Raw genomic sequence first — 72,089 nt, forward strand, 5'->3', positions numbered from 1 at the left:
GGGTGGATCGTTTGAGCTCAGGAGTTCGAGACCAGCCTGAGCAAGAGTGAGACCCCATCTCTACTAAAAATAGAAAGAAATTACTTGGACAACTAAAAATCTATATAGAAAAAACTAGCCGGGCATGGTGGCGCATGTCTGTAGTCCCAGCTACTCGGGAGACTGAAGCAGAAGGATTGCTTGAGCCCAGGAGTTTGAGGTTGCTGTGAGCTAGGCTGATGCCACGGCACTCTAGCCCAGGCAACACAGCGAGACTCTGTCTCAAAAAAAAAAAAAAAAAAAAATCTTCCCAGGTAATTCCAATGATTGTCTTACCAATCACTACTTTGGGAACTATTGCTTTAGAGCTCTGATTCCCAAGTCTGGAGAAGAAGTTCAGATCTCTAAGGGAGGTGGGGGAGGTGGTAGAGACAGAAATGTGTCTTGAAAAAGTATGTTTACCACTGAGGCTGTTTAATGCATTTTATCAACAACATTAAAATTATTTGATTATTTAAAAAACCATTAGGGGAGGATTTATTTTTCTAGTTTTCCAGAAGAGACTGTTTCTGAAGACATTTTCAAAGAGCCACCAGATTCAGTAGTCCCCAGGCCTCCAAAGATATGGCTTTACCCACAGGGAGGTGCAGTCTCCAGCTGCCGTTCCATTTATTTACTTATTTATTCCATCCCTACCATTGCTTTTCCTTCAAACACAATTTCTTAAACACACCAAAGAGGCAGAAAGTGGCTCCCTGTGGCTGGTGCACTTTACTGGGGGGCTGTTGGCTCGCCTTGCTATGGAGGCAGCAGCCCAGCCACAGTTCCTCCATGGCAGGTGCAAGCTCCCCTTTCAGCTTCCCTGACCCCTGGGCAGGTGTGCGGGCAGCTTCCATGGTGACGTGTACAGTTCTCTGCAGGTTACTCAAAGGCTTGAAGGCTCCAAGACTGAAGGGGGTTCTAGCAAGAAACAGGTGCATGTTTCAGCTCATCCTCCCGGATTTGCCCTCCCCACTCCATGTCCATCTTCGCATTCAGTTAGCTGGCCCTGATGACTTCAGGCCCACCATCTGATGCAGGGACAGTGGATTTCCATAAACTGTTTAACCTGCTCCAATGACTGGGCACAGTCTAATCCCTAAAACACCTCTTGTATGAGTCACAGTGGCTCTGTTTCTCTGACCAACCTGCTGATACAGAATGTGGATGCTATTTTATTATTCTGTTTTTGTTGTTTTGAAGGGAATTCATTTTGAGAACTTAGCTTCCCTGCTGTATTTTCTTTTAACAATATTTTTAAATGTATACATAATATTTGTACATATTTGCGGGGTATATGCGATATTTTGTTACATACATAGAATGTGTAGTAAGTCAGGGTATTTAGGATACCCATTACCATGAGCATTTATCATTTCTGTGTGTTGAGAACATTTCAAGTCCTAACTTCTATTTTGAAATGTGCAGTACATTGCTGTTAACTACAGTCACCCTGCTCTACTATCAACCATTGGAACTTATTTCTTCTACCTAACTGTATGTTTGTAACCATTAACCAAGCTCCCTTCATCACCACCCTTATCCTTCCCAGCCTCTGGTAATTATCATTCTACTCTCTACCTCCTTAAGAACAAATTTTTTAGTGCTCATATATGAGGGAGTACATGTGATATTTGTCTTTCTGTGTCTGGCTTATTTCACTTAAACATAATGACCTCCAGTTCCATTCATGTTGCTGCAAATGACATGATTTCATTATTTTTTTATAGCCTAATAGCATTGTATTGTGTAAACACACCACACTTTCTTCATTCATCTGTTGATTCCATATCTTTGTTACTGTGAATAGTTCTGCAATAAACATGAAGGTATCCTTTGATATACTGATTTCCTTTCCTTTGGATAAATACTCAGTAGTGGGATTGCTGGATCTTATGGTTGTTTGATTTTTAGTTTTTGAGATTTCTCTTTTCTCCACATCCTCACCAGCATCTGTTATTTTTGTCTTTTTAATAATAGCAATTCTAAACTGGGGTAAGATAATACCTCATTGGTGTTTTTTGTGGTTTTTTTTGGTTGTTGTTGTTGAGACAGGGTTTCACTCTGTTACTGAGGCTGGAATGTAGTGATGCAATCACAGCTCACTGTAACCTTGAACTCCTGAGCTCAAAGGATCCTTCTGCCCTCAGCCTCCTGAGCAGCTAGGACTATAGACATGCACCACCACACTCAGCTAATTAAAAAAAAAAAAAAAAATTTTTTTTTTTTTTTTTTTAACAGATGGCATCTTGCTATGTTGTCAGGCTGGTCTCTAACACCTGGCCTCAAGCAATTCTCCTGCCTCCACCTTTCAAAGTGCTGGGATTATAGGCATGAGCCACCACATCCAGCCTCATTGTGATTCTGATTTGCATTTTCCTGATGATTAGTGATGTTAAGCATTTTTTCATATACATATTGTCCATTTGTAAGTCTTCATTTAAGAAATATCTTCATGTCCTTTCCCACTTTTTAATGGGATTATTTGTTTTTTTGCTGTTCAGTTGTTTAAGTTCCTTGCATATTCTGGATATTAGTCCCTTGTCAGATGAATATTTTGCAAATATCTTCTCCCATTCAACAGGTTGCCTCTTCACTCTGTTGATTGTTTCCTTTGCTGTGCAGAAGACTTTTAGTTTAATATAGTCCCATTATAGTCCCATGTTTCTGTTTTTGTTTTTGTTGCCTGTGCTTTTGGGGCCTTAGCTATAAAATCTTTGCCTAGATCTCAGCACAATTCACTATTGCAAGGATGTGGAAACAACCCAAGTCCCTGTAGATTCATGAATGGATTATTAAAATTTGGTATATGTATACAATGGAATATTACTCAATTATAAGAAACGACAGTGATCTAGAACTTCTTATATTTTCCTGGATAGAGTTTGAGCCCATTATCTGAAGTGAGGTATCACAAGATTGGAAGAATAGGCTCCACATGTACTCACCACCAAATTGGCACTGACTGATCAACACTATGGTGCTCACACCGTAGTAATATTCTCCAGGGATTAGGGGGGTTGGGAGGGAAAACTCACAACTAATGGACATGGTGAGCATTGTAGAGGGGAAAGGCATGCCTCTAATCCTCGACTGGGTGAAGCAAAGGCATAAAATGTAACCAAAATGTTTGTACCCTCATTAATATCCTGAAATAAAAAAAAAAATCTTTGCCTGGACCAATGTCTTGGAGTGTTTCCTCTGTTTTCTTCTAGTAGTTTTATAGTTTTGCGTCTTTACATTTAAGTCTTTAACCCATTTTGAGTTGGCTTTTGTAATATGGTTAGAGATGGTGGTCTAGTTTCATTCTTCTGCATATGGATATCCAGTTTTTCCAGTGCCATTTGTTGAAGAGAGTGTCCTTTCCCCAGTGTGTGTTCTTGGTGCCTTTGTTGAAAATCAGTTGACTGTAAATATGTTGGGTCATTTCTTGGTTCTCTATTGTGTTCCATTGGTCTATGGGTCTGTTTTTATAGCAATATCATGCTGTTCTGATTACTATAGCCTTGTAATATGTGTGTGTGTGTGTGTGTGTGTGTATTTTTTTTTGCAAGGGTGGGCCTGTCACACATCCTGAGTGCCTTGGTGTCATCATGACCTCTCCAGCCTTGCTTTTCTTCTTGTTCATCTTGACCTCCAGAGCTTTAACTTTATTATCATTTTTTTTATCATGTGTGCACTTCTGGCTCCACTGGACTCTCCATTCAGGTCAATCTCAAGCTCTTGACATCCTTTGTTGTTCACTTTCTCTGCTCCCAGTTTCTTCACTGCCAAACTTCTTGAGAGGGTAGCTTGCACTGCCTATCTCAATTTTCTCTTTTCTGACATCTTTTTGACCCAGGATCACCTCTCTTGCATTATGGAAAGTCACAAAGATTTCCAAAGCTTAAAACCGAATAGATCTTTGCATCAGAGCTTATCCTCCCTGACCTATTTACAGAACGTACCATAATTGCCTAACTCTACACAAAAAGCTTGTTTTTCTTCTCTTTCACAATATTACATGACCTCCTCCCATGTCTCTAGCTGTTCCTGCTCTGAATTATTCACAAGCTTTTTTCTTTGGTTATTCCCAGGCATCCCCAGGGGAAGATGTGTCCTATGGTAGTATGGCTATTTGCAGACTTCCTATGCTAGCTTGCATACATTTTGAAACAAATTTTTGCCTTACTTAACATTGTATCTCTGAGTTACTGAATAATACTTTTTATTACATTTAAAAAATCTTTAAAATTTTTTATGAAATTATCTGATTCTCCTCACCTCAACCCCAGAAGTGCATTTCCAATTTGAATACATAAGTCACTGAGGGGGAAATAGCATTCAATGCAGTGTGCAGAAATTTGCTTTATAGTCAGATTTTCAGGATTTTATTTATTGTTTTATAGCAGTACTAAAGTAAAACTTAATATAAATCAATTTAAAATAGACACTAATGCCTAGTTCTTCTGAGTTAGACTGCTGTTTCTTATCTTCTAAACCAACAAATTGTCCTCTCAACTTTGTATCTATGCTTAAAATCTTACCCATTCTTCCAGGTTTAGCTCAAATAAAATCCCACTGTATTAGATTCTTTTTTAAATGCCCCTTAGTTGAAAACTCTCTCTTACCTCCTTTGAAATTCATATAGTTATTCATTCTTTTCCCTCTGATGACATTATTAGGTTATAATTATTGTCATACTTGCTTTCTATCTTCTACTTTTCAAGTTCCATGATGTCAAGATCAATAGTTCACTTTTTGTGGGTGGGGGTGGGGTGGGGTGGGGGCTCTAAACTTTGCATGTCTTAGGTATCCAATAAGTATTTTAAAATTTAAATCAAATGGACAGATTTTTAAAAACAGTCTTTGTACTGCATCATAATTTGGGAAGAGGGAGCAATTAACTAAGTGCAACACCAAAGCCACCTGTAGAAGATGGGACAAAATAAAGTCATTTCTGGGTGGAATCTCTGGCATCTTTTCTCCCACTTGAGACTAAAAGCTCAGACACAAAACTTATGAGGATCCCTAAGGATGATCAACCTCCAAGAAAGTTTTAAGAATTTCAGCTTGGGGGTCCCATTTGAGTATTCAAGTGAAATCTTAGCTATTTCTTGAAATCTCAGTGTTTCTTGAGTATACTAGAAGAGCAGAAAATAATCTGGTGAGAATTTTTCAAAAAGACATTCAGAACTTCTGCTTATAGCCCTAGTTCAAGACCCGGAACACCTCTCATGCTACTTCAACCTTCCCTCTCCCCCACACTGCTAGGTCCTTACATAGTTTGGGGCATAAACATAATTAAAGGAAATAAAGACAATCTATTAACAGCTCTTAAAGGACTCCTTGAAACAAAAAAGAACCAAATTCCCTCTTTGCTCCCAGTCTGATCAAAAGATTTTCCTTCTTATTTGAAACAAAGAGGATCATCCATCTTTGCTTAAAATATGGACATTTTTTAAGACTCTTAGCCTGAAGGTCAGTCTGGATTATCAGATGGAGACAGCAGACCAGCTCAGATAAGAGTTTCCAAAGCTATCCATCACTTGAATAAAAGCCAAGCAGCAGGTATTGATCCCAATCCCAAGGATAGCTTGAAAGGAGGTGGTAAGGTCACAACGTAGTGGTTACTCAGGAATATGAAAGGGATGAGATTGTGAAGAAGTGGCAGGCAGGCGGAAAGCAGAAACTCTTATGTACTGGATAGAAAAGACACTCATGAGTCAAGTATAACACGAAAGCCCTGTGGGTACGTTTTTATCACCCAAGTCAGAGAGATCAAAATGGAAACCTGTGCGCTTGGTTTCCAGGCAGAGAAGATCTTTAACCAGGGTGAGTCAGAGAAGAGGATTAGACTCTAAGACCATGAAAGTGACATCATGTTGATGACTTTGGCACAGCAAGATTGCAGGCCTCCTGTTAATGTGCAGGTCCTTGTTCTCCAACCCACACTCTCTCCTGGTTCTCCCCCTACGTCTTGGGGTCTTTATCTCCATTGTAGATGGTTCTACAAAGAAACACTAAATTTTAAAGTTTCCACTTGCCCCACTACCCTTCTCACTTTATGTGCTTTCTTGGACTCCCTCAAACTGTGTACTAAGTGCAAATCTCAGGATAAAAACTCATGTATGGAAAAAAAAATGTAGGTGTCTTGATTTTTCTGTGACTTAATTTCTGTTTTGCATCATCATTCTACTGAAGTGGCAGAAATTTAATCTTGGTCATTTATTCCCAGTCTAGGGTTTCTCCTTCCCAGACAAAAATCTTTGCAAATCTAAGAGCCTGCCTGCTCTAAACCCACCATGCAGCACCTGGCACTTGTGGCTGCTGCAGAACTCCCTTCTCCAGGGTCACTCAACTTCTATATTCCCAACACTCCCCTTCCCTCTACATTTGCTCTCTCAACATAGCCTGAGCACATAATTTCTGGTCTCCATGTTGTCTGGGGTAGTAGATGTGGGAGGGTGATCATGTTCTTTAAACTCCTAAATGTTGTTACTAAAGCCTTGGTTTCCATTTTTTGTGTGTTCCTTTCAGTATATAGGCTATCAAAATACAAAACCCAAGAAGAATCTCCTAGGATAGTAGAGTTCTGCCCTGTCAGAGACATGATCCCAGGGCAAGGATCAAATGGGGCAAGAACCAGAGGAAAAAGGAAATGGCTGGGAGGGACAGGGAGGAGCACATGGGCTAACATTTCCAAAATGGAATCCTTGAGCAGCAACTGCAGAGGCCAACAGACTTCCCTCTCCATGGATCTGTTTGTGACTCCTGCCATCTTGTGTCAAGGACAACTTGCCTTCTTTGATCGTCCCCCTTTTCGACCTCCCTGAGAGAAGCCACCCATTGACTGCCCCTCAGTCTAATCCTGCTCTTCCTCTCTCTCCCTTCACAAACTCTTACAAGGACTGTATCCATCTTTATACGGGTCATATGTTTGCACTAGAGCAATAGAAAGAGTCATTGTTGATGGCTACAGATACATACAAATAAATCCCACATCTCATGCCTCATTCCCACCAGACACTGAGATGTTCCACATAAGAGACCAAAAGCTTGCCCACAATAACTTGTGCATTTTTAATAAAGTTAGCCATTGATAGAGTTTTATGCTTATAAAGCACCTTTTTATTGTGGTAAAACATGTACAATATAAAATTTACCATTTTAACTACTTGTAAGTGTACAACTTGGCTGCATTAAATATGTTCACATTGTTGTACAACCATTACCACTATCCATCTCCAGAATTTTTCTTTTGTCCAAACTGATACTCTGTACCCATTAAACAATAACTTGCCATTCCTCCTTCCCCTAGGCCCTGATAACCACTATTCTGCTTTATATCTATGAATTTGACTATTCTATGTACCTCATATAAGTGGAAATCATATGATATTTGTTCTTTTGTATGTGACTTATTTCACTTAGCATAATGTTTTCAAGGTTCATTCATATTGTCAGAATATTTTTCTCATTAAAAAGGAATAATATTCCATTATATATACACACATGCATAGATTATATATGTACACACGTACATGTACATACATACACCATAGTTTACTTATCCATTCATTCATCAATGGATATTTGGGTCGTCTCCACTTTTGGCTATTGTGAATAGTGCTGCAATAAACATGAGTGTACACGTATCTGTTCAGTTCTGCTTTCAGTTCTTTGGGGTATATACCTAGAAGTGGAATTGCTGGATCATATAGCAATTCTATGTTTAATTTTTTGAGGAACTGCTGTACTATTTTCCACAGCAGCTCCACCATTTTACATTTCCACCAGCAATGCACAAGGGTTCCAATTTCTCTACATCCTTGCCAATGCTTTGTTTTCTGTTTTGCTTTGTTTTATAATAGCCCCCCTAATGGGTGTGAAATGGTATCTCATTGTGGTTTTGATTTGTATTTCCCTAATGATTAGTGACATTAAGCATCTTTTCATGTGCTTATTGACCAGTTGGAGAAATGTCTATTCAGGTCCTTTGCCCATTTTTTAAATTGAGCTGTTTATGTGTTTGTTGTTGTGATATAAGAGTTCTTTATACACTCTGGATATTAATCTCTTATCAGATATATGATTTACAAATATTTTCTCTCATTTTCACTTTCTTGATAATGTCCTTCGATGCACAAAAGTTTTTAATTTTGATGAAGTCTAATTTACCTTTTTTCTTTTATTACCTGTGCTTTGGTGTCATATTCAAGAAATCATTGCCAAATCCAGCATCATGAAGCTTTCCCCTTCTGTTTTCTTCTAAGGGTTTTAAAGTTTTAGCTCTTATATTTAGATCTTTGAATTAATATTTTGTACATACTTTAAAGTAAGGGTACAACTTCATTCTTTTGCATGTGAATATCCAGTTTTCTTGGCACCATTTGTTAAAAATCAGTTTTAGATATTTAAAATGCCTATTATGTACTATTTTCCTTTGTTAAACACTATTTAGAAGACAACAAGCCTTTTCTTGATAGTTTTGGGTCATCACTGAGTCATTACCTCTTTTTTTTTTTTTTGAGACAGAGTCTCACTTTGTTGCCCGGGCTAGGGTGAGTGCCATGGCGTCAGCCTAGCTCACAGCAACCTCAAACTCCTGGACTCAAGCAATCCTCCTGCCTCAGCCTCCCGAGTAGCTGGGACCACAGGCATGTGCCACCATGCCACCATGCCCGGCTAATTTTTTCTATATATATATTTTTAGTTGTCCAGATCATTTCTTTCTATTTTTTAGTAGAGACGGGGTTTCACTCTTGCTCAGGCTGGTCTCGAACTTCTGACCTTGAGCAATCCACCGTCCTCGGCCTCCCAGAGTGCTAGGATTACAGGCGTGAGGCACCGTGCCCGGCCTGAGTCATTACCTCTTGTTCCACGCTGTGTTGCAGCAACTCTCTCGGGGGGCTATCAGAACCCTCAGACTGCAGGGATTTGTTTGTTCCTCTCTAGGTTTTCATTACTTTTGTTTGTCCTTCTTTATTATCAAACTGTTGACTATGAAGCTCTCAGCTTTTATGTCTCCCTCATAGAAATGTGCCTTTCTCATTTGCTTCTACAGACCAGCAAAGCTGGTAGTCAAACTTAGTAGGAACTGTGTGTTAACTTAAAGTCAGTATTTGCTGAGGAAAGATCTAGAAGATTCATGAACAGAACAAAGGAAATGATGTTTAGTTAAAGCACTTTATGCAAGCTGCTGACTTTGCTAAGAGATCACTGTCATGTAGGTTGAGGTCTTTGTCTATGTCTGATGTTTACATAATTGGGCATTACTCATTGGTGTGTTGGTAAATGTTTAAAAACCAGCTTTTGGGATGGGGGGATTGATTTATAGTGGTTGCTGATTTCCATGGTGTAAATTCTTCCAGTATGGCCAATTTGAAGCCACAATGTGCCATCACTGAAAGTGGAATTGGGGAGAGATGTGTGGTAGAACATCAATATATAGCATTTTTACCATATATATACAATAGCCATAAATACAAACATAGATAACAGTAAAATAATTAGCAACTGAAGCATTTGGGGTATTTATTACCTTTATTATTATTTTTAATATGATTCTTTTAATAAGTTTATACAATTTAATTTATAATAAAGGCCACGTTTCACAACCAGCTCACCAAATTCCTGAAAATTTAACAATCAGCTTTGGCAAGCTGGGACCAGCCAGCTCCAACACACCTCTGGCATTACTCGACTACTTTGCAAGGAGGGTTATAAAATCATAAAATGTATTATCCCTAAGAATTTGAACAGATTGAACATATAAATAGAGTTTTTGAAGGTTCAGATTAATTCATAAACGATATGCATGATCAGTTACTAATGGAAACAAATATTTAGCTGGTACTCTGTAGAGTATTAGATAGCTAAAGTTTTCTGGGTTTCCATTTTATGCCAGGCACTATGATAAGCTCTTTATTGTCATTATCTTGTTAAATCCTGATAAGAATCTATGGGCAGGTGCTATTATTATCTCCATTCTGTAGATGGGGAAACTGAGGTTTAGGGAAGTTCATATGTTCAAAGACACATTAGGTTTTGAGCCCATTTCTGTGTGATATCGTGCCTTCAAGAATTCTCTATTGGAAACCCACTGTTGACTGGATGATGAGCAGCAAGGGGGACTGAGAGGGGGACAGTGTGGCTGGATGGAGATTGAAGGGGACCTTGGTACCAGATGAAGCTAGAGATACCTGGATGGCTTAACCAGGCACAAGCTTCTAGGCTGTATTGAGGAGTCTGGTCTTACTCAGGAGCAGTAAAAGCCACTGAAAGGTTTTAATTGTGGGGCATGAAGTGTGTTCAACTCTGAAGGAACTTTCTGGGAAGTGTGGCTCAGTGTGTGCACAGGAGACTAGTTAAAAGGCCAATGCCTGGCAAGGTGTGAAGAGCTCAAGCTGGGGTGGCGCTGGTTTCTGGTTTCTGCGGTTGGATGAAGGGGGGTGCCCTTCTCGGAGACAGGAAACAGTGCAAGAGAAGCAGCCTGGAGGGGAAGTCAAGAGTTGAATTTTGGATGTATTGACTTTGGGGTTTCTCTGAGTTCCAAGAAAAGAAGTTGACTGAGAAATTAGAGATTCATTACGCATTTAAGTTCTGGGAAATTTTCATATGTCATATCTTTGATAATTTTGTTGTCTTCATTTTCTCTATTCTCTATTTTTGGGAATTTTATTAGTCACATATAAGAGCTTAGAGTTTGAGCCTCTAATTTTTTTAAAAAAAATCATTTTTTTTTTGGCTATCTTCTATATCTGTATTTTTATACAAGTTTCTAGAAGAATTCAATTACATAGAGGGAAACTTCTACTCAATTTTATTAATTTCAGGTTATTTTAATTTTAATTTCCAAAAAGTTTTCTTGTCCTCCGAATGCTCTTTTCTCCTTGTATCTTGGATTTGTTTCATGAATGCATTATCTCGATTAGAAGTTGGCTTCTTTTTTTCTTTAAGTTTCCGTCTGGTCTTCTGTTCCCTGTACTGCCTGTGCTTCCTTTTTCTGCTTGCTTGTGTTGGTGTCTACCCTAGTCCTCCAGTGTCTGCTGTCTCTCATTTCTCTTAAAGACCGAGGCCCTAACCCACTCTTTGAAGATCTTGCTCTGGGTGGGGGCAGGGCTTGCTGTGTGGTGGTGTCACTGTGGGGTGGTCCCGCTTTCAGGGTTTTTTTTTGGTGGGGAGATTCCTAAATGTCAGGTTCTGAGGTCTTTTCTCAGAGGCTGTTCAGTTTCCTTTAAGAGTCCTTCCGTCTCCTGTGGGAGAGGCCAGGCTACTGGTGCTCTGGGAGCAGGACAAGGCCAGGGGCTGAGTCTCCCATAGTCCTCTACATAGATTTTTCACTTAATCCCTTCATTTGAACTCAAGCCTCACTGCTGATCTGAAGCCTCTTTTGTTCAATTTTTCCAAATCAGCCTCAACTCTCCCATGGGCTTTGGTGGCGGGAGGTGGGGATGGAGGTTCACTGCTCATGGCCCTACCTCTGCGGCGTTGGTACTTGTCACTTCCTCCCCTCTGCTAAGTCTATTACCAGCTTTCCAACCTCGCTTTCATCTTCAAAATACTTGTTGAAATCTCTCTTCCACTTCTGTCTCCTTTTTCGTCCTTTCTGTCCTTGTATGTTAGTACCTTTTTTATTATTTTATTGTCACTTTTGAGAAGTTTGAGGAGGAAGAGGAAAGAAATGAATGTTATAGTTCTGCCACATTTAAGTTGAAGCGTCTCTCCTTTTTTTCTGTTTTAAGATTTGGAATCTATATAAGTTTAAAAAAGATTATAAGCTACATACTAATCATCAATTATCAAAAGGAATAACTTCTCATTCATATGAATCACAGTTACCAAAAACAAACCCAAAAAAAGAAATTTAGGTTTTTTTCGCTCCCTCCAACCCTCCAATCATACCATGATAAAAGATGTACTATTAATTGATCAGACACTGTAATCACTGTATATTTGTAGATAAATCATCAGCAGGAAATAGATTCTAAGAAACAATCTCCCATTTTAAATTTTTAAAAATTTTCCTAAGGTAAGCTTTTGAGTGTCTGATGTGGCAAATTCCCAGGATCATCTTAGGCTACTGTGAGTTTATCTGAGACAAGTAAAGTAATTTTGAGCGAAGTGCTGTGCCCTAATCATATACATTTCCTCTGATTGATACATCGTGGTATGCTTTCCATCTAGTTAGGGGGTCGAGCAGCACTTTTGTGGGCATTTGAAGTGAGGGGCTCATCTGAGGACCCCTGAAAACGGTAAAGGAGCTGGGCTTGCAGTAAAAAGCACAGGGTGCCTACGGCGCAGTCCTGGATAAAAGCAAGAAATTAGCTGTCACCCGCACCAAAGGAGCCGAGTGACTCAGGGTAAGCACTGAATCGCTCTGATTGAAGTGGAGGAGAAGAGGAGAAGACGGTAGAAGGGCTTCTGCTTGGTATCTGAGTACCAGGGAAGTAAAAGAGAAAGGAAAAAGCTTTCAGTGCCTCAAGAGCTGTTAACAAACCCCAAAAGGGAAAGAGGAGTGGGCAAAACTGCTCTGCCTGAAAGTTTTATTGAAAAGAGAGAGAGCTTTATACACAGGGTGAAGAAATGATGTTCTTAGAGTTTAGAAAAGATGATAATGAAAGTTACAGGTAAGAACTGGGTGAAAATAGTACTTACTACTCACAAATTTTTATAGAAAGGTGCATGTAGCATTTAAGTCTTAATGAAATACAATGGACTTTAAAAAGAACCAGTTTTAAAATATAGCCTTGGGGAGACATTGATCAAAGGATACAAAATTTCAATAAGCTAGGAGGAAGAAGAAAAAAATACAAAATTATAAAGCCAATATAGAAAAAAATTCCTTTGGAACATTGATAAGAAAATATTCTGATCTTGAGGAGAAATACTGGGTATATTTAGTGATGAGGAAGTGGACGAGTTATTCTAATGGGGACTTGGGCAAGGCAATTCCAGAAAGAACTGCTGACAGGTTTTTGTTGACAGAATTTGCCAAGAGGCAAAAATGAGGAGAAAGATGTCAAGGTTGAAAAATTTTTTTTTCTCCAATCAACAACTGACTCCTTCAGGAATGAATTCTCATAATAACAGTATTTGTGGTAAATTATTTTTATTGGTAAAGGGGGGAAATTTGTCTATTGATTTTTTAATGGGCAATACCTAGTTATCAGAGGCTTCAAAAATGCGTTTGTTCTATCCCATAGATGTTGTGAATAAGAAGAATAAGTTAGAGAATGAGGAAATTCTACAAAGTTGAGCAGTTTAATGATATTTTTATTGTATGATTGGTATAAAAGAAAAATAAAAATATCATTATGGAGAGTTTTAAGGGCTACAGTAAAAGCAGGTTTACTCCCCATTCTAACAGCCCTCCTCAAGTTCTCAATTCATTGCTACATCTCTGTATCTGGAGAGCAATGCTTATTGGGTTTTGTAAGAAAGACCTTGAGGTTCAGTGAGTTCCCAAAAGAGTTAACTTGAGTTTATACAGAACTACACAGGTCTCAGAATTAGAAATATTCTATTGTTGAGAGTTCTTGCATTCATCTCCCTGAAAAATGATACTGCTAGCGGACAGGCTGTATTATCTCTGATCTGACTTAAAAGCATGGTGCAACCCCCCTGTTCAAAGACTCTCTGCCCCAAGATTTCCAGAAATGACCTCAATCACGTTATTTAGTGAACTATGAATGATATACTTAGATACTAGAAAGCTTACTAAAGTGCATTCGGTGGCTCAACGAGATCACACAGTAACCAACCATCTGGTAACATCCTAGAGCACAAAGCACACTACTCAATCTCTACCTTCATGATTCCTGCTAATTTTTCCAGTAGCAAAGCAGAGGGTGAAGGAAGAGCTCCCTCGAGGCAATTAACATGGAAGGGCTTCTTTAGGGGGGAGTCTCAGTTTTCTTTGAAGGGACTTGGTGGAAAGTTGGGGGGACATTTTGGGGGGTACTTTTTGTAAAATAGATACAGATGTTTGTTACGCTATCGTCTTTTATTTCTTTCTGTCCTTCCGTTCTTCCCTCTCTCCCTCCCTCCTTTCCTCGCTCCCTTCCTTCTCCCTATCCCATCTTTCTGTCTCTCTTTCTCTCTCTCTCTCACTCATATGTTTTTTAAAGAATTGCCCTTAATGAATGTGGAATGTTCCAGTTGTCTAATGTTGCATAACAAATCACCCCAACACTAGTGACTTACAAGGACAACAGAAAAGCTGACCATGGATTGTAATAAATGAATGCCCATGAGCAAGTCTATACCTCTCTGAAGATTTGCCATTCAAATTAGGGCCCTCCCAAACTGCCTCCAGCTGTGGTTTTATTCTATAGCTATCTCCCCATCCCCAAGGCTTTTGTCAATCAAGTTGTTGAGCACTCCGCTTCTTCAAAACAGAAAGTCTTTCTCCACCTGAGTGTTGCCCCATCAGGCAATTAGAGACCTGCCTGACTTTAAAGTATACGACCCAATCCTAATATGCACTGGATATTTTATCCTTTGATCTATTACCACATTTTTACAAAGGCACAATGGCTTGAATGATGGCCACGTACAGAACTATAGAATCTTACAACTTGAAGGGGGATACGAAGTCCCATAATGTTGAGTTTATCCTAAATCCACAAAATTAAAAGGCATATGTTCTATACTTTTCTTAAGATAGAAGATTGCAACCATCCCTTGAGCACTGGCTGATTTTTTGCTCCTTTATCAGCTTTATTTAAAGATTGAATAAAATGTGTGGTTATAAAATTTTAAACAAATCTTATTTCACTTCTGATGAAAGTTGCCCTTGAAAGAAATCTCTTTAAGAGGCTAAGCACTTATTCAGAGTATGTTTTGATTATTCAAAATATTTGCCTTTTGAATTGCTCTCAGATTTTTACCAAATTGGCTTTTTTTACTGGCTCCTCTATGTGCTTTTTCCATTCTCTCTCTCTTTGGGCATCACCTGGTTAGCTCTTTTATCCCCTGCCCTACTGTTTTGGTTCTGCCACTTAAGCCTACAGCTCTGTGTGTAGCAAAGATAAGAGAAACTCCAGAAAAGACTCGAAGGTCCTTGGAGGAGGTAGGGCCTTGTCTAAGAATAGAAATCGAGAAGAGCATTTCATTAAGCAAATAACAAACAGATGGTCTAGAAAAAGTTCATTTCAAAGTGCTGATTTCTATTTTAAGTATTGTAAATACTGTGGTGCAACTGACTTCCAGGATTGGAGACACTGAATAAATAATTGAGTGTTTATTCATTCAGCATAGTTCTACATGTTGGGTATACATCAGTGGATAAAACAGAGGCAGTCTCTGCTCTTACTGGGGGAAGAAAGACAATAAATAAACAAAAAGAAAATATCAAATGGAGTTAAGTGGTAATGAAAGAATTAAAAACAAGATGTTGTAATAGAGGGCGACTGAGCGGTAACTTTGGATTGGGGTCAGGGAAAGTCTCACTGAGGATGGGGAATGTAAGCTGAGATCTGAACGAGAAGGGCCCAGGTGGTTATTTAAGGGAAGAGCATCCCAGGGGATGGAGCAGCTGGTGCAAAGGCCCCTAGGGTGAGAACAGAAAGAAGGACAAAGTGAAACGAGCACAGTGGGAGAGAACTGAGAAGGGCAGGCAGGGGCCAGATCATTAGGGCATGGGTAGGCAGAGTAAGGAGTGTTTGGGTATAACGACAGAGTGGCATGTTCTGACTTCTATGGTAAAAAGTTGCTGGAACTTGGAAGCAAGGAAGATGTCTTTCAACAGATGAGTGAATAAACAGATGGTGGTGCATTCATACCACAGAATGTTATTCATTGGTAAAAACAAATGAGCTATCAAGCCAAGAAAAGACATGGAGAAACCTGAAATGCATGTTGATAAGTGGAAGAAGCCAATCTAAAAAGGCTACACACTGTTATGATTCCAACAATATGACATTCTGGAAAAGGTGAAAAAAAAAAAAAACTATGGAGACAATGGAAAGATTAGTGGTTGCTAGGGGTTTGGGGAAATGAAGGAGGGATGAATAGTTGGAGCCCAGAGGTTTTCTAGGACAGTGAAACTATTCTGCATGACACTGTAATAGTGAAAACATGCCATTATATATTTGTGAAAACCCCAGACAATATGAGTGAACCTGAATTTAACTATAGACTTTAGTTAATTATAATGTATCAATATTGACTCATCGATTGTAACAAATATAACTTCTTAGTCTATTTTCTGTTGTTATAACTGAATACCACAGGTAGGATAATTTATAAAGAAGAGAGGTTTATTTAGCTCGTAGTTCTGGAGGCTGGGAAGTCCAAGAGCATGGCACTGGCACCTGGTGAGGGCCTTCCTGCTGTGTCATGACATGGTGGAAGGCATCACATGGCGAGAGAGCAAGAGTGTGTGTCAACTCGGGTCTCTCTTCTTCTTATAAAGCACCAGTCCCATCATGCGGGCCCCACCTGTAATCAACATATGAATTTGGGGATTGTTTCCATGAAATCTGGGGACACATTCAAATCAGAGCTATACCATACTAATACAAGATGTATTAAAATACGTAAAATAAAATACATAAAATACATAAAATGTATAAAAATAAGGGAAACTGGGGGAGGAAGAAGAGGGATGGTGAGAAGATATATAGGAACTCTCTAATTTTCACTCAATTTTTCTGCAAACCTAAAACTGCTCCCAAAATGTTAATTAGATTTTTTTAAGTCACTGGAGCTGATATTTAATAACTGGATAATAGCGGGAAGAGTGGTTGTAGGAAGATCTATTTGGAGGCAATTGCTACAGTCCAGGTGAGGGGTATATGGCCTGGACTTTAGGATGGAGGGGAGAGGAATGGAGGGGATGGAGAAAACAGACATATCTAGGTATGTTTTGGAAATTGGGCAGACAGGACTCACTGATGGCCCAGATAGGAAGGCAAAAGAAAGATAGGATTTGGAGTTTAAGCAACTGGGTGAATGGTGACACTCTTTACTGAGGTAGGGAAAGGTGAGAAATTCCTATCAGACACACCCATTCAGACATGAGTGGGTGGGTGGATACACAAATCTGAAATTCTGAGGTGAGGTCAGGACTGAAGAGAGAGATCTGGAAGTTGTCAGAATATGAATGATGTTTAAACCTACAGGACTGGATAAAATCAACAAGGAAGGGAATGTAGATAGACAAAGAAAGTGGACCCAGCACCAGCTGCTCAACATTTCAACACAGGAAAGTAGAACAGGCAGGAATCGGCAAAGGAGCAGCCCGTAGGTAGGAGAGATCTAGGTGAATGTGGTGTCAAAAAGCCAAGAGAAGGATCCTTCCTGCCCTGAAGAATTCTGTCCAGGCTCAACTCGTTGAGCTGGAGTTATTCACAAACACGCATTCAGACAAAACAGACGCTTTCAGACAGCAAGCTCTCCACATTTTCCCAAGTCAGTACTGCTTTCATTCACAAAGGGACTACGATGGTTCTCCTCTGTGAACTGAGGCCCTGCCCTTGGGTCCTCACATTAAGTCTTCCTTTTCAGGGAGTCACACAGTGTGTCTGTTTAGAGCAGGTGTTGGCAAAGTATAGATCCCATTGGCCTGCCTCCTGTTTAGATACAGCTTATATACTTTATATAAGCTAAGAATGAATGGCTTTTATATTTTTAGGTGAAAGAATATTTTGTGGCATGCGAAAATTGTAAGAAATCCAAATTTCAAGGGTCCAAAAATAATATTTTGTTAAAGCAGAGCCATGCTCATTCCATCAGTATTTTCTATGGCTGCTTTTGCATTACAACAGCAGAAGTGAGTTGCTGGGACAAGCCTGTGAAGCCTAAGATATTTCTTACCTGTCTTTATGCCAAAAAAAGCTTTCTGACCCCAGTTTAGAGCACAAAATCTCAATGACCATGTGTGAGGGATGTCAGGATACTAGCTATCTATCCTCATCATGGATTCTGTTGAACACAGTTTAACTTGAAGCCTTTTTTTTTAAAATGAGGTCACCATATTTCACACACCCTTATACTACTCATGGGGCAATTTCATTCAAATGATGACATCTGGGTTTCTGCTTCTCATCATGACCTCTCCCCTGAGTTTCTTATTGGACATCCAACTGCCTGCTGGATATATCCACTTGGATAATCCTTAAAATCAGCATGTTCAAATGGAACTAGTTACCTTACCCTGAAAACCTGTTTTACCTTACTATTCCGTAGTGTGATATAAAATATATTAATATCTATATTTGGTCTTTGCCCCCAGTTCCTGGCACAGAGCTTCAAAAACTCTTGGAATTTCCTGAGTGACGGGAGTGTCTTTTGTTATTTGCCCCTTTCAACCACACCTGAGTTTGTGCTAATGTGTGACTCCTGGGGGGCCCTTGGGTAGCTTCAAGAGAGGGGCTGGCTATGCGGGAGAGACGGAGATTGTGATTGGAGGGCTGGAACTTTCGGGCCCTGAAGAATTCTGTCTAGGCTCAACTCGTTGAGCTGGAGTTTTCCCCTCCAGGGAGGGGAAATTGAGTTCAATCACGTGGCCAGTGTTTTAACCAGTCATGTCTATGCAATGAAACCCCAGAAACCCAGAAAAATCCTGAAACAAGGAGACTGCAGGGAGCTTCCTAGTTGATGAATGTATTGATGTACCACCCGGTACTCCTTGGAAGCAGAGGCTCCTATGTTCAGGACCCTTCCAGACTTGCTCTATGTACCTCTTCCTCTGGCCGTTCATTTGTATCCTTTATAATAAAACAATAATCCCTAAGCATAAAATGCTTTTAGTGAGTTCTGGGAATCAGTTTAAGTAAATTAGTAAAACTGAAGTGACTTGTGGGAACCCTCAAATTTGTAGCCAAGGTGAAGTCTGAGTTGCATGGGGACTCCACTTGTGGTTGGTGTCTGAAGTGGGGGCAGTCTTGTGGGACTGAGCCCCTTAACCTCTGGGGTCTGTGCTAATTTCATATAGTGTCAAATTGAGTTGAATTATAAAGCACCCAGCTGGCGTTGGAGAATGTTAGAATGTACTTAGTTAAAAGCTTCACCATCCAAATGATCATCCAAGGTAGAAATCTAAGTTATTTCAGACTTATTTAGTCCACGCTCCACATTCAATGGCTAAGTAATGCTGATTTTCCTCCTCAATACGTGTTGACTCAGCCTCCCTACCCCTGACTCCTCAACTTCCTCTCCAACTTTTATTGCCCTGGTTTAGACACTCAGCAACTTTCACATGGGCTGTTAGAGCAGCAGCCCAAGGGCAGCAGTCTTGCCCCATCTCAATTTGATCAACCATGTTTTAACTAGTGATCTATTGAAAAATGCAGATCTTATTTTTAAAAAAGATTTTAAAAAATACAGATTTTCTTAGGTGTTAAAACCATTTAAACACTGTCTCCCACCAATAGCTATGGTTCTCAAACCTGAAGTAAGACACAGTCATCCATGAAGTATATGCTGAAAAATATGAAAATATGAAAAATATGCTGTCTGGGCTGCACCCCCATCAATTACGAGATCTCGCTAGGACCTACCTGAAGGGCATGATAGGTTTTTCCTGTAGTTTTTGCATTAGACACTTCAAGTATTTTTTCTCAACTGTTTGGAATTCATGCTGGTGAAAAATTAAATCATGGAATTTTTGAGTTATTTATGTGACAAGAAAAAGAGTAAAATCTTCCATCCCACCACTTAAATAACACTTTATGGAATTTAATCATTCAGAAACATTCAAAGTACAAGTATCTGGCAAGCCTTCTACACCCAGTCTTTTTTTGATTCAGACTACAATTTGATGACTGATCAAAGCTTACAAAATGTGAGTTCAGGTTTCCAAATCTGGCTGCGTCTTACCTGGGGTAAACCCTGTCCCAAGATGTCTTTAAACTGTCAAAGGAATGCATGTCTTAAGTAACGGGAGGGACCTCCTTCAACCCAAGAGGGAACTCAGGCAGGGAAATGTATTCCCAAGGTGCTATGTCAGAATACTGCAGATGTGGTGAGCTTCTGTGCCATTCTTTATAAGGAATGTTGCTGTATGAGATGGGGATAATTCTATAATATCTCACCCACGTGGATTATCTATTCCTATAACATCCTAAGTAATTTAAGCACTACTTCTATTTTAAAAGAAATCATTCACTTTATCAGCAATACACAGGTGACTTGACCTTAAATTTGGGTAATCATAATAATGAAAGCGCTGATACCACATTCACAAGCATGTGCAGACCCTCTCTCATTGCCTATTGTCTAGAAACCATTATGCTGCGTGTAGCTTTCTTTCTGTTCCCCGTTTCCTTGGACCCCTTCCAAGATTCAGTCTGTTATTATTTAAACTCTCTCTGAATGTTGGTATGTTGGTATTTTTGTGCTCTGCCTTGTATGACTTATGGATTTTTTTCCCCTTCTTGGTAAGATATTTTCCATATCCATTCACCACCACTATTCATCCCACATGCTGCAAATATAATACCCACCTAATCAATCACCACTTCTGCATTTGGAAATAAAACCGTCCTTTCTTTATTATATTAGACAAATTAGTCAAATGAATGTTTTCTAAAACTTGCTGCCTTTTTAGGGCCCTTGGCTCTCAGCCTGCCTTTCTCTGCTGCCGCCTCCCCCTTCTTCCTGCTCCTGTTTGCAAACAGTATCAATTCCTTCACACTGATGTTCAGGGTGGATTCTGAGCCTCCTGACTTTGTCATTGGCTTTGATGATCATACATGCTTCCTTCAAAGCACCTGCTTTCCAGTGAGGCTGAGTGGGTGGTGAAAACTATGAGAGCCAGGGGCTCCATCTCTTTCTGTCCTGTGCTGGAGCAGTGACCCTTGGAATGAAACAGGAAACTCTCTCCTCTTTGACAGGTTATAGTTTCAGAAAGCACAGCAGCCACATAATCAATATTAATCTCTGAAAATCACAAAATGCCATTGTTGATGGGTGGCTTGAAATAGAGTAGTAAAAAAGAAATTAAACAATTCACAATTGCAAAGATGTGGAAACAACCCAAGTGTCCATCAATACATGAGTGGATTAATAAAATGTGGTATATGTATACCATGGAGTACTATTCAGCTTTAAGAAACAATGGTGATATAGCACCTCTTGTATACTCCTGGATAGAGCTGGAACGCATTCTACTAAGTGAGATATCCCAAGAATGGAAAGACAAGCACCACATGTACTCACCATCAAATTGGTATTAACTGATCAACACACAAGTGCACATATAAGAATAAAAAAAAAGAAATTAAAAAAGCAAAAGAATGAAGCAGCATACATACTTAATTCTTTCCTTACCAGTTCTCCCCCAGTCTGCATTTTCCTTAATTTTTCCATTTTAGTTTAATTTTAAGAGGGATTTCTTTGTTTTAAGAAACCAGGGTCCTTTTGTACAATCTCAACATTTTTTGTCAATTAAGTCTCTTTAAGAGAGAGACAACATAGTGAAGCATCTGCTACCACAAGCAGTCTTTTGGCCAAAGCCTGTTATAGGAAACTCTGTCTAACTATTGTCCTGGCAAAGCAAATGGCTCTTAGAATCATAGTTCTTTCTAATGTATGTGTTTATGAGCAATTAAATTCCAGTTTCAGGGAAGATTTTCTAACAGCATACATTATTTTAATAGACATACAGTACTACTTTAAACTGTCTTCGCCATCTGCTCATCATGATTATAAATGCAAAAAGAACATATTTTACATTAGCATCAGAAACTAGTGCGATATTAGGGATTGAGATGCCCATATATGCTCTTTGTATAATACCGAATGCATCTGTGCGATTTTCCTTTTCTTTCCACAATGCAAATTAGAGAAAGAAGATGCTCATTCCTTGTGGACTATTTCCTGACATGGAAGATAATTTTCTGGATAGAAATTCATTAGGAGGGGATTTTGACTTACTATTCAACAAAATATGCTTTTAAAACTATATGAGCTGATGTGTCTGGCTCTTGCTGGGCCTATTTGGCTATCTTAACTCCCAGGCAATGAGAGAGAAAAAACAATACATCAAGGGCAGCAAATCTACTGTAATCTTCTTTAATGTCCATCAGGGATACAATGTATAATGTATAATGGGGTAAGTGTTTCTTCTCTATAAATAAAATTTAAAATACATGGGATGCACATGTACTGGTGGAACGCTTAATATAGAGTTGGCAAAGCATCTGGATAGGCATATGCTCTGTTTTTCATCTGCCTCTTTATGGCTGGATGATCTTTCTAAATGGAGAATAATACTGTCATAATGTTGGAGGAAGCAGGGATGAGACAGTTCTATTTTCTGAGCTGGGCTGGCCAAAACCATCATACAAACACATTCATGTCATAGGAATGAGAGAGATGAGTACACTGGACTCCCCACGAAGTAGCATTTTTAGCTAGAGTCTAGAAATGGAAGCCAAAGGAAAGGATGTTCAGGATGAGTTAAAAGAAGTTCAACAGGACAGTCCACTTGAGAGAATTTGTTCCCTCCCTCAGGAGCAAACTTGGTTTGTCATTTGTTTAAAGAGCTCAGTTCATATTGCATTTCCAGTCCAACAAGTTTAAGACCAAAGGGTAATAACCATTTTCCCTGGGCCTATTAACTGTAGTTCTGGTTTTTGGTTTTGCGTTTCAGTCATATCGGTCAGTATGGAATGATGAAGGCAGAAAGGATGTAGGATAACAAATGCTACCTCCAAGGGAAGGTGGGATGTGCATGCTTGTTAGCAGCCAGTGACTTTGAGCTCTGATCAGCTCAATGCAGCCAGGTGAGCCTCACCTGAGGGACCTGCCCCCAAGTGTAGGACCAAGACCTGCAGACAGAGCTCCCATAGACAAAAACCATCACTGTTCTCTCTTCAATTCCAGGTAAAAAAACAAAACAGTGCTTAAAATAAGGGATGCTACAAGAAAATTTCTGATTTCCCTTGGAGTAGCCCAACCTTGTAATTCTGTGGAAGACTGCCTTCTGGCCCTGGCTGCTGTCCTTTTGTGTGTGAGCTGAACTTTTTGAAACCCTGCCTCATAAGTGTGTACAAAGAGCTGACCAACTTCAAGACCAACTTTTCTAAAGTACCACATCCTTCATGTTACTCTCTGCTCAGGAGCATTCAGCGGTATCCACAGCTGATATTTGTGGTATCTGCTCATATGGTGTGCCAGCTTTTCATTCCAACCCCAGGGCTTGTCTGTTCTCTCCTATCTCTCAGCCCTTCTGTGCCTCTCACAAGATCATAGGGGGTCTTCTGGATCTCCACATGCAGCCCGTGGGGACCTGGGGCTCCATCTCAGGCCCTCTCTGAGGGTTACTATTGTGGTAACACGCCACACTGCAGCAATGCTGGTTGCTTTAGGGAACTGGAAAGTGGTCACTTCCCTGAATTTCAACAGTAAGCAAGACACAATCCCCTTTCATGTATCTTGCACTTTTACCGTCTTGCACTCTCTCTAGCCCAGGGGCAAGACTAAGGACACTAAGTCCTTTCTTACAGGTCTAACTAATGCTCTAATCCCAGCCTTGTCTCTTCCAAACTTCTCCCCTTCTCCTCTGCTCTCCCCTCCCTGAACTTCCTGAAAGGACTTTTCTCCTTCCATGGTTTTAGGAACTTTCCTTTCATCACATCCTGCATTCCCCATCCCCCTATGGCTAACTGTAAACACTCTGCTCCTCTGACTTTGGATCCTTGAAATCCGCCAATCCTTTCTTCCTTCAACAGAGGTTGGCTCTCCTGAGTAAAAGCCTGGGCTTTCACAACTTTTGGACCTGAAACAGGAAGGAAGAGATAGTGTCCTCCCAAAATTCAGGGCTGGATTCTGCCCTTCCCTAAAGAAAGATTATTTCAGCTCCAAGGATGGAGAACTGCAAAGCAGCAAGACTTTGTGAGAATAAGATTTACTTGTAATAACACTTTAAAACAATATTTTATTTCACATGCATTAAGATCTAGTCCAGATTCCATCTTTTACTAATCAAACTGATTGGAGGTGATTTCATCCACCTTTAAATTCCTATAGTATGTAGCCCTCATTCAGGGCATACAGAGTCTTGTCTGTAGCTATTTCTCTCTTATATCTCCAAAGAGACTGTAATCCTACTGTCCTTCATCCTGCCTGAGGCAGTACCTTCTTACAACGGTTTAATTAGGGAATGGGTGACTGTCACCATGTGCGTAGGCCAAGAGGAGCCATAGAGCAATAAACAAGGGCTCTTCGCTCCTGCTAGGCAGCCTCCTGGCATCTCCCTGAGGACAATCCCTGTTTGTCACATGGTGGCAGGTGATGCTGATAAAGCAACTGGAAACACTGGGGGTGAGTCTGTGACTGGTCCATGTATTGCCTTTCATGCTTTCCTGTTCTTTGGACTTTTAGATGCCTTGACATTCAGTGTCACTTCTGTGCCTCACTGCCAGACAGCCTATGAACTTGATTTTTGGACACTGAGTAGAATTACTGAAAGGAAATGAGTTGACACTGAGGAAGATGGAGCCCTAATCAACGCAGTGTCCCACTGCCTCCACATTTGAAATTCAGAAGAATGACGGAATGAATAAATACAGTGCACTGGTCACAACATAAAGGCAGGCAGTCATTTCTCCAAGAGATTTTATGGTGTTTAATATAAACACTACAAGTAAAGTATTGCTTAAAAAACTTTAAACTGTTATTTTAATTTGAAAACAAATTCTGCACCTGCCCATTCTAAATCCAGCAATATAAAAGATTAGTTGCAAAAGGCAAATCTCCTTCTCACTCTGAATTCTAGCTCCTCCCCGAGACACAATGATTCTTCACAGCTTCTTGTTCATCATTCCAAAAAATCCCTGTGCATATACAAGGTGCATATATGTAGGTGCATAATATGTGTTTGTATATAAATCCCCTTTCCCCCTCAAAAGTGAGCATTCTCTCTGCACTGTTCTGAACTCGCTTTACCTACTCAATATTGAATCTTGTACATATTTCTATGTCAATATGCACAACTCTCACTCATTCTTTTCAACAAGTGCTTACTATTGCAATGTTTGAATGTTCCCCAATTTATTTAACCAATTCCCTATTGAAAACCATTTAGATCATTTATGTGAGTAAGAATTTCTCTCATAAAATTCCTAAACAAGTTCAATGCTGAGAAACCAAGGTCTCAAGTTGTGCTAAATTTCAGCAGGCTCGAACCATCACACACTTTGAGTCCACAGGACCGTCGGGGTAGAGAGGTCACTGGCTTTGCTCTAGGCAAGAGAAAAGCACAGCGGAGGGGTAGCATTTCCAGGGCGATGAGTGTGCTAACAGTGGCCCTCAGGGCTTCTGTGCAGTCTTCTTTTGTGTATGGTCCCTTGTCCAGTGCTCGCTGTCTGGGTCCTGACAGCAGTCCTCCTGGGACCCAGCCCTGACACTTGCTCAGGCCTGTCCAATCCATGTGACCTGCCAACTCTATCCTCCGCCCATCCTGATTCTGCTCTGCTCACCGCCCGAGCCTGTCTTCTCAGTCCTCCTCTTGTGTCTCACATGTTTGCATCTACAGGCTCACGTGGCCTCCAGGAGCTGGTCACTCCCTACTTCTCGAAACAGTTTCTGCTCTCAGCATCTGAGACGTCCTGCCTGGAGCTTGGTCTCTGACTCTCTAGCCAGCTCCCCACTCGGCCTCCCGGGCTGGCTCCTCCTCTCCCCAGCGTCAGAGTGCTGGAAGGCCCAGAGGCTCTGAGACTAGCAACACCTGCTTCTCTGGCCATGCTCTCTCCCCATGTGATGATACCAATGCCGCCGTCTAACGAGGATGAGCGAGGGAAATGCCAACGAGTCATCCGGACTCCTCTCATTTTCTTACGTCAAGTTTCAAGACCCATCAGCTCTACCATTTGAGTCAAAACCACACTTATCTCTTGTCTGAGTCTCTCCATCAGCTGAATTGGACTGAAATAAGGGAAATCATCAAGGAAATAACTAGCCCAAGATGTCAAAATGTGGTTGACACTGAGACCATGAAATCTGGTGTGTTTTACAAGCATTCGAAGTTCTGATTTGAGCAAAATCCCATTGTATCGCTAGCCCCTTTGCCTGGGCCTAGGGAGAGAAGGGCAATGCGTAGAGAAGTGACCACGCCTGGCACATCCAGTCATTGCCTGTTGCTGCCCCCTGCAGTCCACCCGAAAAAGGTATTGATCGCAAGGAGGCATTAGCCCAAAGGGTTACGAGGCGGGTCTAAAACCATGCTGTCTGGTACGGTAGCTACTACCCACACATGGCTATTGGGCATATGAATGTGGCTACTCCGAATGGAAATGTGCTATAAGCATAAAATACACACCACATTTCAAAGACTTAGGACTATGACAAAAAAGAATGTAAAATATCTCAATATTTTTAAGTTGATTATATGTTGAAATAAAATTTTGGATATATTGGGTTAAATAAAATATGTTATTAATACTTTATCAAAATTAATTTCACCTGTTTCATCTTTTTTAATGTATTTCATCTTTTTTAATTTAAAATTATATAAGTGGTTTGCACTACATTTCTATTAGATAGTATCGATCTAGAAAGTCTCGTGATCAGAATTTTAGCAGAGTTTTTACATCTCAGTGACATGCCGTCCTTTGAACGCTAATTCCTGAGAAGTTTCCATTGTTCAAGGAATGAAAACTCTATATTAGAATAGTCTTCGGAGTCCAGAGCACTCATGGAAGCAAACCTTTGATCTCTAAGAATAAATTTAATTTCCAAAACTCTCCACTTATTTATTAAACAAACATTGATTAAGCGCTTGCTATATGTCTGACACAGCCAGACTGTGATGCATGCAGAGGGGAAAGTGAAAATTTCCTGATCTTAAGAAGTTTATTACACTGGAGAAATAGATTCATAAATAAATATCCAAAAGAATGATTTTAATAATAAGAGGGAGTGCAAAGAATGAGGAATGTCCGTTTATTTGGAGTCAGGCCTGATGAATGGATGATTAAGCTGGGGTTCAAACAAGGAATGAGTCTAAAGTAATGATACTGTTTGTCTTTTGTGGCTTATAAACAAGATGGACCAAAAATGTGAGAAATAGCATCACTGTTTGTTCGGACAAGTGTATCATTTAGCCTGCCAAGGTGACCACTTTGAAAGGAGCAACGCTTATTTTACCTTTTAAGAATTCTCGTATCTGTACAAGTAAAATCCTATTCCTATGTCCTGCTCCAGGGCCTCCTCCTCAGTCCAGCATTCCCAGGGACCAGCCAGGCTGGCTCTGGGTGGGTCGGGGGGGGTGACCAGGGATGGAACTTCAGGAGACAGAGCTACCAGGGATTGGGGACATCTTGTATAAGATCCTCAGTGGGCTGGAATGGGAAGTAGTAATGGCTGCCTCTGTATCTTCTCATTCTACTTAGAGAAATGTAGGGATAATATCCAGATGTCTACTAATCTAGGCCACTGCAACCTGTCCTGTTGGACAGTTAGGAACTTTCTCTTATCCCAATAGCCAGCGTGTGAAATTCAAGGGAATTCTACACAGACTCCTATTGCATATCTCATAATCAGTTCTATTTAAATTAAAATGTTTTGAAAGAGGAATTACTTTGGTGGTTAAGCAGACTAGGGAATACCTCTGCTAATTTTTACTGCAGTATGAGACACACCTATAACCGAGGGCGCTGACCAAATGGGTAAGGGTAAGCAGAACCAAGCCTTATGGCCTGGAATTACAGACCTGCCTGGTTGATGTGCGGTCACACAAACATTTCCTCATGCCAGTAAATGGTGACAACATCATACCTAGCGTGGCTGGTCAACTCCAGTGCAAACCATTAACCACATTAGGGAAAATAGCTCTGGAGAGGTATCGCTCAATGGTTTTAACTTCAAAAGATGTCACGAGAAGAGCCACAAATTATTATTGCTGACAATTTGTACAATTTGTCCCTGGTGAAATGTGTGTGTCCCTACACTGCACCATTTTACATAACAATATGAAATATTAAAAGGGAAAAACGTTTTGTAATAAACAGCAGTTTTGCTGATTGCGGCTGATTATGTTAAGCAGCTTGTACCGTGGGTGTCAGAGGAGACTTAATAGCTCCTATAACTAATTTCCACGACTGACCTCTCCCCTCCGCTGATGAAGCCTATTCAAAAACCTGCTGCCCTTTGCTCATTTTCAGATCTTATATTTCTGAACTGTTTTGATCATGCATATATTTGCTAAAGTTGTTGTGTACAGGATATATGTGTGTGTGTGTGTGTGTGTGTGTTTTAAAAATATATAATGCATGAAGAAATGTTCCTGCCAGGGCTGTCTTATGCATTATTAAAAGAAGAAACAAACTGCACAAACAATAAAAACAATGCATGTTTACAACATTCTTATCAGATACCAACATGTCATTAATTATAGCTAAAGACTGTTCCTCTATCGAGAGAACCTGTGTGAAGAAATAGGGGGGCCAACATTTTTTATTCCAACTTTAAAATAAAGTGCAAGGATGTCTTTCTGGAAAAGAATGTCATCTTGGCCATTTCATCAGCTTCGATGGCTGGTACTTAGAAGCAAAGTGCTATTCAATCATGAAGCAATTTCATTTTTCTGATAAAAGTTTTTGATTTAAATGGGATTTCACAGAGAACATTTCAGAGTGTAGAGAAATTCTCCATCAGTGAGTACAGATAAACATGTAAGTGCATATGTGTAAGTGTTTATAATTCACAGTTTGCTCTTTCTCTTTCCCCCAAATCCAGAGATGTTTACGAAACCACAAGGAAATGCGACACGGGGATAGGGGGGATGGGGGGGTGGGCAAGAGCAAAGCTTTAAAGAGCAGAGGCATCAGGCTACCCCAGATTATGCAAACACAGTTGTCCCTGGGAAATAAAATAAAATAAAGACGAAAGAGGGAGGGAAAAAGATTGACAATTCAAAAAGTAAAGTGTATGAATGCGACTTGCTGGAGAAAGGGGTGGACTCCGTACAACAAGGTCACAATAGGTGCAGCTTTCTGTGAGACAAGTACTGGCTGAGGCAGGCTGATAAATATTTCCTGTAGGATTTGAAGCAGGTTGCCACCAGCAAAACAAAAATCCCTAGGGGGCAGTACATAATTAACAATTTGAAAATGTGGCCGCGTGTCATTGTCTCAAAGGGAGCCAGGGAATCCTGCCCCCAAAAGCACAAAACCCGAGTTCCCACATTAATCTCACGATTCCCCTATAACCGAATATCAGTTTTTCCCCAGAGGCTCGGAAGACGCCTTTACTCTTGGCTGGCAAATGTTTCCTGCCTGATGGTGTCATTTGCCAGTGATTTTATATCAGTACCACCAAGCCTGTTCCCCTAGTCCGAGGGAAATCACTCAGCAGGTTTAGGAAAGCAAACAAATATTTTTTCCATTAACAAAGAAACAAAATCAGGACTGGGAGAACAAAAGCGTTTAAACAGGGTGCCAGCCCGAATGTTTAAAGACTTTTAGAACAGTAACTATTTCTGAAAACAACTGATCTTCAATTAAATTGGACCCACAAAAAAACCCCCAAACTCAGGTGAGATTAACACCTCTGGGAAAGACGTCATAAAGAGGCTTTGGAGTGGCTTTAAAATTTCTTTGGTTCAAGACAGGTTGGATTTTGGAGGGAGGAAGAGGTTAATTGCCAGAGGGAAAGGATGGGACAAGGAAATACTAAACTTTTAATTTCGAGGTGGCTCTGGCCATTCATTCAAGAGAAGTCAACAATGTTCTCCAAGAGGTAGATCCACGATAGTGCCAATTTCATGTTCGTTTGCTGTCGAACCTTAGAAGCAGTGTGGACCATGGCTGAGAGCCACAAATTTGGGAGAAGGAGACTTGGGCTGTGATCGCAGCTGTGACACAGAAACCGTGCGCTCCTTGGGAAGTTTCTTAGCTTCCCTGTGTCTTGGTTCCTTCCATTGCAAACTGAGTTCAGATCACTTGCCACCTGCCTACCTAATCAGAATATTGTGAGGGTTAATGAGATTGCACTTGCAAGGTGATTGCCTCATCATATAACTCCGAAGTATTATTATTCATCATAAAGACACAGCTGCAATATTGTATATTGTTACATACCAGACGCCATGCTTCTATTTTTAGCAACTTCAAAATGAGAGTGTCTTAGAATTATACAGGGGAAGGGACCTGGTGATATGACCTGCCCCAGGCTCTGTTGCCGGGCAGAAGAATGTCTAACCACCCTAGAAGGTTGGCTGTTTACCTCTAAAGGAGGAATCTCCTCAGTTCACCCTCCACAGGAAACTCCAGTGTTAATCATTCTGATGGCAAGAGTTGTTGTTCACATCTGAATTCTTCCTTCTGTTCTAAGTACATCATCATTTTCATTTATTAATATGTACATGAGTCTCCTTCTCTTAGTGATCTTGAGGGGCAGAAACCATGTCCTATGAATTCTCGCATTCTCCAAATCACCTCCTGGTAAGGCAGCACTCAAGAAGGGCACCTTGGACTGAATTCAATGGTTTGTAACTGTGTGAGCAGAAAGAACACCACTATTAACACATTTCACACTAAGAGTGTGTGTCCTGCAGTCCCAGCCCCTCAGAGGCTCAGGCTGGAGGATGACACAAGTACTGGAGTTCTGGGGTATGAGGTGGTGTGACTATGGTATGTGTGCCCAAAATTGGGAAAGAAAGTTGCACTTCAAATTTTTTTTTCGCTAGGAATTTCAAAAAGCCCTATTATTTGTGGTATAGTCTTAGTGTTTATGTCCCCCCAAATCCATATGTTGAAACTCTAACCCCCAAGGTGATGGTGACAGGAGGGGAGCTTTGGGAGGTAATTAGGTCATAAGGTTGGAGCCTCCATGAATGGGATTAATGCCCTTGTAAGAAGACGCAGAGAGCCTATTTCCCTCTGTCTGCTCTCGGCTACATGAAGGTACCACAAGAAGACACCCCCCTGCAAAGCAGAAAGTGGGTGCTCACCAAACACTGGTGCTGCTGGTGCCTTGATTTTGAACTTCTCAGCCTCCAGAACTGTGAGAAATAAGTTTCTCTTCCTTATAAGCTACCTAGTTTATGGTATCTTATTAAAGGAGCCCAACTAGACTAAGTTTGCTTCCTGGTGTTTTATGCTCTTTGATGCAGCGATTAATGAATGAGTCAATCAGATCTTCCTAGTTTTCAGTGCTATCTGATCTGTAATTACTACATTAATTCATCCCCATCTCCCAGTTTCCATTGTTTTAAACATGGGTACATTTGCTCACTTTTCTAATCAAAAGGAACTTCTGTCTTCCATAGTTTAAAAGAAAAAATCTAGGAGCTTGAGCTCCATCTGCATGTCTTTAGGGATGGTTACCTTGTATACAGCCAGCTTTCACAGATTCTCTGAAGCCTTTTTGGCCCCTGATCTAGTCTGGTTTTAATTTTTCCAATACAACTGGATCTTGATTGGATTATAGTTCACATAGGATATTTTTATACAGAGACCCCAGAGACACATGACTACCTCACCTTTTACTGTCCTCTCTCGCATTTTTTCCTGTGGTGGAAACTGGCTTAGACCTTCTCCTCCACCAATGCCTGGTCCAGGCCTGGCTCTGCCGCTGCTGAGGCAGCTTCTGTAATACTTGGACCCCAAGCAGCAAGAGGCCCCGGGGCGCTGGGCAAAGGCATTTGGGCCTGGAATATTATGGTCCTGGTTTGGAGGATGTTTCTGTTTGTTTTGATACCTTCTGTATTCCTTGCCAGTTTCATCCTCCTTTCAGCTGTAGTACTCCTCATTTCCATCATTTCCAATTCTTACACGCTTGCTCTGTTTCTTTATAAACATCTCGAGTGACCTGGCATAATTCCCTCCATGCTTTATATATTTCCATTTACACTTCAGCCCTCAGTTAAGCCCTGAGATGACTCAGTTCGTTTCCTAGTTAATTGTCTGACCTCTACACTGTTCTAGTTTTATAAAACCTGCAAAACTACCCTTTTGAATGGCAGTGCTGGATTACCTGGTGTGATGGCTAATTTTATGTGATGACCAGCTAGGCTATGGTGCCCAAATATTTAGCCAAACACCAGTCTAGATGTTGCCATGAAGGTATTTTTTAGATGTGATTAACGTTTAAATCAATAGATGTTGAGTAAAGCAGATTACCTCCCATAACATAAATGGGCCACATTCAATCAGATGAAGGCCTTAAGAGACAAGACTGACCTGCGGATGAAGAAGGAATTCTGCCTCTAGACTGCCTTTGGACTTGAGCTGAAACATCAACCCGACCCTGGGTCTTCAGCCTGTGGGCCTGCTCCACAGCCAGGTTCCATGATCAGATGAGCCAATTCCTTAAAATAAATCTCTTCTCTCTTTCTCTCTCTATCTCTCTCTCTGATTCCTCTGGAGAACCCTGATTAATACATTTGGTCTCTAAAATTCTCTCTTCAGTGAACCCCTCCCCGCTTGACTCTGCTAAATGTTTTCTACATTATCAAAGTTTATCTATTTTCAAAGCTATTTTTGTTCTTTCCTCCTTTTTCTCAGGACCTATCATCACTTTGTCACCATTTCTTCCAGAGCCACAGAATTACGGAGATAATATCAAACACTTGTATTTGTGTAGTGCTTTACATTTACAGAATACATTTAGTCTCACAAAAACATGAGGTAGGTAAGGTGGATATCACTACAGGTGAAGAAAAGAAAGGTCTGGGCATTGGAGTAGCTCACCCAAGTTCACATGGATAATAAATGGTAGGAGTGAAAATAGAAACTCAGGACCTGGTTCTCTTTCAAGAAGATTTAAACTTTTAATTGATAATTCCTAAGTCGTATGGTTCCGGATCTTCCACTGACCTCACCACGCAGCGGAGCCACAGGATCTCGCTTCCGCTTCCGGGTCCACCAGTGCCGACCCTTCCCTGAAAACTTGAGGCGGATGCATCCTGCCGGGTCGACCATCCCTGACGTTCTCGGTCATCATCCAGGGGCCCTTCCAAGGCTGGAGCGGGGAGGAGGTGCTGAGGGGCATCCGCGTGTTAGGCCAAGGAGCCCGCGCTCTATCCTAGGAGTCGTTTGGGTCTCACTGAGGGTTTTCATCACAGTGTCATCAGCTCTCGGTTTTTATAACTACTGTGATCCCAAGGGATGGTCTACAAACACCTTTCTTTGTTGATACATTCCTTGAATTCTCATTCCAATATTTCAATAAGGAATAGGTTGTTAGCTAGTATTTTGCTTTTTTACAAACAGTCACTGTGTTTAAAGAATTTAACTTGGAATCACCAAATCTGAGTCAGAAACGGGTTCGAGTTATTTCCTGAGTCCTATGAATGTGTCATCTACCCGCCAACAGGAGCATAAGAAAGGGCCGAAACGTCCTAAGCCTTGAGGTATCCTTGACCTTATCTCGGGGTTTCCTAGGCCACGGACTGCTTCTGAAGCTCAGCACTTGCAACTGCTATCCCACGTTGACCTCAGCGATGCTCACCTGACACAGTGCTCCCATCCCACCTCTTTATCCTGGCGACATAAATCTAGGGCTGCTCAGGGCTGGGGGGAGGGGAGCGGTGCTAAAGAACTGCTTCTTAATCACCTTGCCCTCCTTTACTGTTGACCTCTCTCGTTGCCCTCAACTTCCCTTACTGAGAATCTGAATCCCCAAGGGCGAGTCTGGGGAACTACAGGTAATAGTGCCCTCGGGTGATCCTTGGACATCTTCAAGTTTGAGGATCCCCCCCACCCCAGAGTAGCTGATCCCCTCACAGCCTAAATATTCATGCCTCACAAAACCTTCCAATGGATTGGTATCTTCTTCCTGGCCTGAAATTTAGACAATCACTCATCTCAATTAATTTAATTCATCAAGCATTTATTGTGCACTGTCTGTGTGCTATCAAGGATACAAAGATGGATAGGGCCCAGTTCTTGTCCTCCCTAATCTTATAATCTAATAAGAAGGATCAGACAAATGCAGAAATAAACATAATGCAAGGCAGAAAGTGATGGGCTCTTTCACTCTACCAAGCACCGCGAGTTCAGAGGAGCGAGCAGCCACATTCCGCAGGGAAAAATAGGAAAGACGTGGCTTTTGAGATAGGCCTTGAATGATGGGTAGAATTTCACAAGTAGAGATGTGGGGTATGTTGGGATTATGGAAAGAAAGAATAAGGTGAGAAAGTCTATGAAGTGGGGATGTTTGAGGACCACAAATTAGTGGATTTGAGCCAGTTTAGGGTCATCATCTACTGGGTAGATGATTTTTTTAATTGAGATATAATTTACATGTTATAAAATGCACCCTTTTAAGGTGTACAACTTAGTGGTTTATAGTATATTCAACACTGTCTAATTTCAGAGCATTTTTTATCACCCCCAAAAGAAACCCATACCTACTAGCAATCACTTCCCGTTCTCCCCTCCCCCAGCCCCTGGCAACCACTAATCTACTTTCTGACTGTCTGGATTGGGCAGATGATTTGTACATAATTAAATAGGGAGTAGGGAACTACTAATGATTTTAATTAAGGTAAAATTTGCATACAGTTATATGCACAGATCTTGAGGGTACAATTCAATGAGTTCTGACAAACATACACACTCATCTTACTAATTCTCCAAAGTAGAGAACATTTTTATCATTCTAGAAAGTTCTCTTGCGGCCCCTTCAAGCCAATTTCTACACCATAGGCAACCATTATTCTGATTTTCATCCCATATACTAGTTTTGTTTTTTTTCTTCAAATTTCATATAAATGGAAACACAGTATGTACCCTTTTGTGTCTGGCTTCTTTTGCTCAAAGTAGTATTTTGAAATTCATTCATGTTGTATGTATCAGTAGTTCATTCTTTTTTATTGCTAAATAGTATGAATGTGCCTCATTTTATCTTTCTTTCTGTTGATGGACATATGAGTTGTTTCCAGTTTATGAACAATTGTGAACAAAGCAGCTGTAATTTTCTCATAAGTGTCTTTTTGTGGACAGTGGCCATATGCTTTCATTTCAGGGTAACAGTTAGGGTAAATACCTAAGAATGGAATTATTGGTCTGGGAGCTACTTATTTATTTTTTTGGGGGGGGGCAAGATAGTGATCCACCAGGACTGAATTTTGAGAAAATGAATGTAACAGCATTATACAGGGAGAATTAGGAATGGAAGTTAGGAAAATCAGGAGGGATGACAGTCTTTGTGATTGGGAATCAGAATATACAGAACTTGGAAAATGAGTGGATATGAACAGAGAGTGGAAACAGAAGGGTTTTTTTTTTTGTTTTTTGTTTTTTGGGGTTTATTTTTTCCTCGCTTCTGACTTATGTAATTGGAAGGAAACAGAAATTTTAACAACAGCTGTTTATTTGTTATCTACTCTCCAAGGCATTCTCAGGTTCCAGGCAGTCTGACTGATAGAATGATAGACTCCTTCCTGTTCATGGGAAAGATAAATGTTTTGGTTTTGGACAACAAGATGGATCACTGTCCCCAAAAGACCATTTCCCAGCACCTCCGGAAGTGCCTAGCACAGAGCATCAGTGGAATGAATGAATGGCTCACAGTCATTCGCTACTGGGGAAGAAGGAAAGGACATGGGGAGAGAGGGTGGGCTGAGGCAGAAGCTCATACACCAGAAATTAGCCCACTTACTGGACTGGTTGATTAGATTAGTTACTTGTGTAATGAGGTGGAGAATTTTATTCATCAGAAATTCTCCTCCAGAATTGCTCCCGAGAAAATCAGTCAGGACATGCCTCAAGGTTCTCCCTCCCTTCCAGCGCCCCCTCCTCTGGGGATCTTTTGGAACTCCCGTGACGTGTTTATTCAAAGAGAATATTTAGGACACCACAGAGCACTAGAAGGTTGTTGGATTATCATTTAAGAAATGTGGGATGGGGCTTTTTTTTTTTTTCAGTTACTGTGGTGACTGTGAACAACTTTAATCCTCTGTTTCTTAGTTTCCCTATCTGTAAAATGGGAATAATAATAATAACACCTGTTTCATTTCCCTTATAAATAAGTAGATCATAAAATCAGAAGAGATTTTATATGCAAAAATGTTTTGAAAAAGGTAGGCTCCCACGGTCTACCAAATAATGAAACCACTTACGAATTTCTCAGCTCATCTTTCAAGGTCCACACTGCCTTCTAGATTGTTCTCTCTCTCCTCTCTCCAAGAAAACTCACTGGACCTCAGCTGTGCTTGCCCACAGCGGGCTCAGCCGTTGCCTCTTCTGGACCGTGAACTCCTTCCTGAGTTCTGTCACTCACACTCACTCCTTCAGAGAGGACCTCCTTACAACAGCCTCCTATCCTGCGTCGATATCCCAGATCACAGCAAAAGTCAGCTGTCCTTGAGATTTAATAAAACGGACTCAAGCCAATCTCATGGGAAGTGCAACATCCTCCCCTCCATGTCTGCGAGTTCCAGGGGAACTGCAAACTCATGGGCACTTCTACCTCCAGGTTCCCGCTCTCTCTAAAAATTTAAACTATGTTTTACCACCTGTGGCTCGTTCTTCCCTCAGCAGATGTGGGACTCAGCCTACTCTGTTTTTTTGTAATTCCCACCCCGCACGCCACTCAGCGGAGGAGGCATTTGTGAGTCAAGTTTACTAATGAGTGAGGCACTGAAGGGAGGGTGCCCGTACTGCAACACGTACGCATAATATTAAGCCTTGTATGTCCTTAATCTTAAAAGTTCTTTGGTCACCATGTCAGAAAAGTATCTCGTGGCCACTTTCCCCCATGGCAGAGCCTCTGCCCACCTCTCTGTTTCTTCCTTCCTCCCTCTCTTCTTTACTCTCCTTTCCTCAACCCCAAGTTCCTGGAGCCAGTTCTTCGTTTCACAGTCTCCTTCCAAGCTTCAGCTTGAGGGTCTCACCTTCACTCCTGGAAGAGCTTATCGAGTATTTTTTTTTTCCTAAAGAAAAACAGTTCCCTCTTTATACTTGCCAGCTTTTAAAATATCTTTTCTTCCTGTTGCATTGATTAGTGTTATTTATGATTATGTCTTACAGCCCCTCCTGGTTATACGCACCCCTCAGGGCAGAGTTTATTTGTGATTCATATCAGAGTTTAAACTCCATGCCTTGCATGCAGTAGAGCCTCAGTATTGAATGAATGAATGAATGAATAGAAGCTGGTATTCTCTATATAACTTCCCCAAAAAGCAGAGTGGAAGGAATAGAAGCACCAGGTTTCCATGTTAGGATATTAATATGATTGGTCACCGTTGGAAGAGATCAATACGGGTACAGAGAGTTGCTCCTTAACTCACCCTGACCCTAACGAGCAGGTGGAAGCTGGGGCCAAGGTTGATGCAGGCTTTGTGTTCCCCAGGAAATGAGTTTGCAGCAACGATTCCCTCCAGAGAGGCTGCTGACCTTCAGTCGAATACTAACAATTTATGACCATCGCCAATGAGAACTAGAGCTGCTCCTGAGACCCATGGGGCTTGTCCTCCCCATTCCATATGTAACCCTTCAGTTCAGATTTCCTTCAGAGAAATCAGAGTTGTCACAAGGAGGACAAATTCAGGGCAGAATTACAAAAACCCGCTGATTGGGAGCGTGAAACATGCATTTTATTATAAATACTCTGCCATTCATCTTACTAAAAAAATGGGAAAGAAAAAGAAAACTGTGGCTTAGGCATCAATGAGAGAGGCTATACAACAAATAACGCATCCTTGAAATTGTCATTGAACAGTTCTTTAGATCCTGAGAGTAAAAGCAGCACTAATGTTTGTAGAGTTTTATTGTTCACTAGTGAAGGCAAGAGGTATATGGTCTCACTAAATCCTCAAGATACACCTATAAAGTAAGGATCACCACCATTCCCATTCCACAGATGGTGATACTGAGACCCACAGAGGCCAATTTTCCCAATGTCACATACCTAGCTAGTGGTAGAGCTGCAACTGGAAGCCTATCTTCTGATTCATATCATACCACCCTGCCTGTAAGATAACTGTAGGGCCTTGTCCATACATTACACATTCATAGTTCTAGGCCATAAAAATCTAACATGTATAAAATCATTGGCCTAATGAGTGATGCAATGGGCTTAGTTACCAGTAATGAAGTTATATTTTTAAAAGTGAAAGTTTAAGTTAACAAATAATTTTCCTGTTCTGCATGTGAAATTTGACTCATTACTTGGAGTGAGCAAACCTGAAGGGTGTAGCAGCTGATCCAAGAGAAGTACACAGGGTTTTAGAAAGTGGGAAGAGAAAAATGTGGAGTATGCTTTCTCTCCTAGCTTCAGGCACTTCTTCCCGAGTTTGCCTTGCTGTAGTGGTCAGCACAGCATGATGGTTAAGGTCCTATTTTAGAGTCTGACTGGCGTGGGTATGTCCTGGCTCTATCACTCTCTCTAAGCTTTAGTTTCCTTTTCCTCATCTGCAAAATGGGAGTGTGTCAGTTAGGATCCTTTGGTTGCAAGCAAAAGAAACAGGCTTATTTACACCAAAAAGGGTAATGGATTGGCATGATCTTAATTCTTTCCCAGAATCAAAGGGAAAGGCCTTGCAAAGAATGGAAACTGGGCAACTCTGTGGATCTAAATGGCAGAAGAGACACATTCTTGTCATCCCTCTGACACCAGAAGGCCTCCACCTTAACCATTTTCCACCCTGGGGTCACTCACGGTGAGCCTGATTGGCCTCCCTTGAGTCATGTGCCCACACTTGGGCAGAAACAGTTGGTACAGGACCTTGATTGACAGTCTCCAGAACCACCTGGAGTGGGGCAGGGGCATTGAAAAAAGGGGACAGCAAAAAATGGAGATTTACTACAGAAATAGAAAAACAGTGTTTCACAGGATTGCTTTAGGAATAAAGATGTAATACACCTATTATAGAATGCTTAGCGCAATGCCCGGCACACAGTGGGTGCTTGATAAATGTTTGCTGTTGTTAGACTGGAACAGAAGTGGGCTGAGAAGGAATATGAATAATCAAGGAGGAAAAGAAATCAAAAGAAAAAATATCCAACAGGTGGCTTGGCAGGGCAAAGAAGAGACCCCCTCCTCCCCTGATACCATGACCACCCCTAAAATCCTGTGAAATCTGTAGTGAATGCTCGCGATTATTTGAACATTCTATTCTGTGTAAAGAATGCCAAGAATGCTAACTGCACAGGCACCAGGAAAGCGACACAACCAGAGACGATTTCACTGACTAAACTGAATGACAGGTACATGGACACATCTACCTAGAAAGCAAATGGCAATTAAGATGAAGGATAAATGGTTCATTTCCAGAAAATTCAGTTTTAACAATCTAAGGAGGAATGGAAAGAATATTTTATAATTATTATGATGGAATCATTTTAAAATTATAGTAAAATGGTTTTCACTTATTCCTCTGTAACATGAATGAAATGTATTGGCAATTAACAATTACACTCTGATATTTCTGCATACCACACTAACTGCAATGAACATTAATATTTATGTGTTACCTACACTGTTACTGACTGGGCCAGATTTGGTCCCTAGATCCTCATTTCTCTATTCCTAGAGACATAAATGGGAGTTGCAAGTGAGTATCTGAAGACACATTTTCAACCGCTGTAGTTTGTCATTCTTATAGTTTATATCCTGAAAGCTTCATAACCGTGGCAAATCAGCTCTCACTCTGGGAATGGTCTTAAACAAGTTGGAAGCCATAAACCTACAGACAGTGCCAAATGTGTCTGAACAATCACTCACCTTAATGGTGAAAACGTGGCTCTATTATTTCTAAAATCACAAAGTATTTAAATTACGATTTTGAACAAAACAATGATACCTACGTATCTATCAAATCAAATGGACACAGCTTCAGACGTTTACACTGGGACTACTTTGTGTGATACTAGAGAACACAGATCTCTTTGGGTTCTCAAGTCTGTTTTGAAACCTTGACATTTCTTTAGAATCTTTGTACAAGAGACTTAGTGCCTTCCAGTTAAGGACATTCTCCCTCAAAGTACTCCGTCCTGCTACTGGAAGGCTAACAGAACTTGCCTTTTGGGGATTAGGTAATGCCTACAAAATTTAAAACAATTCAGACTTCAGGAATGTATTTTGCATCCATGCTTACTTCATTTCTAAGAATAATGAAGTGGAAACACTTTACAAACTTCTAGTTTTTTAATAATCCTTGAATGCTCACGATGAGTGAAAAGACCTCTTTTCTTTAGTTTTAAGAATAAGTATCATTAACTTGAAATGCTTTTCATAAGTGATATTACGTGACATTCTCTAAATTAGTAAATTGCATCATTGTATTTAGGGAGAGGCAGAACTCAAATATATGGTTTAAGAGAACTAAAAACAAAAATATATATTTATTTGTTAATTAAATTTTAATGTATGTCTTAGTGCTTATCTTTAGAGCCTTGAGGATTTTTGTAAAACTCATTCTCGTCAGCTGCTTCATAATGAATTTGCAACTGACTATCTTTGCTGGGACCCACAACATACTTGCTGTGTGGGACACTCACATGTGCCATGTGCATTCTCAGAGAAAATAAGGTTCCCACAGTATTGAGCTCATTTCTCTGCTCCAATGCAGCTCTTAAAATTCTGTTCAATGTCTTCCAATCAGATACCAAAAGTCATGAGGCATCTTCGCAAAGCATTAGCAAATTAGTGGCTTACAGCTAAATACATGCTCGTCATTACCTGAAAGTAATAACGTATGGGGTAAACATATAGCACATCAAACTTTTTAACCCATTATTTGATATTTTGTAGGTATAGTTAATCTTTTCTTTTGAAATCAACTTTTCCCCTCTTGTCTATGGAGAATAAATGTATAGAATCTCTAAAAATATATATGTGTGTGTGTGTGTGTGTGTGTGTGTGTGTGTGTGTGTATAATTTCCTCTTTTTTTTTTTTTTTAAGAAAATATCTGCGGGGCTAAATTATCCCCCTTGAAGAATCGTGGTTATATTCTTAAGGGAGCCTGCCCCCTAATATTTTTCAACATTTAAGATTTTCAGTGAACAATGCCACAGTATCAAATGGCCAGTTCATAGGAAGTAAATATGCTCTCTTTATTTCCTGCAATTTTAACATTTGATCACATTTTTTAAGAAGGTAGCACTGAGTATGTGCTCTATTGCCCTACTGTTATATGATGATTGATTATTCTAAGAAAAGTTTATACTAGAACAATATAACATAGAAGCAGGGCAATAGAGGAGAATTTAGACGTTCAAACCACTGTTTCCCAAACTTGAGTCATGCTCAGACTGGTACAAAACAATTTTGAGAAATGACCATCAAAATGAAAATACAAATTTTAAATTTCTTTTAGCATTTCCAGACCCCGTAGACTTCTGTTTGATAAGTACTGAATTAAATTATTAATACTTCAAGTGGATAGATGATCCCTATCTTTTTCTTAGCGTTTCCTCTTAGAGAGAGGTATCACAAGAGTATCTAGGTAAACTATTCCAAAGCTAAAACATTCTTACAATCTGGAAATTGTTTCTCAATTCTTATATTGCAATTTCTCTCCTTTATCATGTCTTTGGTGGCATTCTATGGTTTTCACCCTCTAGTTAGTAAACTATATATTCTAAGACAATAATTAGGTTTGCTTAGACTTGCCTATTCCAGGCAATAATATCATATCCCACAATTTCATTTAAAGTTCTATTCTTTTTATTTATTTTTATTTTATTTTATCTTTTGAGACAGGGTCTTGCTCTGTTGCCTGGGCTGGAGTGCCGTGGCGTCAGCCTAGCTCACAGCAACCTCAAGCTCCTGGGCTCAAGTGATCCTCCTGCCTCAGCCTCCTGAGGGGCTGAGGAGCTGGAACTAAAAGCGCAAGCCACCACACCCGGCTAACTTTTCCTATTTTTAGTAGAGACGGGGTCTCACTCTCACTCCGGCTGGTCTTGAACTCCTGGGCTAAAGCAATCCTCCTTACTCAGCCTCCCAAGTAGCTAGGACTACAGATGTGCACCACCACGCCCGGCGAATTTTTTCTATTTTTTTAGTTGCCCAGCTAATTTATTTCTATTTTTAGTAGAGACGAGGTCTCGCTCTTGCTGAGGCTGGTCTCAAACTCCTGACCTCAAGCAATCCTCCCACCTCAGCCTCCCAGAGTGCTAGGATTACAGGCATGAGCCACTGTGCCCAGCCCTATTCTTTTTAAAAACCAGCTCTACCCATTTCATTGAAGTGCTCTTCCTGGTTTCTGCTTTCTACCTTCCAAGTTGGAGAGCCTGAAACTATTAATAGAAAGAAGGTCTGTCCAGAGCAGGCCATGATCCAGGCAATTGTAATGCAATCTCAGTGTTCTTAGCATGTTTTTGTTGTCGTTGTTGTTGTTGTTATTCTTTTAATGGGAAAAAAGTGATCCCACAAAATATTTGTGTGAAGAATCAATAAGTGCTATATGAAAACAATCACTTCCCTCTTATGTGCAAGATTTTCCAATAGTTGTCGGATGGTTCCTGGAACCATGGGTAAACCAAGTCAGTAGGGTGCTGCAGGGCTGGGCACCTAGAACCCTGCCTCGTGCATCTCTGCTATCCCGTTGTCATTTTCCATTTGCGTTAACTGACCTTTTCTGAGTGGCTTACTGCCACGGTCTGGTTATGAGAAGATGCTTCATAGAAGTTAATGATTGCTTGATTCATAAAAACGTGTGTGTTTTGCCTTCTTCACTTGTATGGTTAATGACTGACAGAGCAGAAAACTTTATATAACGAGGCAGTGTTATTGCCTAGGGAACACTGATCACTTTCCTCTCTGACTCATCGTGTAACTCTTTCCCACTGGCTGGAAATGTCATTTCCTGTTTTTATCTCTAATATGCTTCCCTCCTCTCTTCAGCTGTGCATCAGCCCACCCTGCCCGTCCTTGTCATGCCTGCTAACGGGCCCAAGCTCCTCTGCTCCCCAAGCATCATCGTTGCCCCACGTCCAGCATGCATTCCTGCACGCAGCGAGGCTCCTTGGCTACACTCCTCGACTGATGGGTCTCTCTGCAGTCCTTTAACAGTCACGGGGCAGCCACTGGCGTTTGTCCCACCTCGTGCTGGGAGGTGAGCCCTCCAGACAGGGACATGCTCCTAGCTGGGCTACCTAGGAAAACTTTTAACCCTTCAAACCAGCATGACTTCAAATTTGTCACGTTTTGCACTTTTAACACGGTTTCAGATCCCTGCTGGTGCCCCTAACAGCCAAAATCAGCATTTCTGATATTCCTGTATTATTCTCCTTCTACTGTGTATCGTCATTAGCATTGCTTTGTCATGCTCCGTGTTCAAAGCACTGTGTGTGTGAAATCAAAACAAGTTTCAATACGCCTAACAGTATCATCTCTGTATTTAAGTGTCGATCCAAAGTTTCTTTGGAAAAATACCCAACTTTGAAAAATCTGACTTAAACAGTTGACTTTGCTGTGAGAGTAGAGCTCCACCACTTACTAGCTCTGTGGATTTGGTCAAGGTTCTCAGGTGCCTTCTCTGTGAGCTGGGTATTTGCTCCCCAGGCTATTGGGAGGATTAAATGAGATAATCATGTAAAGCTCTTGGAGCAGTGTTTGGCACAGGATAAGCACTCAGCGATGTGGGCTATCACCAGATATTTTTCTGTCTACCTCACGAAATGTTGATTTCTGCATCAGACGACTGGCCTATATAAGCTTACATAGGAAAAAAATACATATTTTTTTCATCATGGAAACAGTCTTGGGAAATGCACATCGTCTGGGGGTTTCACTGGAGATCCTGTTGCTTGCAGAGCTGCTCTGTATGCACGGCCCCGAAGGCTGACTTCCAGTTCACCCTGCTTCTGAGCGAACAGGACAGCTGTGCAGAGGTGAAATCTATGTCAGATTCCTCTGCAACTACAGTTTTCCAAAAAATACGGCAGTGGTTTTTGAAATACATGGCAAGCTTCGCTTCTCACTCTGGGCAGGGTTTCCACTTTAAACTGAAATTTTCTCTATTAATAGCAGCCTTGCAGCTGCCATTTCTGCCTCCCTATGGATCCACATCGCATCCAAACATAAAACCACCGGGCCATTTTCTGGCCTGAGAGGGCTGTTCTACTGGGCGAGGGAACTGTTCTTTTAAGGGCGGCTGCCACTCGAGTGCAAGTTCATTGTTCGCAGCCCCAGCTGTACTTCATTAGGATAATGACCGTAGACCAAGAGGAAGGCTCCCTGCCAAAGGTGACTCAGTGAGAGTCAGATGCTGCTCCAAGAGAATGCAGCTTCACAAAGGGCTGCTTAACCTGGACCCTGGCTTTCATAAGCCCAGGAGGGGAATTTTAGTTTCAAGTACCGTGGTTGTTTTCACAGGCCCATAAAGGAGATCTTTGTCAGAACTTAATCATTATCATGACATCTGAGTGGCCACATAATTCCATTCAGTTCTGCAAATAACCAATGGTGTCAATTATGTACAGGACACAGAGCTGGGTCTTCAGGGAATTCAGAGGAACAAGACACGGTTTAAGCCCTCTAGTAGCTTACAATTTAGTAAGACGCTAAGACAAGTATGATCACCAATTATCCACACAAGTATTCACTGGTTTTTTCTTGTGGTTGGACACAGGCCAGACCAGGGAGGGCAGGTGCATACGGCAAAGTCTGCCCTTGGAGAATGAAAGTAAAATATGAGTCACAGTGATTCCTTTTATCGTTTTAAACTTTTTATTTTGAAATAACTTTAAACTTAAAGAAAAATGTAGAAGACGAATACACTCTGTATGCCCTTGACCCACATTTCTAGTTGATAAGATTTTGCCACAGTGTCTTTTCATTCTTTTCCTGTAAATATATATTTTTTTTCTTTCCCTTCTGAATCAATTGAGGGTGAGCTGAAAACTCCTAAACATTTCACTGTGTATTTCCTAAAAGATAAGGACACTCTCCTACCTGATCACAAAACAACCATCAGAATCAGTAAATTAATATTAATACAATATTACTCTCCGATTCTAGGACCCCATTCAAATTTCACCAATTGTTCCAATAATGGTCTTTGTAGCAGCAAAAATTCCCTTTTTGGTCTATTATCCAATCCAGGATAACATAATGCATTTAGTTGTCACATCTTTTTATATATCTTTTTAATCTCCTAAATCTGGGAAACTTCTTTAGTCTTTTCTTGTCTTTTGTGATCTTAACATCATTGAAATGTACCAGACAGTTATTTTATAGAATGTCTTTCAATTTGAGGTTTTCTGGTGGTCATGATTAGATTCAGGTTATGCGTTTTTGACAGGAATTTTAAAGTGGCATTGTGTCCTTCTCAGTATATCATAGTAGAAAGGACATGATATCAATACGTCCCATCCCTGGTTATATTAACTCTGATTATTTGATTCAGGTGGTGTTTGCTGTGGTTCTTCATTGTAGAGTTATTATTTTTTTCCTTTGTAATTAAGAAATATTTTGTGGGGAGCTACCTTGAAATCATGTAAATATCCCATTCCTCAAAAGCTGTCAACTTTTTGTTTTAATCATTGTTGGATGATTCTTGCTTGAATAAAATATTACTATGATAGCTGCCAAATTTTGATTTTTCTAATTTTATCATTATTTCTACATTCATTAGTTGGCTCCTTATTGAAAGGAAGCACTTTCCCTTCTCCCCCATTTATTTATTTATTCATTTGTTTATTCCTATGAACAAGATTGATGGATTTACTTTTTATTCATTGGGTTGCAATCCATTACATTATTATTTATTTTGATGCTCAAAATTGTCCCATATTTGGCTAGTGGGAGCCCCTTCAAGCTGGTTCCTAGAACTTTTTGAGATTTCCTAATTTCTAGAACAACAAGATGTCCCAGTCTCCTCTTGTACTTTTCTGCCTAGAATTTCTATTCTAGTCCAACACTACAGAGTTCATTTCATCTTTACTCTTTCCACACTTGTAACTCCTTTCCTCAACTGTGAAAAAGTTGGCTCCCATTCTCCTTTCGTGCATTTATCTGCTTATTTTCCTCGTATGACAGCAGTCTTCTGACCCTACCTCCTCCACTTTGGCCCAGTAGGCCCCACTATTTCTGCTGGCCCTGCCACTTCAAGTTAAGGAACAAAAATTAACAAATTTCTTTTTTAAAGAAATAAAAAAAAAGAAGGAAGGAAAGAGGAAGAGGAATCCCAGTCTTAAAAGAAAAAAATAATACAGTATCCAAAATTTTATTCTGTGCTCCACCAATTTCTCTTTTATTAATATTGGATTCAATTATTAGACTTAATTTTTAGAAATGTAATGCTTAATATTTTAAAACCCAATGAATTATTGTACTAGTTTAATTGTAAGAATTATATCATAGTTTTGAAGTCAGATTTAAAGCAAATAACCTATATAACATCTTAAAATAGCACCTATATTTTTGTCAAAAGGAAACAGAAAAGTATTGCTGATAAGAAATTCCACATCTTTTTCTCCTCATCCTGACTTGTTTCCCTGCTTCTCTCCTAATGATGGTGTCAGGACCCAGGTCTCATGTGTTTTGTGTAAAAGAAATGATGAATAGGAATGTTTCAGGAGAAACAGCTTCCCCCACCCCTGGGTTAGAATGGGTATGCATGTATGAGAGACAGAGAGCGGGCGTATGCATATGCTTGTGTTAGGGTATAGCAAGGCAGAGTGACCTTTTATCTACTTATCATCACAAAATAATAGATAATTAACCCACTGCTTTCCCTTTCCTTTTCCCATATATCCCCTTTATCCAGGAAAAATTATAGATAATTGCCTCTGAGAAAAAAAATCTGATGAAAAACAATTTTACTCTATTTCATAGAGTGATAAAAATTGTACAAATAAACATGCTATTATTGACATACCCATGAGTGTATTTGTGCATATTAGTGATTGATTCATTTAACAGAATGTCCACTGGGAATTTCCTTTTGTTCATACTAAGGATGGAGGACTGTTTTCATGTGAGGTGTACCACCTCCTAGCAGGGCTTACAGAGAATGGGTCACACCACATGGGAGAGAGAAATGTCTGGAGATTTTCGTCTTTGTATAGCAATGGAGAAGAAGAGCTGCTTCCTGCCTTACCTAAATCCAATAGAAAGGGGCCCCAAAAGAATCTTGTAGAAATCAGGGCTATGTAAAAGAAGGTGAGACTGGCATTTCATTTCTTGATTGAATAACTACTTAGCTAGCAGATTTGCTGATCTATACCTGTAACACCAAAGCAGGGGGAAAAAGAATCAGTGAGTTATTGGTCATGTTCCTAGACAGGTATGGAAGATGGGTTTCTCACTTGTCTGGGGGCCTGAGGGTTTGTGGCAAATTGTAGATGATCCTGGGAGCTACAGTTTTGTCGGGACCACTGCTTCCTGGAGAGCAAGGAGATGCATGCACAAGAGAGATGTAGTTTGAGACTCCCAGCTTAGAGTCAGCTGGTGGATACAGCTAAATATGGCAAGGGGAAGCTCAGGCCTAGTTAGCTGCATGAGAAGGAGCTCCCTGCCAGGCGACGTGTGGGAACTTCCACCTGTCCACTCTAAACCCAACCCAATGAGAACAGCAGTTATGGCCAACCAAGTAGAGGACTCCGGACATCTGGCCAAGATGGCTGACAGACACCTTCCTCACCCAGACAATTCTACTCTGTGCTTAGGGAAGAAGAGGAGATGATTTTTAAATCAAATTTGAGATTGAAGTTTTGCAAGAACAGGACTGGAAGAACATTGTTTTAATAACCAAAAAATGGGTAAAAATGTATGCAATCTAGCCAAGTATAATTAAGAGAACCACCATCCGGCAGTAAAAGGCAGGGGAGTGGGGTAAACATAGTATAGTTGGTGTCAATTCTTGAAAAAAATGAAATTCTTTAATGTTTCTATGCCAAAGAGTTGAAATTTCTCAATTAAACTGTTGCTGACATCTGTTAAAAAGGATATTTCGGAATGCTGTTCTGGCTTGCACAAGTCTGTAAAAGAGTTTCCAGGATGCAGCTAAGATAGATATCTGCTATTAGATGCAAGAAGCATGTTATTAACCAAGTGCCATAGGAATAGAGAGGAGGAAAAGATGACTTCCACATGGAGACTCCGCTGGGCTCTCCTGACAATAGAAAAGTTGCCAGATTCAGCCCAGATGAACTGACAGCTTCCTCTCACTTTTATCATCATAGAAGTGAAATTCCTCAGCTTCTTGTCCCAAGTTCAATCCAGTTCTGTACTTATTTTTTCCCTTATCCCTAAAGTGCACTTCCTACCTTGAATACTAAGGCCTTAGTTTGCTAGTTAGAATGGAAGAGGGCAGAGACTGGTTCTCTTTGGTTCTATTGTTAGAATGCTACACAGAGCAATCTCTGAATGCATTTTGGACAATTTAAAGAATTAGAGCTATTGAATGCATATTTTCATGTACATAGCATTGAACACACTTTTTTAAAATAAGGAACTTGGGACTTAAAGTTGGACAAATTTGAAAAAAAATTCTAGTTCTGTCATTCTCTGAGAAAACCAATGAATTTGTTTGAGCCCCAATGTCTTTACCTGTGAACATAGGATAACAAGGTTGGTGTGACAGGATTACTGTGAAGCTTAAATGAGATGATGTATGTACGTGCCTAGCACTGCCTGCTACCCATGAGGGCCTTCTTCCAGTTCTTCCTCACAGTCACTGACCCAGTGCTACACACAATAAGTGGTGCTCAATTATTATTTTTTAGCACTGTTGTAGCACCGTCTCAGTGTTGCCAGGAACAATAACCTATTCAAACTAGTTTGAGAGAAAAAGGGTGTTAGGACAATATCGTGGATTGGCTTCCTGTAGATGACTCTTGGTTTGTGCTTCCCCGTAATAGATTCTGGTCTGTGACTTTGTCTTGTGATGACATTCACTCCAGCTCTAATTCTATATGAACTTGCACCTAGGCTCCTCAGAGTTAGCCTGGCCATTTTCACAGAAATAGAAAAAACAATCCTATTAATTAGTGTGAAACCACAAATGACCCTGAATAGCCAAAAGAGTCTTCAGCAAAAAAAGTAAAGCTAAATGCACCGTGCTACCTGACTTCAAAATCTATTACTAAGCTATAGTAATCAAAACAGCATGGTACGGGCATAAAAAAAGACACATTGACCAATGAATGTTACAGGATAAAGAATCTGGAAATAAGCCCATGCATTTACAGTCAATTGATTTTTGAAAAAAGTACCAAGAACACACAATGGAGAAAGAACAGTCTCTTTAATAAGTGGTGTTGGGAAAATCGAATATCCACATCCAGAAGAATGAGATTAAATCCTTCTCTCACACCATATACAAAAATTAATGCCAAATGGATTAAAGACTTAAACATAAGACCTACTAAAACTACTAGAAGAAAACATAGGGGAACTGCTCCACAATGGTCTGGGCAAAGATTTCTTGGATGTGACCCCAAAAGCACAGGCAACAAAAGCAAAACTACATGAATAAGATGCCGTCAAACTAAAAAGCTTCTGCACAGCAAAGGAAACAATGAATAGATTGAAGAGACAACCCAGAGATTGGACAAATATTTGCAAGCCACACATCTGATAAGGAACCAATATCTAAAGTATATAAGGAATTCAAACAATTTAATAACAAGAAAACAAAGAACCCAATTTAAACATGGACAAAAGACCTAAATAGACATTTCTCAAAAGAAGGTGTACAAATGGCTAACAGGTATATGAAAAAATGCTCATCATCGCTAATCATCAGGGAAATGCAAATTAAAACCACAATGAGAGATCACCTCATGCTTGTTAGAATGGCTATTATCAAAAAGACGAAAGATAACTAGTGTTGGCAAGAATATGGAGAAAAGAGAGCCCTTGTGCACTGTTGGTGGGAATGTAAATTAGTACAGCCACTGTGGAAAACAGTATGGAGGTTCCTCAGAAAACTAAAAATGGAACTACCACATGATCCAGCAAACCCACTTCTGGATATATATCCAAAGGAAGTCATATCAGTATGTTGAAGAGAGATCTCCATTCCCATATTAATTGCAGCATTATTCTCAACCAAGATATAGAATCAACCTAAGCATTCATCATTGGATGAATGGATAAAGTGTGGTATATATACACAATGGACTATTATTCACTCATAAAAAAGAAGGAAATCCAGTCATTTGCAGCCACATGGATAAACCTGGAGGACACTATGCTAAGTGAAATAAGTCAGGCACAGAAAGGCAAATACCAAATGATCTCATTTATATGTGGAATCTAAAAAAGTTGACCTCGTAGAAGTAGAGAGAAGAATGGTGGTTACCAGAAGTTGCGGCGTGGGGAGAGAAGGGTTAATGTGGAGATGTTGGTCAAAGGATACAAAATTTCAGTTAGGAGGAATACACTTTGGTGATCTTGTGCACAGAAGAGAGACTGTAATAAATAATAATGCATTGCATATTTTAAAAAAACCCTCCAAGGTTAGCCCTTGATGTTTCAGTTCTCCCATTTGAAATTTTTTGGAGAAAGAATCTTTTTGTGTGGATTTAGTCAGTATATTATCTCTGGTCCAATCAGCTGTGGTCACAGCTGTAAACATGGCCACGTGTACCCACCTCTTTAGCAAAGCTACAAGCGAGAGTAAATTGCCTCCGTCAAGGCTGTGGTTGGCTGAGATGGAATTCTCCACTGCAATCACTGTGATTCAACACGATTCATTCTGAGCTGTATAAGTAAGGAGACCTCTCAGACAATGAGTCTTCAGAGCAGCTTCTATTGGCCCCCCCAAAAGCCCCACCATTATACATTTTCATTATCAATTAAACAATTTTTAATTTAAAAAACACTCATATCATTTACTATGTGCCTACACTGTCCCAAGAGTTTTACAAATATTTACTCGTTTGATCCATACAATCAGCTGAAGAAAGGTACGATGAAGTGACTCCACATTTTACAAATTGAGAAACTCAGGCACAGAGAGGCGGAATGATCTGCCCAAGGACAGATAACTAGTCAGCAGCACAGGCAAGATTTGAACTTAGGCAGGTTGGCATTCAGAGCTCATGCCCCAGATCGCTTTATTATGTTGCAACTCACGGCAAGACCCATGTAACTGCTATGACCAGGTGCCTCTCACACCAAAGATGCCAGCCTATTTACAAAGATGTGAGGATATTACAACATGCAACCATTCTCCTCAGCACTTTCAGAGGTGACCCACCAGAAGCTGACACTCACCTCCCACTTGTCTTTTATCCTTGCCTAGGTCAATGGGTGATGGTGGAAGCTCTCCTGCACACTTCCTGTTACCTTTAAAGGGTTACATGTGCTAATGGTTTGGTTTTTAGTCTTTTCACCTCAGTAACATTTTCCATTTTCTAACAACACTTTAAATTCCATTTCTATTACTTGAACATCAGGCACAATTATGCCAGTTTCTTCTTTGCAATTAATGCAATCATATGACACATCACTAATGCCAACTGGGAGTCTTATCACAAAATAGTATAAATTATCATATTTCTATATGTATTTGCAAATGTCTTATCAACATTCCAATCCTGTGTACTTTTATTTTAAAAACACTCTCTGTGTTGGATGTCTGCAACTGTTACTGTCAGCTGAACTAGATCAGTTTACATGACTGCCTCTCTCACAGAGGGAAACTCTGATTGAAATTGGCAACTTAAATCAAGTTACACGAGATTTTTTTATCCAATCAAAGAAGCTCTTTGAGCTGCCAAAATTGTTCATAGAACCGCAAGACTATTTTTTCATATAGATATACAGATAAATATAGATATAGGTCATCTACATAGATAGATATAAAAAGATATATAGATTATATAATTATAATACCTGTAAGACCATTTTCTCTTACAGATAATACATGTCGATACATAGATACATACAATGAACAATTTTTATATATAAATCCCAGTACTAAATCATGAGAATATTGTGTTATTTCTTTAGATAACGGTCTGGAAAAGGCATTGGTCAAAAGTTGCCCAACTACCTCAGATCATTGGCTGTGCTTTGGTACGATTTATATAAAAATGGGTATATCATCATAAAATTTGTTCCAGAGGATTAGTGTGATTTTAACTTTGGTAAGTCACAATTCCTCTGTTTCAAATTTTCTATCTGGTATGTAATGATAAAAATACCTCCCTATATACGAGATGTTGAGAAAGTGACACAAAAGTATAGGCTCTCCTGGTTCTTAGCTGAAAAAACAAAAGGCGTCTATGTTGCTGTAGTGACGACTATTGCATCCATTGCTATGGTCAGTTTGGGAGAACTTGAAGGAATGATCAGCTATAAAGTCAAGTATTAATATATCTGAGTTTAAGGTCTACGATTTATAACTTACTTTAAAAGCAAAAAATATAACTTTTTTTAAAAAAAAAATCTGCTTTATTGAGGTATGTAAACATATAATAAAATCCACCAATTTTACATGTAAAATATTTGTTGAAAATATCATCCTCTCCCCCATTGAATTGCCTTCAAACCTTTGTCAAAAATCAATTGATCATAAATATATGGGTTTATTTATGGATTATCTGTTATCTGTCAACAACATCATTGCCAATTCCAGATCCAAATCCACCAACAAAGATTTGATCCAGAGGTGCAGCCATGGAACATTAGAAGCTCTGGCAAAAAAAGATACCTGGAGGAATTTCCAAATTCACACAGAGGTAGTGGTTTGGGTGGGTTGGGGTAAGATAAACAGTCTCCAGGACCTTACCCAGTTCTTTTTTGCCCTGGATGAAGCTACACAGTCCCTACAAAGGAAAGGACGGGCCTGCTTAGCACCTGAGGGAGGGCCTTCAAGATCCACTATCTGGCCACCCATCTAATCCTGCTTGCTTTCTCCGTTGCAGACTCACCCTTGTCAAGAATTACCTTTTTATTCTCTTTCTGATCCACATTTCAAGTTTCAAATCAGACCAGCCCCATCTCTATCCTCTGCTGTAGCTTCTAGAATCCCACCTCCCGGGGACAAAACCCCAGACCTCCTGCTTATGGGAAGAGGGCTTAAGTCGTATTGCACTAAGTTTCATATGCAGCTCTGTCTCATCATTCTCTTTTAATTTTGGCACCCACCTTCCCTCTGATGAAACACTCCTTCCTTAACTCTGATCCTACATGTATCTGGGTGATCCAGAAAACACTTAATGAATGGGGTAACCTGCTGAAGACTGAATTTGTGACTTACATTTGAGATTTTGCAAGAAGATATCAGACAGGACCTCCTGCTCAGCCTTTGGAGCAGAAACTCATGAGGAAGAACAGAAGGTATTTCTGACAGTTCCCGCTGTCTTTCCCAACTATGGAGGGGAAACAGGACTTTTTGTTTCTAAGGTCCAGGCCCTTTCTATAGGCCACCGATGTCTATTCTATTATTGTAGAAGGGACAGTAGGATGTGAGTACAGTTCCGAAAATAAGCAGGGGAAAAAGAGGAGAGGAGAGGTGGAAGAGAAGGGGCTCTCGGTCCACTGGCTGTCTAAGTCATGTTGGAATCATTCCTAGGGTTGTTACATGGTCTAGGATGTGCTGGGGCTTACAGACCAGGGAAGGACTAATGAGGGAGCTTTGAGCTAGTGTCCTGGGGCACTGGTCAGACCATTGGATCCAACCCAGCACTGAAGCCCGAGAGGACTCACCAGGAATTCCGTCCCATTGTGTCAATAGGATTCTTGCTGTCCCTATATTGTGGGATCTTTGTCTACTACCTTCTAATCACACTAGTGTAGGCCCCTACATTTCAGAATAATGTCATAGTTGCACAAGAGCATGTACCCCAGGCAGGGCCAGTTTCATGGACGTGCCACCTGGGAAGTTGCACAAGGATTCCCATTCAGAAGGGTCCTTTTCCTGGTTTAATGCTCTGCTGTTGCCATCTTTAAATTCTTAATGACTTTATCATTGAACTTGTGTTTCATAAATGAAGTCCAATACAGTATGTGTATGAGCAGAGGAGATATCACGATATGCTCATCTACTGTTCCTTGACACCCCATTTGCATATGGCATGCACAGTGTTTGTAATGCAAAGGCATTCCGCAAGGCTCAAAAGAGAGTCCATGGTAAGAGCATTACATCTATGACCGAGGCAGTGGCGTGCTGACATCCCTGAGAGGACACCCTTCATATTTGGACCAGCACTTGCATCCAACACAGAATGAAGGAAATAGTGTTCTGAGAAACATGAATGACCAAGGAACACTATTATACTCTTTCTTACTCACATGATTTCCCTGTGTTAGCCAACTACGTATGCTGAAAATGATGACATCAAAGGAAAGATAGAGCAACCCATAATTCCTTTTCCTTTCAGTTCTTCCTTATTCATCAGTAAGGCGAAGACAGAAAGTGTTGGTAGCATGTGCATGTATCAAGCAAGATACAAAATAAAGAGTTGAGGTAGTTTTGTGCATGTACATGTTGCATTTCCACTGTTGTGGTAAGAACGAAATACATATGCATGTACAAACTACAAAATACAAGTTGTGCAATTTCAGTGATTTCACATACTAGTTAAATGGTCTTATATTTGCATTTAAAAGTGGCATTGCACAATATAAAGATGAACAGTAAAGTTTATGCCAATAATTTGAAATTTAAATTTCTTTCCTTCGAATAACATTAAATAATTTTTTTTAAAAACCCACCATAACAAGTTGAGAGAGCAACCATGGAAGAAAGGAAGAACTCTGCATTTTAGTACATTTAACAGCATTTTCATTTTCAAGTGGGCCCCATAAAATTACAGACAAGGATCCTGCTTTTCATGTACTGGGACCTGCAAATTATGTTGCCATCTCTGAGCCCAGGGGCCCTCCAAGGGCACCCAAGTGGGTTGGGAGGCATGTGAGTACTGGTATGTGGGGGACAGGCTGTCATGCCAGGGTACTTGGAGCTGGGATCAAAGGGAAGTAGGCACAGACCCCAGCCATCAGGGCAAGGCTTCCTGCCCAAGAGAAAGGATTTGAACAAGGAGGGGAACTTGATGGAGCGGATGGGGTAGAGACTCAATGATTGTTACCCAGGGCCCAAAATGACCATGCTGAGGCATTTGAGCTCTTGAAGACTCACGAATGGTCTGTCCAGGCTGCACGGTGAAGGATGCGACGGCCAGGCTGCTCTGCCTCTGCAGCTCGGAGCTGAAGGTGAGCTGGGACGACATCTGATGCTGGGATGAAGGCTTGCTCTGGCCTAGGAAAACAGAGCGTCTGAAAGCTGGAAGGGTCTCCTAGGGATTCCCTAGCTCAGCCCTTTTACACGTGAGGAAACTAAGAGTTTAATGTGAGAGGAACCCTGAATTCCAATCTAGTCCTCCTTTTCTTTCTAAGTAGTTGTGAACCTCAAACAAACCACCTACCCTGCCCAAGCCTCCATTACCATAACTTTAAATTGAGAGAGTTCAATTATAAATCCTCTAAAGAGGCTGGTCCATTTCTAAGAGCCTAATATTTAACTGTGTCACACTGACCCCAGGCATTTATACTGATTTAAGTCATACTCTATGGCATAGTATGCCATTGAAATTAGCCATCAACGCCTAGGCTGCTGCCTTAATAGAGTCTTCTCTAGGATGAAAGACATCACCGATAGGGTTGTGTGCTGTACATTCTGAAACTGTGTGCTCTATTTCATGGAAAAGCCCAGCATGGCCTAAGGTCATTGGTGGGATTTTGACTATAATTTAGGCAGTTCTCCAGGACCACATAGTGAAAACTATGAACCTGGCCTTATAAATGTAAACATAGAAGATTAGAGCAATATTTTATGCAGATAGTATTTATATTTATTTTCATGCTTCCTTATCTCTTGGGAGAATAGGTAACCGTTAACTCTAATTTCCATAGGAAATGAGGTGATTATAGCGATTTTGGACAAATATTAGAGCAATGTTAGGGATTCTGTTGGTCTCCGTGAGAAATTGAATAATAAATTTTATAGACCATTCATCTGACATGCTATGGTAAGGGTAAAGGGACAGATCTGGAATTAACGGCTAATTTGTGTAATTGGCCAATTGGTAAATATCACTTGCATTGTCAAAAAAGGGAAGGAAATAGGCTGGAGGTGTGAAGGAGGTTTGTCAGAGAATTGGCACCTCTGAGGCACCCATCTTTGTTTCAGGATGACAAAGAAAGCTTTGAGCAGTACATCCTGCCACCAAACCTCACTCTGAGGCATTGATGCTTTGTCTCAGTTCTTACATTTGGCTTTGTCCTGAGGTCAGGGCTCTCTAAACTGGAAGACTCCTGGTGCTTTTGTTGGATGCTGCTGGCCCAGCCTCTCTCTTGCATATGCATGGCCATGCCGTGATACAGCTGTAGTTTCCTCGCATTTGGGCCAGTGTCAGCCAGAGCGGACAGAATGACCATCCTTAGAGTCCTTGGCAACCCTAGACACAGAAGCTCATAAATAGGAAGCTCTCAACTTTTGTCGTCCTTCTCTAATGGCTCTTCTCATGGAAAAAATAAACTGGCAAAAGTTTAATTTGTTCTATTTAAGCTCTTTTACATTCTCAAACATTTCTCTCTCTCTCTCTCTTTTTTTTTCATTTTCTTTTTCTTTTTTTTCAATAGGATCTGGGCCATCCACCAGGCTTAGCAGATTGAGCTCCACGACTGGAAGGGGACCCCAGGAGGAGAAAGAGGCCCTGTCCTAGGCACCGAGGTCTGCGTGGGGTGATGGAGAACCGTGGCTTCCGTACCATCACTCCTGACCTAGACTCACTGTCAAGCCCTGTGGCCTTTATTCTTGGACTTGACCACAGATTCTGTTTCTTGTGTTAACCTCTGCTCGGTCTTGACTTCTTGTCCTGTTGCTGAGCTGACCTGGCATTTTTCCCTGACTGCTGCTAACTCTGTTTTTCACTTGGCAGATGGAATTTTAGCATCAAGCCCTCATCTCTTCCAGCCTGCAAGACCAGCCCATCGCTAGTTTGGATATCAGTCACTTCCTGCTTGTCATATGATATTCTGGTTGCTAGAACCAGAGAAAGTCTCCATTTTTCTCTCTACTGACAGCCTTTTCTCTTTAAATCATGGAGGGCGGTGGTAGTGATGGTAGGGGATATCGGACAGAAAACACTATGTTTGGGTTTCCTGGTCTCATTCTCCCTGGAACAGACTTCTTAGATGAGCTTTAGTTGCTCGGAGAATTGCACTTCTTTTCCCCCCATGAAGATCTCATAAGTGTGCTATACTTAGGTTTAATTTATAAATGAATGGTCATTGGTTTTTCCTACTGTGAAATGAGTGAAAGTTAGAGGCAAATCAAGGCAAAGAATTCTAAAGAAATAAGTTAATAAACCAATGAAAAATCACTTTATATTAAGCACAAAAATGGTATACTATCAAAGCTACGGTTAAGTTCAATATATAAGTGATATTGTGTGTCTATTGTGTTAAATCTTATAAATCAAAAACATAATTGAATCTAATGGGTATTGGCAGGAAATTCTCCCTTTTTATGCAAATGGATTGCTGTTTGTGTAGGTATGAAAATAGATCAGTATCCCTCAGTGTGGAAAATGCATATTCATAATCCACAGTAGTGGCTAAGAGCAGGGTGTCGGGAGTTGAAATCCTAGGTTCTGAACTAGGCTCTGCCACTTATTGGGTACCTTGGGCAAATGTCCTCATCTGGAAAATGGAAATAATAGCAGTACTGACCTCACAGGGCTACTGTGAGTTTTAAATGAATTAATATGTGTTAAATGCTTAGTCCCATGGCCTGCATATAGTAATTACTTAATAAATATCAACTATCATCATCATCATTATTATTATATACAGGATGAAACAGAAAATAGGGGAGAAATTGAGGAGCTCTAATAAGATGTTAAAAAGTAATGAGAAGGCTTTGGGGGATTAAGAGGAAAACAAAGTAAGATGGAAGAAATATGGGTATTTTTATTTGCTTTCTAAAAATTCACAGATAATTTCAAAAATCACAATTATTTCAAGGAGTTTTCCTTGGCCAAGCACAGAGTGTTACTATCACATTCACTGCGTGTCTCACTCTATGAAGATTGTAATTACTATCAAGTTAGTATTAAACCGATCAAATGAGCCTGACCCAACAGTCGTACATTGCTTTTCAATGTCAAGTTCTTAAAAAAAGAAGAAGAAGAAGAAAAGCCCCTTAATTTATGGTAATCTAATATGTGCATAGTGTTTCAGCTATTCTATTAAACCAGTGTAGTCAAAACCCTAAAATTTCAAGCATTCTCAGACATAAGTTGCATCAGCCGGCCTAGGGCAGTGGCTGAGAGGTGGAGGAGGGCTGGAAAGAAAAAGAAGAGAATGCTTTATAATAGGGGGCCATTATTTCCTTTGTCATATTTTGGTTTCTTTAAAATTGTTCACTTGCATTTAAGTCCCCAAGAGCCACGAAAATTATGTTGAACAATAGCAGGGATTTGTGAAAAGATTCCTTAGATAACATTTGAAAAACACAAGCAGCCCTTGAACCTTTTTGCATCCAGTAACATCTGACAGGCTTTGTGAGCTGCAGCCACCTGCAAGAGTTCTAAAATAGATGCTTTCATAAAACAGTGAATTCTCAGAATTGATGTGTTAATATCATTCTCTTAATTACTTGACATCTGACCTAAGTAGCGGTAACAAGACGATTTCAGCCAAAGTGAAAGGGAGAGTTGAGGCTGTCATTCACATATTTTTGGCCACAAAAAAAAAAAAAAAAAGGACAGCTATTGAGAAAAAAACATTTTATGGTATCAGTTAGGCAGATTGCCTACCCAGCTGAAGTTCACTAAATAATCACTTAATCTACCACTCATTTTTCCTGTGTCTATCAGCTTAGATTTTCAACAATACGAAGAAGAGTTTACTTACCATTTGGGGATGATGAGGAGAGAGTAGTTGGGGTAGGGTATGGCGTCCTCAAAGAAAAATGTACATTATAGTGATTTTGTTTATGGAGATTTCTCAAAGCATGGAATGAAACATATAGAAATAAATATTGGTTTTAAAAAAACACAAGCCCTGATAGGAAGAAAAACTCCAAATAATGGAAAGTCCATTAAAAGACAGAAATTATAGGTCTGCAACGCAAGTTAAATCAGTAACTTCTACTAATCAAAGCAAGACTCCCGGTGTGGGTCACATCCCAGCTGCTACTTCCCAGCCCAAGACAAGGTTTTATTTCCTATTTGTCTTCCTCTTTTTTCAAACCGTCAACACGGCAAAGCCAATACAGCTGTGGGCAAAGCAGCTGTGTGATATTCTGCCTCCCACATCGTCAACCAAATTGCCTGCTCAGTCTTCCTTTATTTCTGGTACTGATGGGCTGGGACGGCAGGGTGGAGGCCCGGCGGTGTCAACCGCCTCTGTGTTTACCAGGGAGCTCTCTCCTTAGGACCCCTCTTTCTGCACATCTTTCCCTCCCCTATATTCTTTCAGCCTTTTTTCTCTTCCTTTTTTTTTCGTTATTGTTATAGAAAGACTATGGTCACGAGACAGTTCTGATTCCTAATTATTTCCTTAATAGGTAGCCATAAACACAACCATGAGCTTTTTTGGATGGCTATCTGGAAGAATCCCACTTTGTTACTTAACCGTGAACAATGGCAGGATGAGTGTCTATGCATAAATCTTTATCTTCGTTTCTGATTATTTTTATCAGGATGCCTACAAGTGGCATTGCTGGTTTTTTTTTTAAAAAAAGGCTATGAGCTTTGTAAAAGGTTTTTGCTGGCTAGTGCCAAACTGCTTTCTTTTTTGGATCTATGAGTGTATGAGAGTCTAAGCCATTTTTAGTACATCCCACATCGGAGAAACACGTGTTTCCTTTCCTCGGTATAATACAGGGGCCAAGTCACACCCCGGAACCGTGTCCCCCGACTGGGCCTGACATGACCATCACCCGAGGTGCTGGTGACAAATTGGATCCCTGGTGTCCTCACCTAGGGAGGCTCACATAGTGGCTTGGACTGAGTCTCAGGACATGGTAAGTCTGTAGGCCCCCCCTCCCCAGGGGATGCTGATGGCAGAGAAGCAACAGTGACGTGGGGAGAGGAATAGCCAAGTGCAACGTGCTCAGATTTGTGCCTCTGAGGTGTAAACTTTGAATGAAATGTTAGGATAGTGTCGGTTTCAGGGATCTATAAGTCTGGACCCCAAAGAGACCCTGGGAGAGAGAAGAGGTGTGGCGAGGAGACAGATGTTATTGAAAGCAGCAGTGGAGAGGGCCAAGGCCAAGTAGAGCATAAGAGTGAGGGAAGGCTGCCTGGAGGAGGTGAGCTGAGCTGAGCTGAGCTGCTGGCAGGGACAGCTTTCCTGAAGATTATTCTCCAGTTGGTGAGTGTTCACAAAATTGAAATTTCTCCAATTATACCACAAATTATTATTTTGGGCAAAGGTGTGTGTGTGTGTGTGTGTGTGTGTACACATATGTTTATACACAGAGATGCATACATGGACTTTGCTGTTAAATCTTATACATATGATTTCATTACATAAGAAATATGTGAGTGTACTTCTTTCTCTAAAACCTTGAAGTATTGTAGGTAAGTCTAAAATTATCTTTAACCATTATCATCCAACACACACCTTCCACCCGCTGAAGTGACCAATGCTATCAGCTTGGTGCATATACCTCTATAGCTTTTTATGTATACCTTATGTCTGTATATTTGCCTGCATAAAATGTATAGAATAGCTGTAAGTGTGGGCACATTTTAAATAAATAATACCATAGTGTATGCATTGTTTTGCAACTTGTTGGGAGGGGGACACACTGTGACCCATTTTAAATCTTTTAAAAAATTGCAGATAAAAATCCCCTTATCTGTCACCTCAATCCTAGTCCACTCTAGTCCACAGGGAAGTCCTGTCATCATTTTGGAGGACATCCTCAGCAATGGGTACATTTTATACCTCCTCTGTGTCTCCATTAATTCTTCAACATCTAACTGTAGTTGTAGAATGTTAGAACCAAAAGGCCTTTCTACAGATCACCTGGTCTAGCCTCCTCATTGTATAGCTGCAGAAATAGATCAAATGCCCGGTTTCAGGTCACCCTTACTATCTTGGCCTTGGTTTTCGTGACCCTTAGCTAGGTCACAATCTGTGTTACTTCTAGCAACTTCCACTCAAACGGCTTAAATTGAAAGCTTCTTTAGTAACAACTTCATTCACAAAGAGTCTGTGAAATTCTCTTTCACCAGATGTAGGCTTCGGGGAGGAAAGAATTAGACAGCGAATGTGGAGCACGGGCTGTGTGAGGAGCCATACTTCCTGTCACTTTAAGCCACTGAGAGCACCAGGAAGAGTACGGTCCTCTGGTTTGACCTCCTGATACTGCAGGTGAGAGGAGACCTTGGCTCCAACTCTCTGAATCCCTCAGTGGGGTAAGATTTTCATTTTGAGGCCAACCGTTTGAAGGCCAGCTCCCACCTTTTGGCTTTCTAACGATGTCAGAGGCAGAAAGAACACAGCTTGACTCTTGAATTTCAGGTTCAGTCCATTTCAGGGATAACCAGAAAGGAAAAAAAAAAAAAAAGAAAGAAAGAAAGAAAAGAAAAAAAACCCCTTTGGCTCACAAAATAAGAATCTTTGAAATGAAAGTTGTGCAGGGTAAATATGGAGCCTCACAATGGCATCTCCAGAGCCGCATTTCAGAACACAAGGGCACTTCCTCTCTGTAGCAGAAAGCCAAGAGATGTCATGTTCCTTAATTAAAACGTATCTCAGGAGTCAGTGGGAGGCACCTGCACACCCCTACCTGAAGATGCCGATTTACAGAAAAACTTCCAGCCGTGGGATTCATACAAGGGACACGCTGGCAATTGTGAGTTTCTTTTAAAATCAGCTTCTGTCTGTCATACCTATGTAGTTACAAAATCAAAGGGGATAATAAAGTTCAATTGTATATTCACAGTTTGATATTTCTATTGACAGGTCTCACACAAAAAACGCCATTTCAGGAAACTCTGATTCTGTGTCCCTCTATGAAAGGCACTAAAAGGCTCTCCTGGGTTGCAAATCCCCACCCAACAATCCCTCTAAATCTGAATCTATAAAGTGGCCCCATCAAGGTTCAAAGGTGTCAAATTGGGCCTCCTCTCCCCAGGTTCTGTTTGTGATTTTAAAATATCCCTCTGATGGTGAGGGAAAAAGGAAACCACCCAGAACAAGCCACAACTGGGTTAAAATCCCAGCTCCTAAGTAGAGAAGAGCAGTTAACCCAACAATTACCACACCACAGAGGGGAGATCAGAACCACTTCCGGGCCCTGAGGGCTCGGGTAGACCAGGAATGCCCCTTCTCTCTGCCCGGCTGTCCTCTCCTCATCCACAGAGAGTCTGTATCAACTCTGAATGTTCTCATATTTTAAAAATGTCAATGTATCTGGCTACCGTGGGAATATTCTTCGGACCCACTAGAAAACCAACATGCAGGTGCCTCTAATTTTTAGAGAAGATTTTTCTTGGGAAATAGGGGTGTGTGTTCCACTGGATTCAAAACTAGCAAGTCTGTTCTTCCAGTAGTGTATGGGACTAGGCTTACGCAAGAGCAGAGCACATCTGAATGCAAAAATTAAATGGAGGAATTGGGGGAGGAAGAACAGGTGCTCTTTTATAAAGGCTAAATTCCATATTTACCAAACTGATTTGCATGAGGCATGTTTTCAATGAAAATATTGCTACTCATTTTGCTGCATTTGTGCAACAGAAACATAAGGATGGAGCAGAAGAGGGGTGCGGTTCTCAAGCTGTCTTCTTGTCCCTACCCTTCAGCCGACGGTTGCTAAGTGGCACATTTGGAAGATTAGCTCATAGAACTTCTGGCTTCTCGCTGCCAAGACAGCAAGACTTTGGGTTTCTTCTGACTCCACCATACAGCCTCTAAGCAGTCAAGAAATAGGTGAGAATCTAGAAGGGAGAGGGAGAGGTCATTCATTCCATAGACTATCACCAAGTTAAAGCACATAAATTATCTCAAGAGAAGATTCTATTCCAAGTTAATTCCATGCCTTCTCTTAGTAATTCAAGCCAGTGTTAATTCTTACTACCAAAAATGTCTTCCTCCTGTTTTAAATCTTTTACTGATGTTTTACTTCCTCTTCATGTAAATCCAAAATGAAAAAGTGCCGTGAACTACATACCTTATCTGATTTACATTCTTAAATCAACTCTATGACATCCCCATTTTACAGATAAAGCATATAAAGAAACCAAGGCAGGGAGAGAGGAAGAAATTGGCCCTGGGTCACCCAGCTGACACATAGTAGAAACAAGCTTTAAACTCAGGCGTCTGACTCTAGAGTCTACATTCACTTCACCACCACCACAAGCAGCTAGCTGACAGTCTCAGATACGGTCAGCTGTAATTAGAGTTACTAACAACGCACCAAGGAAGCTCCAGAGAAATGGAACCCATACCAGAAATAAGAGGCAGAGATTAGAATAAAGTTAGGTGAGCAAGTGGTTGATGCAAGAAGTTAGAGCAATGGCTGGCAGATTGCTACAAAAATACACATGGATTCACTTGCAGGAGGGGAGGTGGTGAGCACATTTTAATGAGCAAGGCCAGTATCTTGAGTATTTATAGCCCATGTTCCCCTGGACTCCTAAGAGGGTTCCAGTAGGATAGATCCAGTGGCCCTGTGTCTTTAGGCAATTCCCCACAGGACTGAAATGTTCCAGGGTCACCACAAAGTTTCTGATTACCTCTGAGAGTTTGCTCTGAAAAGGTCTTTGAGAAGCATCTTGTAGAGAAGTGAAGCCCCAGAATGCTTCTCTCTCTCTCAGTTGCAATCAGACAAACTCAGAACCAGTTTATGCCTCCTGTAGATTTTCAGGTTTTCCCTACTCAGGGATTTAGAGGCTCCAGACAGAGCCTTGGTTTTCAGGTAAGGGTTGGGGCAACAGCTGCTGACGATGGTGTCCAACCTTCGAGGAGAACAACTGAGGCAATGCCTCTTCCTGGCTTGCAGCTTACGTGAGAAACACTGGAGAGCTACACACAGAGCATATCCTTGAGGAAGCTGAAGCTTCAGTGCTGATATCTGAGGCCAAAGAAAACTGATATTCCCTCAACTCAGCAGGTTTGGAACAATCGGCTCTTCTTTCCCAATGACTGTTGGGTCATCTGGTTTGCCTTACCATTCCTTTGTGGGGCTGGGGAAGCTCTATACTCGGTTGCATTTGCTTGGGTACATGGGTTGCTTAATCTTACATTTTTGTTTATACAAGCACCAAAGCTTAAAATGGGTAAAACAGACGTTCGATGGAATCAGAGCTTCCAAAACCACCCACATTGGCCTCTATCACTTCCCATAAATGTCCTTGGACCTCCAGTAAATCTCCCTCTGGATTTCCATACTAATCTGGGATCCACCTGAGGAAGACTATTAGGAAAATGGTCTATGCTTGAAAATAAACGGTCTCAGGGAAGATGTAATCCTCACCAGGGAAAAACAAAGCAGATAAAATCAGAATCCTCCAGCTGTCCATAATCTATGGCAAACACAATTTTAATTCTGTCTGTAAAATTCCGTATTTTAAAAAAAGGATTTTAAGTGTAAAGATACAAAATCCCTCAGTCCCTGTACCCTACTTTAGAGACACCCCAATTTCTGTGACCTACACGGTATAGGTTGTGATCTGTTATTAATGCTGCTATCTGATTGCTTGTTTCTTAGTGGGAACTGATGGAGGAAGATTATATGAATATATGACCAAATAAAAAATCTGAAGGATGAAACACAGTTCAAGTGTCTTCCTCCTACTGACCTGTAGACACTAATCCATCACCCCAAAGACAACCTGAGTTATTGTTTTCACATTTGTCCTCCAGGAGACAGTCTCTGCATATATAAGTTTATGATGTGTGTGCATGTGTAGAGGCAAATATGTTTTTGTACTAATGGTGGCATACTATACACATCTCGGTGATTAAGAGCACGAACTCTGGACTCTGGAGTTTGGGTTCAAATCTTGGCTCTGCTGTATAGTAGCTGTATGACCTTGGGCAAGTTACTTAACCTCTCTGGGCCTGAGTTTCCTCATCACAGAAACCAGAATATTAATGGTACTACTTCATTTGATTTAGTGATTTAATTAATAGATGTAAAAGATTTAGAACAGTGCCTGCAATATTATGGCAACTTTTGGTGTCCACCACTTAACTATAGATCTTGGAACTTTTTCTGTATTAGTCTGTTGAGATGTAGCTCTTTGTATTTAGTGGCTGAATATCGTTCTGTCTAAATACAAAAGCATATTTAACCAGTAGCCTACTGATGGGCATTTGGATTGTTTCCAGATATTTGCAATTATAAGCAACACAAATGCTACAACAATTATCACTGCACACACATCCTAAAAGAATAAAAAATTCCAAAAAGCAAAATTGCTGACTCTATTTCACTACACTTAAATTTTTTATAGAAATTGTCAAACTTCCTTCCAAAATCTTTCTTTTAATTTGTATTCTCAGCAACAACATACAGGACTCTTGCCTAATACTTCTTGACCTTTGCCCCTCTGAGAGGTAAAAATAGTTGCTTGAAGTTTACATTTCTTTTATTACGTGTGAAGATGAGCATTTTTTTCAAGTGCTATGCTCATCTTCCTATTGGGTTATTGGTGTTTTTCTTATTGAACAGTCTGTTTTTTAAACCAGAGAGTTCTGAGTTATGTATTAAGCCTTATGTAAGAGATTGGATCTGCCTCCTGGTTGATCTCACTTAAAGTCTCATTAGCCGGTGCAAAAAGGTTTTCACTATGGTAATTTTATTCAAAATGTTGAACAGTACAAATTTGATCACTGCAAGGATCCGTTAGCACTCAGGCAAGCTTATCTGCCATGCTGAGGATGAGAGTTTATTGCATCATAAAAATGTTACCCTCTGCTTGTGTTAGGCAAGTATTGAAATTTTTATGAGCTCTCCTTAACTAGAGTTATCAATAAATAACACATGATTCTTGACTGGGCTAATCCTAGATTGATGTGACTTATTTGATAAATCAACACCATAAAGAATCTCTTGCATCAATGGTGTGATTGTTCAAGGAGGGAATGAAGATTCCAACTCAGAGTTTCTAAATCAGACTCCTACAGTGAAGAATAGACAATCAGACTCCAACAGTGAAGAGTAGACCTGTATTTTAGCCTCCTGAGAGTTGACCCCACTGGTCAAGGTATGGAGGGATTGCTATAACTCAGTTCCCTCTGCACCTAGGTTGTTGCAGCACAATGCCTCCCTGTAAACTTGTTGTCTATTTAATCTGCCTCAGAAGAGGCCAAGTCTGCAAAGGTCTTTTCCAGTGGTTCTCACATATGTTTATCAGGATCATCCAGACGCTCCACTTTTAAACAAACCCACAGGTGATCAAAAGGCACACTGGGGAATTCCGGTTAGCAAAAGCCACGCTAAGTTACTGAATGAAAATTTCAAGAGACACAGCCCAGGAATCTCCATTTTTACTGGCACGTCCTGAAGTTGAAGAACCTCTGTGGCAGGAAGGCATGTGACTGTCACAGGTGTGAAGAGGCTGATGGAGTTGCGAGGATATCTTGGAAAGTGCCCTCTAATAAATTTAGAACCATTGATTATGATTGGAAGAGATTTTAAAGTTTCCTTTGTCCCCTCAGCTGCTCTTTGGAAGTTCAGCATCTGTTATGTCTTTCTCCCCTCTCCCCCATGAAATTATGAGGTGAGTGAGCAACAAGAGATCTGTCCACGGGGGAACTGGCCATGATGGGAGGAGAACAGCAGGGAGGGGTTTCTCCCTGAAACGTTCCTCTTTGACACTTTGCCCTTAATCAGGAACCCACAGTCTTAAATTTCATCTGAGCAGGTGTTCCCTGGCACTCTCCATTTCCACACATAGAGTTCCTGTTTTTGAATAAGTGGTTCTGCACCTCTTTTGAGAATTGTCCAGTAAGAAAAATAATAGCTAACATTGAATTATGCCAGGCACAGAACTAAGTGCTTTTACACATTATTGCAATAATCCTAAGAAGTGGTATTATTATGGTTATAATCCCATTTTATAGATGAGAAAACTGAGGCTCAGGGGAGGTTAAATGACTTGGCAGGAGTCACATAGCAATACATGGCAAAAGGATTCAAAGCTGGTCATCTGACTCCAGAGTCCCTACTCTTCATTACTCAAGAGAGTGTTGCCTGTTTGCAGTTTCTGATCCTCAGCAGTTATATTTTAGACATACTACTCATCCTGAAGAGGCAGCATGATTTAGTAGAACAAGAAGAGTTCAAACATCAAAAGCTCTGGAATGCCTCTGACCCTGAAATCTGTGTGAATCAATTTCTTTTATGTAAGAAGTGGTGATGGTGTTGTTATGGTATTTGTAAGACTATTTTTCCCGTATAACTGTATGTGCATGTGCAAAAATAATACAGCTTAATAATTTAAGATGTGCCTGGCAGAGGGATCAACCCAAAGGGTGGGAGAGCACCCTATAAACCAGTTCAGAATGCCCTGGGGACACTGGATCGAGCTTGGGCCTAGGATGCAAGAGAACTCTTCTTGTCTCACCTCTGCCAATAATGTGTGTGACTTGGACCATTAGGTCATGTCTCTGAAACTCATTTTCTCAACTGTAAAGTGAAAAGAATCAATGAGATCAGTAGTTTAAAATTTTTAACATAATAAATAAGGTCTGGTATATTCTCGTTATTCAAAAAATCCAAACACTATGGATAACGTAAAAGCCCGCCTTGATTCCCACCCAGTTCCACCGATCCCTTGAGTGGCAACTACTGTATACAGCACATTTCAGAGTATGGTTCCCGTTATTTTTATCAAACATGCAGATTCCTTTACAAAAACGTATAAATTCCTTTGTTGTTATTTTACACAAATAACATCAGTTTCGTTCTTATTCATTTTTTGAATTTTAAGAATCTGATGAAAGCTAAAGATCTCCTCCTCTCCCTAACAACACATATGTATACAACACTGTGTATAGAAAATCAAGGATATTCATGTTCCCTTGAAGCTCATACGAGGATTCCCGATCCACGTATTCTAGATGAAGAAACCTAGACGAGGACTATCTTAGCCCATTTTCTGCTGCTGTAACAGAACACCACAGACTGGGTCATTTATAAAGAACAGTTTATTTGGCTTGCTGTTCTGGAAGCTCGGAAGTCCAGGAGCTTGGTGATGGTATTTGGTGAGGATCATCCCGTGGCAGACGGGCAGAAGGCAGAAGCAAGTGCATGAGGCAGAGAGAGAAAATCGGGCTGAACTCATCCTTTGCTTCAGGAGCGCACTCCCGAGATAACTAACCCCTTTCCTCAGTAGTGGCGTCCATCCACTGATGAGGGGAGAGCCTTCGTGGCCTAATCACCTCTTAAAGGCCCCACCTTTTGATATCATCATATTGGCAAGTAAATTTCAACATGAGTTTTTCAGGGGGCATTCAAACCACAGCAAGGGCTATCTTGTTCCAAAATTATCTTCTATAATTTTAAGAACAGGACCATTCTGTGTTTTCATATTCTCTATGTCAACTTTTCCCCCAGCTCCTTTTCATATAAGAATGTATGCTTTCTTTAAATAAAATTTTATTTTTATCAAAGTCTCATATGTATGCAGTTTTAAAAATCATGTATAACCACAAAGATCATAATGGAAAAAATAATTCTTCTCTAACTCCAAATCATGCTCCCTAGAGATAAACTCTTTCTTATCTTCTAGGTGTTTCTTCTGAGATTTTCCTCCATGTTTCTGAATAATATGCTTATAACTGGCTTATTGAAAAGTCTCAACTAGATGACATACAAACAGAAAATGGCTTTTTCTCCAACCATAGTCTTCACAGTTTTCCAACCTTCATGTCATCTCAGAAATATCCCCTAGATTTTCCTGACAAAAGCCTCATGTAGACGGAATAATTTTCAGGGATAAGTTAGTCTAGACCCACACGTCTATGTCAATCAAATCCAGTTGAAAGCTTCTCCCTTCTCTCAGCTCAGGTCTGGCCCATGTGATGAAGATGAAGATGAACTGTCAGAGTTGAATGCTCCTTCCAACACTGTAAGTAGCTCCTTTCTTTGCCTGCTGATTTCCTGGCCTTAAGAGCCCAAAGTAACCTGGTAGTAGTCACAACTTCAAGTTTCCTGGAAACTTTACTGCACTCCCTGGCACCAGGGTGACAGAGAACAGACCTGGCTGAAGTTCGCATGAAGAGTTATACTGTCCACCTACTTGTTGAGAGCCTCCTCTGTAGTGAGTGCTTTTCCATGAGCACAAGCATCCCATAGACACATCCAAAATCTCTTCTGCAGCATTTCCTCTCTCCGATATTGCAATCTTATTTCTTATAGGCTTCTGGCCACCCAGCCCGACCATTGCCACTAACCGGGAGTCCCTTTATAACCTGCACTCATTAGAAGTGAACAGCCACATGTGCTGCTGGAATCTCTGTACGCTGAGAGAACATCCCTGCGGTCCTTCAGAGCCCCCGAGCGAGGCTGCAATGCAACAGGTGTCTGCTCTCAGCCAGCACAGACACAATGCCAGCATGCCAGCGAGTCTGCCTAAGCTCTTTTCCCTTTCTTCATTTGGCTAAAGGGGGTTGCCAAGAGCACCTGGGTGTGAACTGAAGGCAAAGGTCAGGTGCAGTGAGGTGCGTGATGTGGGAATCTGGGCCACCTTTCCATGGAACTTACGTGTGCCTTCCAGACCTGCCTGGGCTAGATCCCAAGGGTATCATTTCTAGTCCACAATGGATTGCTGCTGTGCTCCATTCTCTGTGCTATCTTTCATGAATCCCCCTCCCATTATTAGTTTTATTAATTACCAGAACATGGGGCAAATACTATCACAGAAAATTTATGCAAGAAGTCTATGCTAGAGAAAACATCTGGACTAAACACTCTGTATGTGAGAACTGTACAGTAGGATCTGGCACATTCTGGTCAGTCTCAGCCTGCAGAGAGTATTCATTTGTCCCACAACCACAGACACTTTTCCTTCCTCCTAAGTGGATGTGAAACCTTGGGGTGCATGAGCCTTTGTTTTCTTCCCCGGCGTTTCCTGGAACTTCATTCATACACTAGAGCGTGGAATTGGTCCAGAATTTGCTCTCTTGTATCAAATCATGGTCTCTTGTCCTTCCAGGTCTGTGAAAGCCACTGGCCTGGCCCTGCCTGTTGCCCTTTCACCCCCTCTCCCCAAAGGCAGGAGCATTGTCCAAGTGAGATTCCCAGGACACCTGCCCAGCAGTGAACTTGCGCTTCCAATGGAGGCTCCAGGCTTGTTTCTCTGTTTTACTCCGTCACGAATTTCTCTTGACCAGGGAGACACTTTCCTTTGCCAAATGGGTCCTCCACTGAGCCCTTTCCTTCTCAGCATTCAACTTCTCTTTGGCACGTCTTCCGAATACAATCGTCCTACCAGTATTGTAAGCGTTTGCTCCATTGATCACGGTATAAAGAGATGTTGCTTTCTAGTTCTTAAAAAGCAGAAAGCCAGCATGTAAGATATTTCTGATACTTCTTGCTCTTAATATTTCTTTTCTCCTACTCTGACTTGGGACGCTAAGTGGTGATTATAATTACTTTGTAACACAATGGAATGGATTGTTATAGCAGAAGAAAATGTTCCAAAGGAGTACTTAAATCCATCAAAGCATCTCTTATCCAAGTTTGCTAACTTAAATGAAGAATTGTTAACAACGTATTCTCTTTCATTTGTCAAATGTCCTTTCTGACCTTTCATTGTTTCACATTTTGAAAGGAAATTATGGTAAAATTGTCTGAGCTACCCTCCTCTGGATCCCCCATCTACTTAGTTCTGTGTCTCAGGCTCGCCCTGGGCTGGAGCTGCCCACGCAACCCAGACCCTCTTTCTCCAAGGAGCCTGTCAGGGCTCTTGCGGGGGCAGCAGATGAGGTCAAGGGCCCCCACGAATCCGTTCACGGTCTCACAGAATCCGTGATGAATCCTGGAGTGAGCTTGCTCTATGCAGAGTCCCCGGAGGGCCTGACACTGTGTGCCTTTCCTGCTGTGTTCATGGATGCTTTGTTAGACTTCTCAAATATAAAAAGACAAAAAAAAAAAAAAAAAGAGAGAGAGAGAACAAACGAAATTAGAGAGGGGGAAATGGGTTCTGTGAGAAAGCGTCTGTGGAATTATAGGATTTACCTGGGGAAGTAGGGACCTGCCTTTTCCTCTGGTGTGAGATGGTCAGAGAGGCTTCCTGTGAAGGGAGGGACTTGAGAGGACCTCTAGTGACACATAAGACTCAGAAACAGAGGCAAACGGGGACTTCTAGGTCAGGAAAACTGGGAGCAGGGCCCAGGGGTTGGAATATTGTAGCCTTATGGGAGGGAACCAGACCGTGGGGCCTGGAGAGTGTGTGAAGGGGAGGAGTGGGAGAGTACGCTGGCAGGTGGGGATGGCATCCCGGAGGACAGGGGATTCTTGGGCAGTTTGTAAGAAGAGGAGAGGCATGATAAAGGGATGTGCTGAGGAGACAAATCCACTGATGGGATTAATCTGAACCAGAGTTAGGAGAGGCCAGAGGCAGTAAGACTAGTCCAGGCATCAAGGCCATAGCGATTGGAACAGAAGGAAGAGGCGCGTGTGAGAGCCACTGCGGTCTGCGCCTTAGCGTTCTCTGCACTGCATCTCGCCTACTGCACGGGCGGTTCCATCCCTGTTCCAAAGGTCTCAGGGACTGGCTCCGGGGTGGTGGCATAGAACACAAGCCAAGCCCATCGAATTCTGAGTCTAGAACAGGAGGAACAGAAGCCTTGCCATTTCCGCCACAGAGGTGGAAGATATCAGCTGCCACCTTCAGTGCTGGGGAAATCTATCAGTGGCAGATGGGAATGAGGCCAACCCACAGGCAGGACAGAACCAAGAGACAGGAGGACAGGGAGAGAACTGACAACCTCACTTGGGTTTCTGGAGCCCATCGTGCCACCTTAGTTATCCAAGTTATACAAGCCAATAAATTCTGACACTTGCAGTTGAAATTAAAACAAAATTTAATTAAAATTAAAACTCCAAATTAATACAGACATTATTTTTAAAAGTCTCAATAGGATTTGCAGAGTACGGAAACAATCAGGAATCAGGCAACTCCCACAATTTTATCCTGGGCAGCCGGGTGCATTGAGCACAGTGGCTAGCACACAGATGCATCCGTATTTTTGATGAATAAATGAATGATGCAGGACAGAGGGGAAAATGTCAGAACATTGATATTAGTTGTTT

Source organism: Propithecus coquereli, unplaced genomic scaffold (assembly GCF_000956105.1).
Source record: "Propithecus coquereli isolate 6110/MARCELLA unplaced genomic scaffold, Pcoq_1.0 Scaffold34, whole genome shotgun sequence".
In the NCBI taxonomy this organism is placed as follows: Eukaryota; Metazoa; Chordata; class Mammalia; order Primates; family Indriidae; genus Propithecus; species Propithecus coquereli.